Here is a 72,089-nt window from a genome sequence, read left to right as displayed (position 1 = left end):
CCGTTAGATGTTGTATTGAACCTCAACATTCCAGACTACATTATCATCGACAGAATTAAAGGACGCTGGACGCATGCTCCTAGTGGACGTATTTATCACACAGAGTTTAATCCACCTAAAGTACCAGTATGTTGCAGTCTTGTAATGTTTAGTGTGATATTTCAAAGAATAGTTAAGCTATTCTAATTAAACACTCCTAGAAATGGTGTCAGTACTGGCTTAAAACTTGGTTGAGGTTTTGCGTACTTTATTACTTTACTTTATTTCTCCTTAACCACTGAAGGTTTTTACTACAAACTTCATAAATGTGTTCAGATTTATAATTGTAGACCAGTTTCTAACATTCATTATAGCTGGACTCTTAAAAGGGACTCCGCTGAGGTTATTTTACATCACAGAACTGGATATTAATATTCCATTTGATGAAGGTCTACATAAATGAATTGTGTGCAAAATTTCAGATCATTTGCTAACTCTGTCTTTCCAGAATAATACTGTTCCAATTGTGAAAAATGACCTAAAATTTAAAAGTGTTGCAATACTTTTCACTCAAATCAGACTAAGAAAAGCTTAAAAATATGAATATCAATATTTTACTGAGTACATGTATTAATTATCATTTGCATATCTTTCTGTTTCAAGTGTGATGATCTTTGTAAGAAATTCAAATTTTATATTTTCAGGCTTTAGGACCTTGTGGAGTTCCTTTAAGTTTTGCTATGATTTATTTATCACATACAGGTATATCAGAGATCCGCTGGGTATTATGAGTAGAGATCTCGATGCAGGACGAGTAGAAAAATGTTGCCTGCACATTGGATTTAGAAGCTATTTGTCCTGCAGGAAGAGTGACTCTGAAAATATTTTTCGATGCCTGTATATGTTGAGTTATTCCCCATTTTTTCTGAACTTACTAGTATATAATATTATATTTTAATATTGGATATTTTATTTCTAGGGTAAAGATGATGTAACTGGGGAACCTTTGATACAGAGGGATGATGATAAAGAAGAGACTGTTAGAAAACGTTTAGAAGGTTACCAGAAAATGACACAACCAGTACTTCAATTTTATAGGTATGTTATTATAATTTATTTACCATACTTCAGATAGCTTACAGGTGCTTGGTATAATGTTAGAATTCTCATTTGGGATCATAAATGATCCAGATGCACGCACACATAAGTGACCAAAAGGATGCTGGAATGAGCATCTGGGATCTTATTAAATATGACCTAGGTGTTCAATGGTAACTGAAAAAGTGCATGAGAGGACACTAGTCCTGTGGTCTTGAATGCACAAAATTAATGTATGTTGCTCTTAAAATAATGCAGTTAGGGCACCTATGATCTAACATGTTGCATAATGAAGGAAGGGCACCTGAAGTCCTACATGATCCATGACATTGTGTAAGCTGGCACCTTGAAATAATGCAGAATTGCACTTGGATTGATTCATGAATTTACATTTTACATACATGTACATGTTAAGAATTCATTCATTCTCTGGTTGGACTTAATTTGGGTAGTGGTAATGAATGATTTGTACTAAATTAAAGATTTAAACTTCAGAATAATTTTGTGTTCCTGATTTTAATTGCTTTTCAACTCACAATAGACTATGGCATTGATAGGAGCACCATGTGGATTTCACTGTTATGTTACTGAAAAAAATGGGTTATTTAGTTGGATATTTTGGCTAAGTTAAGCTACTAACATTTTCTTGGTATTGATAAAAATGTTGATCTTTGTTATTTCAGAGAACATGGAATTTTAGAAGAATTTAAAGGAAAATATTCCAACGAAATATGGCCACACGTGCACAAGTATATGTCGACCAAGATTACACCATTACAGTACACAGAATATAGCTAGAGTTGAAATCAAAATGTGTTGAATTTATACATATATATATTGATCTTTTATGCAGGTGCTAGAAAGATTTATATTATCATCATAGTTTTATATTAGGACTAATAATTTTGGTTTGTTTCAGTAATTCTTTAAAAATATTTTTCCCCGAAATTGTGATAAATTGCTAAGTATTTACTTTGGATACCGTAAAATTCCTATTGAATGCCCCGGGGGGCTAAACATTTTCCAAAAGGGGGTTATTATTACAACACAGTTTTTCCTAAATCCAAAAATCACTGTAAATTCATTTAGTGTTAGCAAGTGTTGGTAATAACATTAAAAAGTGTTGAGGTTTTAAAGTTCATATTATACATATTTGTGTTTACTATAAAATAAAATGGATTCTGAATGATTTGAATAAAATTATGGATTTAATTGTGAGTTCAGCACTGATGAGTAAATTGTTTTCCTTATCAGGCCTAGGGGGGCCTTCATAAGGGGAGGGGCGTTTATTTGGAATTTTACGGTATAATAGTAAATTTGAGGGAAAATGGGCGGGAGTGATAAATTTGAGCATTTGTAATCAGAAATTTCCTACAAATACTGTACAATCATAATAAAAATTTAGGAATTTATAATAACTTTAATGTACTATGAATTTTTGTAAATGGGCTTGTCTAGAAAGTTCATGTACTTCTTCGTTTTTTACTCTTAAACAATATCATACGTTTTACAAATTTTGTCTTGTCTATGAACTTTCTGAACAGCCCTCATATTGCATTGCATAAATAATCATAATATGAGCCGCGTCACGACAAAACCAACATAGTGCGTTTGCGACCAGCATGGATCCAGATCAGCCTGCGCATCCGCGCAGTCTGATCAGGATCCATGCTGTTCGCTGACAAACCCATTATGTTGGTTTTGTCATGACGCGGCTCATATGTTACCTAATTAAGTTACTGGAAATTTGTGGCAGTAAGAAGCATTGTAGACATCTTAAGGTGTTACTGAAAGATATTTTTTTTTTTGAAACTATGAAATTCATGGCATAGTAGTTTTGATAATCATGGTGAGAATTCATTTATAATATGTGTCCAAATTTATTATAGATGATCAAAATTTGTTATATATTATTATAGATTAATTCAGGTAATTATATTGAGCTGGAACTCTTTATTGTGTTCACAAAGTACGAGATGTAATCGGGAGGTTCGTAGACTGAAAAAGGTCATAATTTATTTGAATTTTCATAGTAATGTATCAAATGAAAATGAAGCTATACAATAAGTCCGCAAACTTCCCGATCACCCCTCATACATGTTTGTGCTGGCAACTTGTAAAGCTTGTTTTCTTCTTTCTTTCCATACACTGTCCACCTTGTAATGTTCAGAAAAAGTTGTTCTTTTTCAAAATTTTCACTATTTTGCTGAAGATTTTTATATATACTTTTGAATTTTTATTTTTGAAACCATATAATTTTGGCTTTTGTTACTATTGATAGTGTTTTTGTACAGTTTATTTATGCTCCTGAAAATTTTTCCGAAAATCAGCTTCTTATTGCGTCGACTCTACTGAGTAGTGGCGACATATAGGGATCATTTCTCCGTCGTCTGTCTGTCTGTCACAAAACTTGTCCAGACTACTCCTCATAAACTACTGGTGCAATTGCATCCAAACTTTACATGAATGATCAATACCAAGTTTAATTGTGCATATCGTTAGCATTTTCAGGTCCAATGATTTTTGTCAGAGTTATGGCCCTTTAATAATTTTTATTTTTAAAGTTTGTCCGGACTACTCCTCTTAAACCACAAATGCAATTTTAGTGAAACTTTACAGGATTGATCTGTAGCTCAAGTCCTTGGGCATATCGCACGGGTTTACCGGTTGAATGATTTTTGTTCCAGTTATTGCCCTTGAATAAAAAATGTGTTTTTCCCTGTTAATGGTTTTTGGGTCTCCTGCTACACAGTAGCTGCAACATGCGATTGGCTATCATGAGGCGACACATGTCATCACTGATTGATGACCCTTGTATATACCATAAGGGTAATTTAGTGTTCATAAATATTGTTTTACCTTCAGGTGATGTTCTTATATACAATTTTGATGTTTGATAAATAATTTTATTGGATTGTTAATCTTTTGATAAGGAATTTTTTAAAACTGTTAATTGTATGTTTCAATGTGGGACCATGTAAAAGAATGCTATGCACAATGAATTTCAAATCATGTATAGTAAAAGATTATCATAAAAAACTTTATATTTGTATGTGTAGATTTTGACTTTGAGAAATTTCGACTCCATATGATTGTGTATTAATGATGATCAGACAATTTTTATGTAACTTTTATTTAAATCAGGAATGAAAAATGTTTTCTTTAGAATATTTTTTAACTGTATTTTTTTAAGCAAATTACTGTAGAAAACATCAGTAAATCTTTTGAATGTGGTCAAATTTCTTTTAATTATGTGAACTGATGGTATATTTCCTCACATGTTGCTCTATGTAAATACTTTTGAAGTTTTGATTTAACTAAACCATGACAACAAGGGAGGTCTTTGGAAAAAGTTTCTTTGAAAAGTTAACTCAAAGTGTTGTAATTAAGTAGTCATGTATTGCAATTTGACAGATAATCAAAGTTTATATTTTTTACAAATCAAAATCAAAGTTTATATTTCTTACATATCAAAAACTAATGATTACCTCCCTTTATTATTTTCATTCATTATTTTATCATTATCTCCTTTATGCTAAGATTAGTACTACATGTAATTACATCCCTTGACATAATTTTAGTGTCTCAGTTCATTGATGATGACCTCCCTTGAGAAAATTGAGGTAATGTTACTTGGTTTGATATTTATTTAAGCTCAACAGGTTATTGCAACATATATTAATCACATATTTTTTTAACAGTCAAAATTTTACTTGTGGTGCAAGGCAATTCTGTACTGATCAGGGGAAGATGTAATTTATTTTTGATAGGCCCCCTTTATTTAATATGAATAATAGTGGTGACATGGCCAAGTGGTTAGCCTGTCGGTTTAGTAATCTATGGGTTGCTGACCGCATAGGTTTAAACACTGTCAGGGACAAGCCGTTGCTTCCTTGAGCAAGAAACTTTACACTCATTGCTTAGTACTGGTTGGTTTCAGGAACGGATTCATGAGTGTTTCAATACGCTTGTAGGTTCCAACACAAATAAACTAAAATAAATTTGTTTAAACTAAACTAACATGAATAATTTAGTTTACGATTACCTCCTATAGTTTATTTGTGTTTTAACACCCTTTCATAATATTTCGAAAAGGTCTTTATTTTAGAAACAAAATAAAGTTAATCAATAAATGTAATTAAAATGTAATGTTATTAATAAATGTAATTAGGATGTGATGTTATTAATAAATGTAATTTGTTATAATAGTTGTGCCAGATTATCTGTAACAATTTATATACATTTGTTAAGGCTAGTCAGTATTCTGCTATGCAATACAAAGATAATACGAGAACTCTTGTTGCTTCTTTATTTGAGTGCATCACGACAAAACCAACTTAATGGGTTTGCGACCAGCATGGATCCAGACCAGCCTGCGCATCCGCACAGTCTGACCAGGATCCATGCTGTTCGCTTGCAAACCCTATTACAAGTAGAGAAACTGATAGCAAACAGCATGGATCCTGATCAGACTGCGCAGGCTGGTCTGGATCCATGCTGGTCGCAAACCCAATATGTTGGTTTTGTCGTGACAGGGCTGATTTGTTTGTCATGTGTATTAATGTTGACAAGGGTTTATTTGTCATGCCAGCAGTCAATTATATCATTAAAATATTGTAGGTAATGTCGATTTAGAATGTTCTCTAGATATCTAGAAATTGAATTTATCAATTTTATTAACAAGAGCTGTCAAAGAAGACAGCATGCTCTTCCACTGAATAGTATAGAAATACAAAGAAGGCAAAACTTAGAAAAAAAACTTTAATGAAGATACTTCTTTATCAATATAAAAACAAGAGCAGTCGCACAAAATGACAAATGCCACTGAAAAAGGTTTCTTAAGCATTGACGAAAGGTATTATGAAAAGAAAAGATAACCAAAGTAAAACTAATTGCTAAAGTAATTACTTTACATTGTTTTTGTTGAATAAAGTGCTATTCATAGCAAACTTACCACCTTGACCTTGGAGGATTTAGGGACATGGGTCATGGAAGTGACACGTCTTGAAATTTGCGACATTATTTTAAAATCCTTCAGTGCATGACAAAGTTACAATCTGGACACAAGAGTGTACCTTTAAACTTAAATTGTGAGAATGTGAACCTTCATACTGTGTGACATTGACCTTTGAGGTTCTTCAATATGACACAACATCATGTGTTTGATATTTGTGCCAAGTTATTTTAAAATCCTTCAATGCATGACAAGGTTACAATTCAGACAGGATTGTTGTGTAACTTGTGTACCTTAAACCTTTAAGAGTGACCTTGACCTTTTAGATTGTGGCATGGGTCTTAGACTCAACAAGTTGTCTTGATTTGGTTGACATTTATACAAAATTATTCTAAAATCCTTCAGTTTGAACGCAAATGTGTGTACCTTTAAACTCTAATTATGACTGGATGTGAACCTTCAAACTGTATGTAAGACATTGAACTTTAAGTTAGGGATGTGGTTCTTTGATGTGACACACTGTCTTGATGTGGTAATCATTTATGCCAAATTATTTTAAAATCCCTCAATTCACGACAAAATTACAGTTCAGACATGTTTTGTAAGTGGGCATGCACGGACGGACAGACAGGTGGATGGTGCGATTATAATATGCCACCCTTTTGGAGTAAAAAAAAACTGTTGAGTGGCATTGGTTTTTAAATTTCACCACAAGCTGGCTTACACTAATTCAGGGCTGGCAAAATCGGATTTTGACTAACCTGTCCGTTTTTATGTGAAGCAGTTTTTAACTTGTCCATATGATATTTACATAATTAATTCTTGAAATTTGCACTTGTCCGTACAGGCTGTGGGACAACCTGGACAATACGGACAATTGATTTTGCCGGCCCTGACTATAATAGTGACATACCCGGCTGTACAATTTCCAAGGTTTCCTTGGACAATATCAGGGAATTTTTCATGGAAAAAACCTTGGAGTATTGGGTATACTTTTTCAATACAATAAGAGTAAATTAAGAACAAAAATGGCAGGGTCTTTCCTAGGACAAATGCTTGGACTAATGCTTGGAAACCTTGGAGCTTGTACAAGGTTTCCATGAACATATGCCATAAACCTTGGAAACCTTGGAGTATTGGGACCAAGGTTTTTTCATTGGACATCCTTGGAAAGCTTGGACATTTACATAGACATCCTCGGAAAGCTTGGACATTTCCATGGAAGTCCAATGTTATTTTCCTTGGAATTGTCCAAGGTTCTTCAAGTGAAAAAAACCTTGGAAAACCTGGGAAAATACTAGGACATCTTCATGATCTTGCAAAGCCATAGACGCTGTATCTTTGATGCTTGTAATTTCTGTGCTTTCTTACAATAGCCCCTTTGAGATATGGAATTTTCATCATTCTTATAACTAGTTGCCTTAATCCCTGACATATTGATAAACTCGCCCTCCATCACTTTTAAACACTATATGTAACACTGGTAGAATACAAAACATAAAATATTATAACTATTAAAACAATTTTTATTCCTCTTGGTAACATCAATGTCAATGTCAATTTCTGGACAGCTTCAAAAGTCACATTATTATGGTCATTTTCTCTTGATCAACTCTGAAATAAAAATTAAATTGCCATTAAAAAACTCTATTCAAAACACTTAATTATACATGTAGTAACAAATGAGGAATGCAAGTCTTAAACAATATATTTTAAACGACAACATAATTTTATATTTCCTATGCACTATTATCATTATCAAGGGAATAAGCACTCAGTAGGTTAAAAGAACAAAATATAAGACTTCCTTATTAATACAGAGAATAACTATTTATAAGGACATTATAGAGTTTAACTACATTAGTTGCAACTTAATGCTGCGTAAAACTGTAAAATACTGCAATGAAAGGTTAATATGTTCAAATTTGATTACAATTCTAGGAAATAAAATTATACAAACCATGAAAGACTTTCAGTAATATTGTGTCCTCCAATGCTGGCCTTAATTGATTTTGGTTTTAGTGTTGGTACTGTTGCCAGTAAAACACCTGCCCCTGTATTCTTCAACACTATAAAGTTTTCTGAACAGGAGCTTGCTGGCTTTTGAGAAGTCATCACTGTACTTTACATATCCATACAGCTGTTCCTGGAATAATATAACTTAAGTTAGCAAAGTTTCAGTATATCTAGTCTATTTTAACATTAAATGCATTGAATTCTCCTTAATTTAAACTTTTTATCTTCAAAATTTAAGTTGAGCATACTAACTTGGAATTTCAGTTAAAAGTAAATTAAACAAATAACTGACTCAGTATAGAAATAATTAAATAATTTTGGTAATAAATCTAGATCTAATTATCAAATAATTATTCACAGCATAATTTTATCAACCTTATTTTATAGAAACATTTTTGCTTGCTGCCATAACATATTTTGATTGTTTAAAATCACCATTTTTCTGCATAAATGTATCTAAAAGTTATTTACCTGAAACTGTTTACTATGATTCTTGCATAACTTCCTGTCTCAGGTCATTCTTAGTTCAATTACAACAACCAAACAATTCCACATTTAGATAAATGTTTTCTTTGAAAATTCCACAATAATGTACACAACATTCAAAAACAAGATGATATCTCCAAAATAGCTAGAATGCCACTTAGATCCTTTATGGTTAGCACTGAATGTCTGAGATTTCAAATTTTGCAACGGTTTCAGTCTGGACAGGTCTATCATAATGTGAAATAGGGATTATCAAAAAAAAAAATCATAACATCCATCATTATATTTTTACATTTATTGAATGTATAAACATATCAAATGATAAATAAATGTAGAATTTGAAAATAATAATAAGTGTGTAAAAAATCAAAGTTTTAATGTCCTTCTAAACTGATTTTTTTACAAATGTATCATGCTCAGATTCCCTTAATAATCACATGGAACAGTCCGGTCAGTATCCCAGAATGCCCCATGAGGTCAGATTAGTCATGCATAGATAGAAGGAAGGGCAGATGGTAATCATTAGTCTTATCTGATCTGTGTGTTATATTCTGCTGTTTGCAGTATTTATTTATCCTGACTTAAAGAAATTATCAGGCAAGCTGGTTATTATATTTAACAAATTTTGCATATTATATATAATATAATGGGCAATAATTATTATATAATTTATGTGTTTATTGTACACATAAACTAAGTGGCAGAGTGAAGTGTAATCTAAATGTATGTCTACAAATATTCAGAGAATGTACTATTTTATATGGCACAAAATCATATACTCTTATATTAAAGTTTAATAGCATTCTAAAATTATTTAACTGTTGCTTACATGCTGTCAAGAAATAAAAAAGTCTAAAGATACAAACTGCAGGGAAGATACTAATGCATTTAGAAACTTAGAAACCAACAGAACATTTTCCATACTGTATTAAAAATGTTACATGTATGTATTATACATATGTATGCATGTACATGTATAATTATATTTGATATTTTTAATAACTTTATATTTAATAATTAAATACAAAAATCAATAAATGATCATATTTCTTTAAAATATCTATTTATATCTTCTGAAAAGGATTAAATATTCTTTTCCTTCTAGCACATCATAATGACAATAAATGTAAATAATTCATTATTCATTATCATTAGGATGATTGAAAAAATGAAAGAAAAATTGCCTGAGTCCTTTGTCCAAGCTGAAAATTTTCTAAGTGTTTCGTTCCAAGTGAATTCCAAACTAAAAATTTTCTAAGTATCTGAATGTGTTCATTTTCCCAGCTTGAAAAAAACTATGTTTTACTTTCCCAGGTATTGTCCAAGCGATTCCTAGGAATTTTTCAGACAACCATGGAATATGTCCAAGGAAAAGTTAGAAAAAAACCCTTTCACCTTGGACAACTGCAACATTGTCCAAGGATTCCTAGTAAAACTGCCATTAAAGCTTGGACTTCCATGGTTTTTTCCATGATTTTTCTTGAAAACCTTGGAAAATACACAGCCGGGTAGGCTGATCACTTTTGGTTCCAATATGAGGATGTTTCAGAAGAATGACCTCTGCCCATTATTTGAGTGTAAAAATAAATCCAATAAAAAAACAAAATACATTATCATTTAACTGTTTATTAAAGTAAGAACAATCAAATAAATAATCAACATTTAAACAAAAAACACATTAAAAAAAAATAAGATATCACAAATTCTTCACCTGTACATACATTTACATTTAGCTAATATACTTCTAGTATAAACATTCAATATACATCAGTTTGTATATTAGTTTTAACAAATTTGTAATAAATTTTATTATCATAAATCGCTTTATGGCTTAATGGTTTGTATAAATTTTGGCGGATTCTGCTTTTAACTCTTTGAGTTATAGTACTTAGGTTTAGAGTATTAAATTTTACAGTAAGCTAGATGTATTACGCATGACAATATTTGGATAAAGTCGCACATGGGCACTCGCTCTTTTTGTTGACCAAGGAAACAAAGCACACAACTTTTATACCTGCATAACTTTTGCTAGTTTCACATTAAAAATTTTGGTTTTCTATGTCTCTAATGTGAAAATATTGTGAGCAAATATTTAACAAGTACTTTGAACAACTAGATCTTATTTAAAAACAAGAGGGTCATGATGGCCCTGAGTCGCTCACCAGAAAAACTGCTTTTCAGTAAAAGATAAAAGGAGTCGCTCACCAGAAAATCTGCTTTTCAGTAAAAGATAAAAGACTTTGTAAGAATGCTACAGACAAAGTTTGGTGATAATCCATCAATTAGTTCTGTAGAAGCAGACCTTTAAAGGTATTTCTATTTTAACCTTTGAGTGGCCCCTATATAAGGGGCCAATCAAATTAATATGAAAGTTTATTTTCCTTTGTGTTGATCAAGCAATATGGTGATACGGCAGTGATTAGGAGGTTCAAGTGAGGACAAATTGGACATGGTTTCATAAACCTCAGAAAGTTCCTGGGAGAGAGATAATGGTTTTTTTAGATGATGTTCTAAAATCAAATGTTCATGATTTGATAGATAATGAAGGACAGTTCTTTTCCCCTTTAGATGCTCCAATTTTCCTCACAAATTTAGAAAAGAATTTAAAAAAACGAATATGGAAAAACAAATGTGTGGATTTTGGTTCATTCTTGCCAGTATCTTTACCAGGGGCCGTGATCTGGATGCGTTCCCTTTGAGTTTATCTTTTGACCACTTAAATGGGAAACTTATTTACTTAATCTTGTCCCCACTGTCAATTTTAAACAAACTTCTATAATTAACTTAAGATCAGTGGACCACAGCCTTCATGAGGTTTGTGGCCATCTACATGTATGCTATAAAATTTCCTTTAAAAATGCCTGCTCTCATGAAGTATGGAGAATAAGTTTGGGACTTAGCCTCTAAAAACAATAGCAATGCTTAATTGGTCTCAATACCGTATCAGTTAGCAAGCACCAGGGGCCCCGTCTTATCAATGGTCGTACAATCGTTTATATGGTACGATTGTCGTACGTCGATCGTACGATTTTGGCGTTGTCTTATCAAACGTCGCAGACTTTCATAATCGTACGATTATCCTAAGATCATGCATTTTTTCTGCGATCGCTGAGAAGCAGTGGCAGATCAAACAAAATGGCCGCCTTACTACTTGTAAACGAACGCCGCTGACGAAAATCACGCTGTTTTGGGCAACGAACGGTAAATATTGATGATTTAACCGATCGAGAAGTCATTTCCCGATACAGACTCAATAAAGCAGCAATTAAAGAGTTGGAGGAGCTCTGTCGGGCTGATCTTTTGGATCGCATGCATACAGAATTTTAGGTACGGGCAATGACTACTTTTCATGCTGCCCTTTTGTCAAACTGCTATCCATACGAAAATGGGTTTCATGCCCATAACAGGATTTAATGAAATATATAATTGGTGATTATCTTTATTAAAACAATTAAATGTATATTTCTTCTTTTTTTTCAACAGTTAAGATTATTTAAAGACACTTTAGCATGATTAGAAAAGAAAAAGGTCACCTCCTCCCCTTAGTAGAGGTTCAATAAGGACATGGACACGGCTTCATCAGCCTCAGAAAGTTTGTCGGAGAGAGATATTATGATCTTTTAGACGATGTCTTGATTTGACAGGTTATGAAGGACATTCTTTTTCCACTTAAGATGCTCTAATTTCCTCACAAATTCCATAAAGAATTCAAAAATGAATATGGAGAAACAAATGTGTGGATTTTGGTTCATTGTTGCCAGTATCTTGGGGACATGAACAGGATGTGTCCCCTTTGCATTTGAGCCGTGTCATGACAAAACCAACATAGTGGGTTTGCGACCAGCATGGATCCAGACCAGCCTGCGCAGTCTGATCAGGATCCATGCTGTTCGCTATCAGTTTCTCTACTTGTAATTGGGTTTGTAAGCGAACAGCATGGATCCTGGTCAGACTGCGCAGAGGTGCAGGCTGGTCTGGATCCATGCTGGTCGCAAACACATTATGTTGGTTTTGTCGTGACGCGGCTCATTTATCTTTTGACCACTTAAATGGGAAACTTAATCTTGTCCCCTCTGTCAAAAAAAAAAAAAAATCTATAGATCAGTGTACCACAGCCTTCATGAGGTTTTAAGGCCATTTATGCTATAAAATTTCCTTTAGAATCACCTTCACACAAATGATCTATTTATGTTTTAACTATTTAGTGTTGTATTTATGCGGTTGCTTAGAATTTTTTCTCATTATGCAATCCTGAACTCATGACATTCATCCATTATGACAAGTGTTAATTGCTACTTTCGTTTAACCTTAAATGACCATCTTTTATGCATATTTCTTAAGTCAATTAAAAAAAAGCATTTATACAACTACATAATTTTTAATTTCTTTTTTTTAGTTACATGTGAACCTTACAACAAAAGTGATCCTAATATCAACACCTATTAATGAGCCAGCTCACAAAATTGCTACTGAAGATAGCAGATGGCACAGAGATCTGTGTAATTGTGACAGCTGGTAAGTATTGTAATTACTGTAACAAACAGATTATTGTTAATGAAATATTGCCAGTAGTTTGTTGCTAGCAGCGTGGAAAAAATGAAGACAGCATCATTAAACAAGCAGATGGTTGCCGAAGTTACATGTAAAAACAAAGACTAAAATAACAACCTTTGAGGAGTACCTGCCTCAACTGTCCACCATGACTTATGATCAAATCAAAAATGATTTGAGCCGTGTCATGACAAAACCAACATGTTGGGTTTGCGACCAGCATGGATCAAGACCAGCCTGCGCCTCCGCGCAGTCTGATCAGGATCTATGTTGTTCGCTATCAGTTTCTCTACTTGTAATGGGGTTTGTAAGCGAACAGCATGGATCCTGATCAGACTGCGCGGATGCGCAGGCTGGTCTGGATCCATGCTGGTCGCAAACCCATTATGTTGGTTTTGTCGTGACACGGCTCATTTACTACTGAGGAGTAAAGCAGTTTAAATCATAGATAGATCTGTTGTCAAAAATAATCCTTTTCAACATGGCAAAGTAACACTGATATAACAAACTTATTTGAAAAATGTTAACAAAATCAGTGCAAGAATTGAAAGGTTATCATACACAAATCAGATATGTGATGAAATAAGGGAAAATTTATTTTGCTAATTTATTTTTATTTAAATAGAAAACCTCACATTCTATTGTTATAATTTTAATGAACTCTTAGTTTTCTTCTGTTAAGTTTTAAGTTACATGACCATCCATTTATATTATCCTATTTAATTTAGGACTTAACCCATTACTGCACTCAGGTGACAATATGTGTTATATTGAAACACACATGAAAGCTTCGATTAAAGCCAAACAGTGTCAAGCATTTAGAGAATTACATGTACAAAGAATAAGAAAAAGAATAGTAGGAGATAAGTGAAAAACAGCAGCTGATGGAACGGATCGGAACAAAAATTCTATGTTAAAACTTAATTAGACAAAGTAATATATATTGAAAAAAGGACCACACTAGCTAGAAAAAGCAGTGTCGAAAAAAAGAAAACACTCTAAAACCATTAGCTCGAAAGAGCAACAAATAGCACATATTAGAACAGAAATGTAGACAGAATCAAGCATTCAAAGTGAAAGAAAAAGCACGGCTAATATCTGCTAGAAAAAGCAATGAGCAGCAAAAGCTGGAAATTTGTATTACAACAAAATTATCCAAGGAAAAAACTACACAATGTAAGTCATTTAGACAAAAAGAAAATGTTTAAAAAAGAAGTGAACAAAAACATGAATTATTTATCAATGTGAATTGTCAACTTTTGATTTTGTATTTCACAGAGTTCAGTTTCAACAAATTCAGACTCAACAACTGATAATGAGCCAGTAATTAGCTAGTGAGGGATGGGAAAAGGACTAGGGCAGAAGAAGTTCAACTTCAACAAGTTCTCGAGGCAAGGGTGGTGCTCGTGGAAGGGGAAAAGCAACAGGGAAGAGGAGGCAGACAGGAACCTTTCATTAAGGCTGTGATGAAGTAAGCAGGCTTTAAGGACGAGACAGAAGTGGTTCAACAAGTGCTTGAGGCAAAGGTAGTGCATGTCGTTTGAGCGGAGGAAGAGGTAGCAGACAGGAACCTTTCATTAAGGCTGTGATGAAGTTAAACACGAAGAGTATATGATTTATTGTATCCGTGTGAAATGTCAATTTATAACTTTGTATTTCACAGAAATCAGTTTCAACAAATTCAGACTCAACAACTGATTATGAGCCAGTAATTTACCAGAGAGGGAGGGGAAAGGACGAGGCAGAGGTAAATCAACGAGTGCTCGAGACAAAGGTAGTGCATGTTGAAGGAGCAGAGCACGAGCAAAGAGGAAGCAGACAGGAACCTTACATTTAGGCAGTGATGAAGTTAAACACCTGAGGGATGGGAAAAGAATGAGGGCAGAAGAAGTTCAACTTCAACAAGTGCTCGAGGCAAGGGTGGTGCTCGTGGAAGGGGAAGAGCACGAGGGAAAGCTGATGTAAGTTTGCCTTTACCACATTGACCTTCAATCTGAATCAGTAAAAATTTAAAGACAATATTGTAAACTGTTAACTGAAAATAAAGCACAACATGCTTCTATATGGCATAACTGACATACATAATATAGTAAAAAAAGGTTTTCAATTGTAAATTTTTTAAAAATCAAGACAACAATATGAAGTGTAATTTAAGCCAAATAAAGACAAAAAGCAATTATATCAACCTTGTTGACAGACTGTCAAGAGGAAGAGAAAGATATTGAAGGCAGTGGCTGAAAAGATGCCATCTTTAGTTATTGATGTAACAGATCAGTTACAGATAGAAGAGAGTCCTTCCTCAACAGGACCAGAGGAGCCTAACTGATCAGCCACATTGGTGTGTTTGTGGAAGATGCCGGGAAATGCCTACTGATTCATCCCGTGTTTGCTGTGGCATGAGACCTGAGCTCTGCCACAGTATAATGCCTGTAAATGCTTCAATATATTTATCTTATAACACTTGAGATGCTATATCAAATTGGAGTGTAACTTACATTTTGTATTTTCTACCTGAAAATGCTTTAAAAGTGATACCAGTAAATATAAAGTTAGAACCCCACTCTAGAATACAGGTAAAGTTTCTATGAAACAAAGTGAAAATAAACAAAAATTCATTGTTAGTACCTTGCTGGCTATTTAAAAGTGTGTGATTTTAAATTTCAGGAAATGGATTTGACTATAACAGATCCATGTGTGTTACAGTTGTAACAACTATACAGAAATGATGTGTTTGCATGCCTTGCTGCATTAGAGGAAGATGTAAATGCTAGCATGAGACATGCTACCTATCGGCAGTATGTTCTTTTACACTGTGGAAAGTTAGGACAAGGAGAATGGAGGCCAGTACCATCATGTGTCACATGGGTCATTAGAGACAGATATCCTGATCCAAACAATTATTACAATGAGTATGTTCCCCTCATGGTAACTTAACATAGATCTGACATTAGCAGCACCCCTTAAATGGTCAAAGCAAAAAATGTTAAAAGAAAAAATTAGTGTTTAACTTGTTACTTTCAAAACTGATGCTTTATTTATTATAATAAATATAGCTGCTGAATTATACCTTTACAAGTTTGTGAATAATACATGTAATTATGTTGACAGTCCAAATAATTATCTGCTTATAATAATTATTTCTTATCAATTTACAACATTTATATGAGCACAAGTAAATATTTCATTTCATTTTTTCCTGAGGGCAAGGCTATATTGACCCCAGGTATATTAGAAATTGTTTGTTGATCACTTGATAGGCAAATTAATTATTTTTTATTTCAGTTATGGTACACTGAGCAGCTGCTAATTATCATTATGTCTACATTGGGAACATTCTCCGATTTGGCGGGCATAACAGAACAGAACATAGTACATGGTCCTCTGCCAAAAGTTACTGACATTACTAATGGACTTGCGTTAGAGCTAAAAGCCTTCTGCGATAAACATGAATACAAGCCTGCTCAATTTGCTAATATTCTTGCTGAAATTAATCCGCAATTTTTAGAAGCAACAGTGGCTTCAATTGTAAACAAATTAAACTATTTAAAAAATCAGAAAAGTAAACTACTCCATAAGAAGATAGTGAAAGGAGTTAAAAATGAGACTGAATTGCTGAAAAACAAAATAACTTAATGACAAAAAAATTACATGCTAAATGTGCTCTCTTGAAAAAAATAGGATGAATCAATTGGACATTATTCTGTGAAAAATGTCAATAAAAGAGATGAAACAGCTAGAAAAAATTTGCACCTTCTCAGAGACACATAAAGAACAAATATCAAACTGGAAAAAACAAATTTTGCTTTAAAGCAGACAATAGAAAATTACAAGAAATCAGACCAAGAGCTGAAAGACAGACTCGGAATGCTTGAAAAAGAAAACCAGAACATCAAAGAAAGTATGAACAAAATTGAAATGCAAATGCAAACAGAAAAAGAAAAAAAAAGTGGTTTTACAGAAAGCTAATAGTTACATGAGAGGTGAGATCAGTGAAGTCAGAGAAAAGATGAAGTCTTTGAATAGTTTGATTGACCATGATGAGTGTAATAGCAATTTAGTTTAATTGAAACTAGCTGTTGTACAGAAGGATGAAGAGTAAGCGGACAGAGACCTATTAATTCAAGATCTACAAGAAACACTATCTGTGTTGAAAAATGAGACAATTGAAACTAAAAATGAGAAAGGGATTTTCAACGAAAGTGTACGTCACAGAAACTTGCTGGATTGGAAGTAGCTGTAGAGAAAATGTCTCCAGTTATTCAGTGTGTCATGAAACATCTTTGTGGGATAGACTTATGCAAAGACCAGCTTCCTAACCCTGCTACTGCTCAAGCCATTGTGGATGCAGGACATTATATCACAAAGACATTTATAGCTGATAAACTTGAGCAATGTGAAAATTGGGGATTAAACCGTGATGGAACTTCTCGTAGAAAACAAAAAATACTAGATACTTCAGTGACACTTGATACAGGTGATATTGTAAGCCTTGGTTTTACCCGAGTTGCTCAAGAGACGGCCAAGACAATACAAGCTGTAACTGAAGATCATTTAACTGAACTCTCTAAGATGAATGGAAATTCCGCTTACCTGTCCGAAACTTTAAACAAATTATCTTTCACAATGAGTGACAGAGCATCAAATGAAAAATTGGCTGACAAACTTCTGGATGAGTGGAGAGATGCGATGTTGAAGGACTATGAAGGGGAAAAAACTGAAGTGCTCCATTATCATTGCATGGCTCATGTGTTACTTGGTTTACAAAATAATGTTACACCGGAGATAAAAGACTATGAACAAAAACTTAAAAATGAAAGAGGTCCTTTAGGTCGTGACACACCTTCTGTATTTAATACATGGAGTAAGAAAGAAACTGTTGTGGGACGAGTTGTAAGAACAACATCAGATACATTTGGTCCAGCAGGTGACCATATTGGACTTCGTTACCGTTGGGAGGCTTACCGTGTAAGAACTTATTTCTGCGGGCTTAATATTCTGCGATTTTTGTTAAAATAAGGGGTTTTAAATTTCTGCGTATCTTATTTCTGCGGTGTCATTGATGCATTTTATTTGTGCGTTTTAACTGAGATATTTGCACAAATTTAACCGATAAAAACATACAACAGTTATTACATTACTTCGACGACTGATAATGTGTTACGTTGTAATCAATATGTATCGGTATATACACTTTGAAAAAACAACATGCAATGGCAAATTTTAACGCTGTTAAATTTTCATAAATATAATGTGTGAAAAACAACAATGGAAAAATCGTACGTCAACACAATATATTGTACAAATACATAAAAGGTATGTTTATAGCAGATTTTAATGAATATAACAAACAAGGGTCATTTTTGCATCAACTGTCAAACTATCACAGTTTTTAAAAAAAAAAAACTTTTCACAAACAAAACCATCAAGATTGGGGTGAGCGAAAATCATACCAACATGATAACTATTTAGTTCAACAAAAAGAACATGCAAAGAAAGTTTTTTCTAATATTTTGTGTATGGCGGATACAAAAAGAAAAAAATCCTAAATCTACAAAAGCCGATAACGACACATATACATATACTATCCCGATAGTTGAAATATTTCGACATATACAAAAGGAATTCAGGTTTAATTTTCTGCGGTTTTTAAATCTGTGGTGTCGTTATCAACCGCAGAAATAGCAGAAATAAAGTTCCCGCAGAAAAAGTACTTATACGGTATTGTGCACAGAAAGGGTTAAAGTCCATTATTGGTAATTACCGAGACAATAGGTTTAATGCACTATTTCAGACGGCTGCAGAGGTTTATCTGCATAGAGATGACTTTCTCCAGGTATTGAGACAAACCTCAAGCTAACAGCAGTTAAAAGTGATTTAGAGTCTGTAGAGATTTGTGCACTCTTGCAGTCTTTAGGACTGTTTTATGTCAAAGTTACTGGACCATACTGGAACCTTGTTACATGTGGTAAGCTGACATACCTTGGATTGGACAAACATGTGGGTGAAATTGAAGAATTTTTGACCAAGTGTGTAAGTTCACCAGAAACATTGTTTATAAGTGCTCATCACTGGTCTACATCCGATCCCTTAGAAATAGCACAAGTGCCCCACCATGCCCGTCTTGTTGAAGTTTTATTTGACATTAATGATGAATCACGTGACTTGATATTAAGTCGTGCTTTGCTTAAGTGTATTAGAAAGCAGCTTGTAGACTTTTTACATGGTGGTAAATTTTACCAACCATCAGCAGACCCAAAGCCCACCAACTTTGCTCCACTAACAAACCTTGGCTGTGAACACCATTTTGGTGACCTCGATTCATCCCAGAGGAGACGCCCCAATGCTTCTTACCACTACCACATGTCAGTACAATTGCTTAAAAGAAACAGGAAACATGTAATGGAATGGATTGAAAAAATGGACAGCAAACAAAAAGAACAATTGATGGCAAGTGCACGAAAGGAAGGTGTTAAATTGCGAGAAAGCACAAGGAAAGTGAACAGAAGGTTTTAAATGACATCCATGAAAACATGATGGAGGAGAAAACATCTAAGGGAAAGAAGAGGAAGACGAAATCATGCGAGCCTAATAATTCAAAACAAAGAAGAAAAGAAGTTAGTGTTGACTGTTTTCCAGAAATCAAAGTAATGACTGTAAATCAATATGTCGCAGTTGCATACCAAGATAACTGGTATCCTGGTTGCATAGAAAAATTGATTAATGAAAATGAAGTACTCATTAATTTCATGCTCCCCTGTAAACAGAAAGGGTATGATCAATGGCCATTAAGGCAAGATAAACTTTTCATTATCAAACAAAACTTTATGCCCGACTGTATAAGTTCTGGGCGACAGTGGTTAATTCGTGAACATCACCAAATTGAAACAATTTACAGTAAGTTTCATGCCACTTTTTTCTGTTAAATTTAAAGAAAAAATATTAACATTGAATGAAACTGATTTACAACAACATAAAACAGTTAGCACTTCATGACAGTTGTGACAATTTGAAGAGAATACTATGACTGTTTACCAATTTATGTGAATAAAATTACTAAAGAATATACCTGTCATTACTAGAACTTTAGAGTGGTACAAACTTTAGAATAATCATTCACTGACAGTGATTATATGTATTTATTGAAGATTCACTGTGATATATACTTATTTAAAAGATAGATATACTTGATTTGAAAATGAAATGAATGCTTGTGTATGATTTGAACTTGTTATCGGTGAAAATAAAATTGAAAAAAAAATGTTAATTTTTCATTATGAATTTCATGAATATTTCTATCAGTTTGAGTTAATAGTGTTTTTCACACATTAAAACAGAGTACAGAAATGGAATCTACACCAAAATTCTATAAGATGCCAAGTTTGATTACACTATCTTAATAAATAAACAAGGGTGCCATAGTCACAAAATACGCCCGTTTACGAAAGCTTTAGATGGAGATGGGGGCATAATGGATAAGTGTTATCTAGCAAGCAAGTATTTTTTCTTGGCACTCACAGTGTTGTTAAATGAACCTTAAAACAAATCAGTAGGGAAGATATGCACAGGATGTGTGACCTTGACCTTGGTCGCAGGGACCTGAATTTTATGCACGGCACTCAGCCTCACAATGATGAACATTTGTGCCAAATTATATTGAAATCCCTCTATGCATGTAGAAGTTTTGCTCCAGACAAGCGTTTTTCTATGAGCTCTAACGGTGACCTTCACCTTTGACCTAGAGACTTGGTTCATGTGCAGGGCACTACGTCTCATGGTGGTGAACAATTCTATAAAGTAACATTAAAATTCCTCCATGCATGTAGAAAATATGCTCCGGACAACATCTGGATATTTAATCATCTCCAGTGACCTTGACCTTGCAAATATTAATCTAAATTAAATGTGTCACACCTGTAGTCATGATAGTTACCATTTGTGCTACAATCCATCAATAAATGATGACTAAATGGTCCCTATACACATCTTCAAATTTTTTATCTGAACTTTGACCTCTATGTGTAACCTTGACTTTGGTCACAGGATCTGAATTTTGCGTGCGACACTCAGCCTTACAATGGTGAACATTTGTGCCAAGTTATATTGAAATCCCCCTATGAATGTAGAAGTTTGCTCCGGACAAGCGTTTTTCAATGAGCTCTAAGTGTGACCTTGACCTTTGACCTGGAGACCTGGATCATGCATGGAGCAATACATATCATTGTGGTGAACATTTCCATAAAGTATTATAAAAATTCTTCCATACATGTAGGAGATATGCTCCAGACAAAATCTGGATATTTCACCATCTTTAGTGACCTTGACCTTGCATATATTGACCATAATTACATGTGTCACAGCCATAGTCATGATAATGACCATTTGTGTTACAATCCCTCAATAAATGATGATTAAATCGTCCCTATACACATCTTCATATTTTTATCTAAACTTTGACCTCTGTGTGTGACCTTGACCTTGGCTGCAGGGACCTGAATTTTGTGCACTACACTCCGCCTCACAATGGTGAACATTTGTGCCAAGTTATATTGAAATCCCTCTATGCATGTAGAAGTTTTGCTCCAGACAAGCGTTTTTTTATGAGCTCTAACTGTGACCTTCACCTTTGACCTAGAGACTTGGTTCATGTGCAGGGCACTACGTCTCATGGTGGTGAACAATTCTATAAAGTAACATTAAAATTCCTCCATGCATGTAGAAAATATGCTCCGGACAACATCTGGATATTTAATCATCTCCAGTGACCTTGACCTTGCAAATATTAATCTAAATTAAATGTGTCACACCTGTAGTCATGATAGTTACCATTTGTGCTACAATCCATCAATAAATGATGACTAAATGGTCCCTATACACATCTTCAAATTTTTTATCTGAACTTTGACCTCTATGTGTAACCTTGACTTTGGTCACAGGGATCTGAATTTTGCGTGCGACACTCAGCCTTACAATGGTGAACATTTGTGCCAAGTTATATTGAAATCCCCCTATGAATGTAGAAGTTTGCTCCGGACAAGCGTTTTTCAATGAGCTCTAAGTGTGACCTTGACCTTTGACCTGGAGACCTGGATCATGCATGGAGCAATACATATCATGGTGGTGAACATTTCCATAAAGTATTATAAAAATTCTTCCATACATGTAGGAGATATGCTCCAGACAAAATCTGGATATTTCACCATCTTTAGTGACCTTGACCTTGCATATATTGACCATAATTACATGTGTCACAGCCATAGTCATGATAATGACCATTTGTGTTACAATCCCTCAATAAATGATGATTAAATCGTCCCTATACACATCTTCATATTTTTATCTAAACTTTGACCTCTGTGTGTGACCTTGACCTTGGCTGCAGGGACCTGAATTTTGTGCACTACACTCCGCCTCACAATGGTGAACATTTGTGCCAAGTTATATTGAAATCCCTCTATGCATGTAGAAGTTTTGCTCCAGACAAGCGTTTTTCTATGAGCTCTAACTGTGACCTTCACCTTTGACCTAGAGACTTGGTTCATGTGCAGGGCACTACGTCTCATGGTGGTGAACAATTCTATAAAGTAACATTAAAATTCCTCCATGCATGTAGAAAAATATGCTCCGGACAACATCTGGATATTTAATCATCTCCAGTGACCTTGACCTTGCAAATATTAATCTAAATTAAATGTGTCACACCTGTAGTCATGATAGTTACCATTTGTGCTACAATCCATCAATAAATGATGACTAAATGGTCCCTATACACATCTTCAAATTTTTTATCTGAACTTTGACCTCTATGTGTAACCTTGACTTTGGTCACAGGGATCTGAATTTTGCGTGCGACACTCAGCCTTACAATGGTGAACATTTGTGCCAAGTTATATTGAAATCCCCCTATGAATGTAGAAGTTTGCTCCGGACAAGCGTTTTTCAATGAGCTCTAAGTGTGACCTTGACCTTTGACCTGGAGACCTGGATCATGCATGGAGCAATACATATCATGGTGGTGAACATTTCCATAAAGTATTATAAAAATTCTTCCATACATGTAGGAGATATGCTCCAGACAAAATCTGGATATTTCACCATCTTTAGTGACCTTGACCTTGCATATATTGACCATAAGTACATGTGTCACAGCCATAGTCATGATAATGACCATTTGTGTTACAATCCCTCAATAAATGATGATTAAATCGTCCCTATACACATCTTCATATTTTTATCTAAACTTTGACCTCTGTGTGTGACCTTGACCTTGGCTGCAGGGACCTGAATTTTGTGCACTACACTCCGCCTCACAATGGTGAACATTTGTGCCAAGTTATATTGAAATCCCTCATTGCATGTGGAAGTTTTGCTCCGGACAAGTGTTTTTCAATGAGCTCTAAGTGTGACCTTGACCTTTGACCTAGAGACCTAGTTCATGTGCCTGACATGGCTTCTCATAATGGTGAACATTTCTATGAAATTTCATTAAAATCCCTCCATGCGTGTAGGAGATATGCTCCGGACAAAATCTGGATATTTCATCATCTTTAGTGACCTTGACCTTGTATATATTGACCTAAATTATATGTATCACAGCCATAGTCTTGATAATGACCATTTGTGTTACAATCCCTCAATAAATGATGACTAAATGGCCCATATACACATCTTCATATTTTTATCTGAACTTTGACCTCTATGTGTGACCTTGACCTTGGCCGCAAGGACCTGAATCTTGCGCGCGACACTCCGCCTCACAATGGTGAACATTTGTGCCAAGTAATATTGAAATCCCTCTATACATGTGGAAGTTTTGCTCCGGACAAGCATTTTTCAATGAGCTCTAAGTGTGACCTTGACCTTCGACCTAGAGACCTGGTTCATGTGCGCAACACTGCTCCTCATAGTCACAAGTGGTGAACATTTCTATGAAGTTTCATTAAAATCCCTCCATACATGTAGGAGATATGCTCCGGACAAAATTGGACGCCGCCCGCCCAACCGCCAGGGGCGTTCCCATAATACGTCCCTTTTTTCAAACGGGCGTATAAAAAGTTATGAAATTTTTAATAAAAATTTCACTTGCTCGGGTCCGCGAACTCGAATCATTTTCCTATATAATATATCGGTACAATGTTCCAGAAAATCACGACATTTCACAAACTTCAAACTTTCATAACTTTTTTATTTTTAAAGATATTTCCAAAATTTAAAATGTTCTAAGTTAGTCTGTTTTAATAAAACACACTTAAACAAGATTGCATTTGAGAAAAATGCTATGCCACCGCAATAATACAACACTAAATAGTAGTGTAGGAACAGATTTTTTTTGTTTCTTTACAATTTTGAAGATTGTCATAAAGCATAGATCCCTGACCTATCTTACTCTTATTATCAGATAAGTGGTTAAATTAAATGTTAACTCAATAAAAGATCAGAGTAGGAATATATCAATGCACTCGAGTCTAGTGAATTTGGTGGTGAAGGTCATATTTCACACAGCCTAAATTTCATGACTACATCAAAAGGACAACACAGTAAGACACTTTGTCAAAATCTAGGTCAGCTGAAATCAAAGTTCACTTTACATCTTAATCTGTGCACAGGGCCAAGACAATACAAGCTGTAACTGAAGATCATTTAACTGAACTCTCTAAGATGAATGGAAATTCCGCTTACCTGTCCGAAACTTTAAACAAATTATCTTTCACAATGAGTGACAGAGCATCAAATGAAAAATTGGCTGACAAACTTCTGGATGAGTGGAGAGATGCGATGTTGAAGGACTATGAAGGGGAAAAAACTGAAGTGCTCCATTATCATTGCATGGCTCATGTGTTACTTGGTTTACAAAATAATGTTACACCGGAGATAAAAGACTATGAACAAAAACTTAAAAATGAAAGAGGTCCTTTAGGTCGTGACACACCTTCTGTATTTAATACATGGAGTAAGAAAGAAAACTGTTGTGGGACGAGTTGTAAGAACAACATCAGATACATTTGGTCCAGCAGGTGACCATATTGGACTTCGTTACCGTTGGGAGGCTTACCGTGTAAGAACTTATTTCTGCGGGCTTAATATTCTGCGATTTTTGTTAAAATAAGGGGTTTTAAATTTCTGCGTATCTTATTTCTGCGGTGTCATTGATGCATTTTATTTGTGCGTTTTAACTGAGATATTTGCCACAAATTTAACCGATAAAAACATACAACAGTTATTACATTACTTCGACGACTGATAATGTGTTACGTTGTAATCAATATGTATCGGTATATACACTTTGAAAAAAACAACATGCAATGGCAAATTTTAACGCTGTTAAATTTTCATAAATATAATGTGTGAAAAAACAACAATGGAAAAATCGTACGTCAACACAATATATTGTACAAATACATAAAAGGTATGTTTATAGCAGATTTTAATGAATATAACAAACAAGGGTCATTTTTGCATCAACTGTCAAACTATCACAGTTTTTAAAAAAAAAAAAACTTTTCACAAACAAAACCATCAAGATTGGGGTGAGCGAAAATCATACCAACATGATAACTATTTAGTTCAACAAAAAGAACATGCAAAGAAAGTTTTTTCTAATATTTTGTGTATGGCGGATACAAAAAGAAAAAAATCCTAAATCTACAAAAGCCGATAACGACACATATACATATACTATCCCGATAGTTGAAATATTTCGACATATACAAAAGGAATTCAGGTTTAATTTTCTGCGGTTTTTAAATCTGTTGGTGTCGTTATCAACCGCAGAAATAGCAGAAATAAAGTTCCCGCAGAAAAAGTACTTATACGGTATTGTGCACAGAAAGGGTTAAAGTCCATTATTGGTAATTACCGAGACAATAGGTTTAATGCACTATTTCAGACGGCTGCAGATATATATAATATATCGGTACAATGTTCCAGAAAATCACGACATTTCACAAACTTCAAACTTTCATAACTTTTTTATTTTTAAAGATATTTCCAAAATTTAAAATGTTCTAAGTTAGTCTGTTTTAATAAAACACACTTAAACAAGATTGCATTTGAGAAAAATGCTATGCCACCGCAATAATACAACACTAAATAGTAGTGTAGGAACAGATTTTTTTTGTTTCTTTACAATTTTGAAGATTGTCATAAAGCATAGATCCCTGACCTATCTTACTCTTATTATCAGATAAGTGGTTAAATTAAATGTTAACTCAATAAAAGATCAGAGTAGGAATATATCAATGCACTCGAGTCTAGTGAATTTGGTGGTGAAGGTCATATTTCACACAGCCTAAATTTCATGACTACATCAAAAGGACAACACAGTAAGACACTTTGTCAAAATCTAGGTCAGCTGAAATCAAAGTTCACTTTACATCTTAATCTGTGCACAGGGTTCAAATTTCATAGCTGTACATCAAAGGACAAGAAAGTAGGTCACATCAACAAAATCTAGGTCACCTGATATCAAAGTTCAGTTTTACAACTAAAACTGTGCACATGGTCAAAATTTCATTGCTGTACATCAAAGGACAAGAAAGTAGGTCACTGTCAACTTGGGCAAGGCAAAATTTTGGACCCAAGGGTTTAATTCAAAACAATCTTGATACAGGTCCACCAAATAACATTTCAAGTCAAATATCTAAGCTGTAGCTTTCTCCCATTCAGAAAACATTTGTTTTATTTTCTGTTTTTACTATGTGTACATAATGAGAATCACTGCCCCCGGGCAGGGTCAATTTTGACACCAGGGAAAAAATTTGAACAACTTTAGTAGAGGACCTATAGATGATATTATATAGCAAACATCAAAGCTCTATCCCTTGTTCCTTCAGACAAAAATATTTTTTATTTTTTCACTATGTGTACATAGTGAAAATCAATGACCCCAGGGGTGGGCCAATTTTGACCCCAGGGCTATAATTTGTACAATCTTGCTAGAGGTTCACTACATATGATGTTTCATGCAAAATTATCTTAACTCTAGTCTTTGTAAATTTAAAGAAGATGATTTTTTAAGTTTTTACTTTATACATATAAGGAAAACCTAATTTTGACACTAGATTTTGACACTATAGAGGCAAAGTTTGAACAACTTTGGTAGAGTTCCTATAGATGATATCACTTAACAAATATTAAGCTCTAATCCTTGTACCTTCAGACAATTAAGATTTTTTGACTATATATATATATTTAAAATCAATGACCCCTGGGGCGAGGGCAATTTGACACTGGGCAGGGCTATAATTCAACAACAATCTTGCTAGAAGTTCACTTCACAATGTTTCATGCAAATATCTAACCTCTAGCATTTTGTCAATTGCTAGAAGAAATTTTTTAAAAGTTTTTACTATAAGTTTTTACTATATACATAAAAGGAAAACAATGACCCCCCAGGCGGGCCGAATTTGACCCCAGGGCTATAATTTGAACAATCTTGGTAAGGGTCTACCAGACAAATGCCTTATGCAAAATATCTAAGCTCTAGGCCTTTTGGTCTTTACAATTAAGAAGGTTATTTTAAGTTGTTACTATATTTACATATAGTGAAAATCAATGACACTCGGGGCGGGGCCGATTTTGACCCCAGGGCTATAATTTGAACAATCTTGGTAAGGGTCTACCAGACAATGCCTTATGCAAAATATCTAAGCTCTAGGCCTTTTGGGTCTTTACAGAAGGTATTTTAAGTTTTTACTATATGTACATATAGTGAAAGTCAATGACCCCCGGGGCAGGGCAATTTTGACCCTAGGGCTATAATTTGAACAATCTTGGTAGAGGTCTACCAGACAATGCCTTATGCAAAATATCTAAGCTCTAGGCCTTTTGGTCTTTACAAGAAGGTATTTTAAGTTTTTACTATATGTACATATAGTGAAAATCAATGACCCCGCGGGGCGGGGCTGATTTTGACCCCAGGGCTATAATTTGAACAATCTTGGTAGAGGTCTACCAGACAATGCCTTATGCAAAATATCTAAGCTCTAGACCTTTTCAGTCTTTACAAGAAGGTATTTTAAGTTTTTACTATATGTACATATAGTGAAAATCAATGACCCCGGGGCGGGCCGATTTTGACCCCAGGGCTATAATTTGAACAATCTTGGTAGAGGTCTACCAGACAATGCCTTATGCAAAATATCTAAGCTCTGGGCCTTTTGGGTCTTTACAAGAAGATTTTTTAAATTTATTCTTTTAATTCCTTTTGGTTGCCATGGCAACCAGATTTCTGCATGGAATTGAAATTCTTTGAACAAACTTTGGAACCCCTTCACCCAAGGATCAATCCTGCCAAGTTTGGTTGAAATTGGACTAGTGGTTTTTCACAAGAAGATTTTTTAAGTTCACTATATAATCTATATAACACACACACACACAAACAAACAAACACACACACACACACACGCACACACACACAGGTGAATCGCTATATGCCACCGCATCGCAGATGCTGCGGTGGCATAAAAACATTGTAAAAAAGTTGAAATTTTAGCTGGGGTGGCTACAAGGACTTTTATTTGAACAAACTTGTTTGACACCCACTAGAAAATGTTTCATGCTAAATATATAAGTTCTAGCTCTTTTGTCTAATACAAGAGGGTTTTTACTACATGTACAGTCATACATATAAGGAAAACCAATGATCCCCTAAATTTGGTAGACATAGAACATGTTCCATGCTAAACACGTAAGGTCTAACTGTTCTTTTTTTACAAGAATATTTTTTAAGTTTTATCTTTTGGTTGCCATGTCAACCAAAATTTAGCAAGAAATGGAAGTCTTTGAACAATTTTTAAAGAGTTTCATGCCAAGAACATTCCTCCTCAGTTTTAACAAAATTGGCTTATTGGTTTAGTAGGAGATATTGTTTTAAAGGTTAACGTGGTCGCCATTTTTTGAAGGACGCACGACAAACGCACATTGATCACAAAAACTCACTCTTGATCACTCTTTGTGCTCAGGTGAGCTAAAAACAAAGTTACAATCAACACATATCTAAGGTAAATCAATCCCTATTGAAGTATAAATATATGTTAAGTGAGACTCGTTTCTGATGCAACTTTTTTCAAAAACTCATTTAGTGACTCTACAAAATTGTCCAGACCTTGATATGAAATGAAGTCCTGAAGAAGCACGGGTAAATGCAGTTGTTTTATCCGAGCTTCAAAATTTAAATCATACTTAACAGACCTTCGTATACAAGACCTACATAAATCCTTCAATGTTTGCGTATTTGATGCTTTCCGATATAAGAGATTACACAACTTAGGAAGTTTCAAAAGAACCTGAGGGAAATCCTTTTGTAAAATCCATTCTTCGCAGCTGAAGTTATAGTCTGCTGCCAAAAATAGAGATATAACATCAATATTACTCCTCATGGCAGCTAGGTATAAAGGTGACTTCTTTGGACCTCTTGGTAAACTCATATCAGCCCCAACTTTTATAAGGAATTTTGTCATATTTAGCTCATTATAGTACACTGATAAATAAAAGGCGGTATTGCCGTTCACGTTCATATCATTTAAATTCATTTTTTTCTCCAAAAGCAGACGTAGAACGTCAATTTTTCCACTACTTGCTGCTATGTGGACAACGTTTTCTTCATCGCTTGTTAACTTTGTTAACGAAGCTCCCGCATCTAATAAAGATTTGACTACTTCTGTATGTCCGTAACAGACAGCGGTGTGGAATGCGGACCATCCATCCCTATCTGTCCGATTCAATTCGGCACCATGATTCAGAAGTACCTTAACAACATGATTATGACCAAGACAGGTTGCGGCATGAAGTGATGTAAAGCCGTCACTTTGCGCAATATTCACTGCCGCACCTTCCGAGATAAGAAACTCTGCCATATCTGCATTGCCGTAAGTTGCCGCCCAATGAAGTGGCGTTCTTTGATCGCTGTCACGACTGTTAATATCGGCTCCATAACTTACCAATCTCTTTACAAATTCATTCTGACCTTTAGATGCTGCTACATGAACTGCCTGGCGCTTCCAGGTATCAGAATTTTCCGTTATTAAGCTACATCCACCCTCAACTAGAATGTCCAAAATGTCAACAAAACCATACTGAGCTGCTACACAGATAGGTGAGTACCCGTTTACATTGAAGTCTGGTGAAAGACCGTGATTATGCACAAGATCATGTACCAAGGCACAGTTGTGGTTTTTAATCGCATCCAACAGAAGCATATGCTCCTTGTATATGTCACAAATCTCTTCTCCTTCATCACTGATCTCTAACCGTAAATCATTTGCAGATCTGCCAGACATACTCTGGTTACTTCATAGTATACATTCTGAAAATAAAATTCAGAATTAATTTGAAATTAAGATTCAGTTCAGAATAATGTAATACTGTGGTCACTCAGACATCTGCATGCCCTGCATGGATGAAGGAAATATTCGGGCATGCAAGACTGGCTATTGATTGTCAGACACAAGGTGGGTATAAGTGGCAAGAACGATTAACAAAACAGTATATTGACTAGAGTGGGTGGACCAACGCTCGGCGTAAAAATACTATATTTGATATGGCAAATTCAAATCAACGTCAACAAACCTCAATGTGATATGTCCATTTTCAAGACCGATGATATTGTTTTAAATAGCCATACGGCTAGCCAAAAGTTCTAGCCGTACGTGAGTCACGTACGACTAGCCTGGACACACTGTCTTGGCTAGCCGTATGGCATTTTTCAAAATTATATGGAAGTCGAAAATGCATTCTGTAAACAACGATTTTAATCAAATCTCCGCATTTGTCCTAGTGTGTTCACTTTAATAAAGAGGCTCCGCAATTTTGCACAAAAAAATGAATACGAGTAAGCGTTGTATAATCTATCTTAATAAAATTGAGTGTCAAAGTTGCATGTTAATTATAACGTCCTTAATTTTCATGCTTATGATTTGTATGAAAGATGAATTGTTAAATCTGTAAATTAAGCACATGGATCGAATAAATAATGATCAGAGGGGAATAAATAAATAAATAAGGCCACTTCTTTTTTTTTTCTTGGTTTACAAAATTTTTTTTCAAAAATGTCCACTGGGTGGTCGAAAAAAAAAAAAAACCTCAAAAAGGTCCATCGGGTATATTAGCAAATATATCGTAAATCAAACCATTAAATCTTCTCGAGGAAGGATACGGCTTAAAGCCGTGCCGATGTCCTCATCAACGCAGGGTTCCCTCTGGGTCAAAATTAGTTTGCGCCACCAAATTCGCCAATCAGAAAAGGTTGGAGCCAATGGCTCCAAAGTTGGAGCCAATAATTCTGCAAGGGAGACATGCCTATCTTTGCTAAGATATGCTAGCAGTTATATTTCATTATGATTACAAACACATATTTATAATATTTCATCTTATTACAGCTGCACATGTTTATTATCTAAAATATAGACACATCATTATGTGGTTTTCAAATTCCATTTAAATAAATACACATGACAGCATAAATGTAATCAAGAACATCATGTTAGTCATGGGAGGTCCTATTTTCCACCGCCTTCCAGTATAGCAGTTCTTCTTACAGGCTGGACTGAGGCAAGCTCTTTCCCAGCTTCTACCCGACTATCTGGTGATCTACAGATACAAAATAAAAAATAAAACATTTCTATAAATTGACTTCATCTAAAAATCAATGAGAACAAAATATGAAATAGATACTAAGTATTTTTAACAATGAAAAAAATTGTTTATTTTTAATAGGGTTTGCATGTGAATAGACACTTCAGCATTTTACAATCAGATATGAAAATATTAACATTGCAGTAACAGTGGCTTTAGATCAATCATTAGTGAAATTATTCTTTTAATTGTCATCCGATTTAATATTCAAACTGTAATTATTTTTAATCAGTTGACGAGTCAACTTACCTAAAGTTCAATGTTTGTCAACATCACGGACGATCTTTCACTTCTCTGTGCGCTACTAACACCTGTTGACCACACATGTAATTATCAGTGAATGAAAGACGTAAATTGTTCCAATTAACACATTGACACTTTCATCTTCACATGTTCCCGAAGTGCCACACAATTGATGACATAATTGATTATACGGTACCCGATTATACAGTTTGATAAACAAACTAATAGCGCGTGACCTTTCACATTTGGGCCGCTTATGTAATTGACGCGGCCGCTTATGACATTTAAGTGTACTAGTTGTCGGATGCTTTTATCTTACGTTGGCGCCAGTTAAATTCGCCAATGAAAGATTTTATGCGCCAGAATTATTATTTTGTCGCATTTGGCGCCATTGGCGAGCGACAGCGGGAACCTTGCAACGGCAGCCTTTAAAAAAGCCCGTCTGGTTGGCAAATCTTTAATTCCAACAAAATCAACTTGGAAATAAACAGTGCCGCTCAAGGGCGCCGCCATTGTTGTTTTACCATGAACTGTGGTAGTTATCCGAGGTAGTCCGAATGTTGTGTTATATAAATTCGTACTCAAAAATATTCGAATTTTCGTACTCATATTTATCGCGCTTATCGGATAATTTTTTTTGCATCGGGGGGAAAAAAGTGGAAATTTCAGTTTTATTTTTTTTCCAATTTACAAATATTTCGGGTCGCCGGTTTTGTAAACCAAGAAATATAAAAGAAGTGGCCTAAAAAGAATATTTAAAAAAAAAACGGTGAAAAGGAAAAATAATTTAATAATGCAAACTTTTCTTAATGATGGAAGATGGACAACTTCTATACCGTCGGTAATTGACGCAATTATCAGAGCCCAACAACAATTATTTTCGGTGTTTTTTATGTATTGTTTTTTTCAGTTTAAAAATTAAACTTAATGAAACAAAAAAGGATTATTATCAAATTTTGTAAACTATTTCAATTGATGTTATTTAACTGCAACCAAACGCTATTTTTTCTTGACGTCTTGAGATGACAAAGTAAATTCTTTACTGTAGCCAACACGTCGATTAATCTCTAAAAAGTAAACATTCTTGACTCAAACCCTTGCTTAAAGTCATAATTAACATATATGCACTTTCGCCTTCCATATATTTTTGAAAAGTGCCGTACGGCTAGCCAATACAGTGTGTCCTGGCTAGTCGTACGTGACTCACGTACGGCTAGAACTTTTGGCTAGCCATACGGGCCCGTATGGCTAGCCACTTCCATAGTTAAAATTTTTTTTGGATGATTGTTATTTTCATCAAAAAATGGTACCTCCTACAGAAAATAACTATTTTATATAAGATTTTTTTTGTATTATATGATGGTGGGCCTAATAAGGCTTACACTCCCGGTAGATAGTACAACCAGGATACGGTTGTTCGTCCGCTAAATATTAGCATTGTCACATGACTTTACCAGCAGTGAACCACACCAGGATAAAATGGTATCAGTTGAAAATACAAGCACCAGTGACCTAAATCAGAAGATAACTCGAGACATTTTCAGATATTCTAGAAAAAAAAAATTTACGCCGAGCATTGGTACTGGTCGGAGACCATCAACCGGACACTTTTGGAACATTTTACCGTACAGATTTCATAATTTTTAACCTAGAGACCAAAAAATTTGACACAGTTCAGCTAGGTTCTTCTCCTAACAAACAAACTAGTTTGTTTATTTCTGATTGTATTGACACTTATATCTTAGGCTCGACAAGGAGGGTATCAAAATTACCTAAATTGTCTACACTACAGTACCATGTGTCCGGACAGATATATACATGATGTGATTTAATTCAGATAAAAGCTTGGGTGTTTTGGTTTTTGATTTGTAACATGATATACAATATGTCAGCAACAAATGCTGAAGTTTTGGATATTCTATTATTCACTCTGCAAATGATTATAGCTGGTATATGAGGTCAGGCATTGCTTTCTTGACCCCCAAATTTCAACGTCAACATTCTTGAAATAGACATTAAAATATTACCATTTACGGAGGTTGAAATAAATTTATTTACTTAATTTTAAAAGAAACATGCACTTATTGTTGATAAAAAAAGTGACTGACAACCACTGATCAAAGAAAATACTAAATTAAGCATTTTTGGGGCCGTCCGGGTTTGGTGGTTGTCCGGTTTTGATGGTCCCCAACCAGTATGCGCCGAGCATTGGTCCAACCACTCTAGTGTAAAGGGGAAGGACTTAGAATTCATTCCTGACTAAGGATAAATGTTCTCTGCTATCAAACACATTTTTTGCAGTGATTCAGCTGGAAGTCAAGTTGATGATTGTGCTTATGTACAAACAGATAATTTGTTATCTTTGTACTAACCATAGAAAAATACAAAAATTCATTTAGGCCTGTTTGTTGGTAATTTTTAAGATTTCTCTCCCCTGCTTTGTCCGAAATTTGTTGAAAAGTGCTTAACAACTGAAAGGTCCTTATACTTTATGCGAAACGAATATTAAATTACCGGAAGGATTTAAGAATTTCTAGTATTTAAACAGAGACATGTATTTTTATGTGATACAAGATTATTTCTTAAACATTTTCGATTTAGACATATTAATAAAGAAATCCTTAGCTGTTCTACAGAAATTAGAAACATGAATTCTCCTGTCGCTATACTGTATCGCTCCCGTCGAAGTTTCTAATTTCCGTAGAACAGCTCGGATGAACACTAAACATATACATAAAATTTAATATATATTAGTCTATTTATATACAGTACTTAGTTTAATGTAAAAGAATGTCCTGTAATAAAATATGTCTTATAAATAATAAATAACTTATCGTCCCTACTGTTCAATAAACATTAGATTTAATTGGTGTATTGAAAGTGTCAAGTGACACTTCCAACTATGGCAAATAAACCGAATGAGAATTGGCTTTTATCACACACCCGTGCCGATTTTACGACTCCGTAAATATGGTATTGCACGGCCGTGCATATATTTTGACGTGACGTCATTAGCGTTTTATAATACTGCACGTTTGTAACGTCATTTTTCATTGGATAATCGTGACGTTTATATAGTTTTATATACACGGCTGCTGTCGATTCATGAAGATATCTTACCTTTTTTCTCTAAAAATGATGCTTGCTGTATTATAAATTCGTTATAAAGATTGTTGACAGGTTATATGGCCGTATATAAACGGCTATTTGCAATATAACCCTCGCCTAACGGCTCGGGTTATATTTACAAATAGCCGTTTATATAGGGCCATATAACCTGTCAACGATCTTTATAACTAATAATATAAACATAGTATAAAGACGCGCTAAATATTAATGTCATACTATATATAGGCGCGTCAATGAAAAAATGGCTCTTATTTCACTTAAAACGGTCTTTATTTTGGGTATGTGATAAATAGAATATTAAATTCGTGTAAGTTCATTACTGAATTTATTGCACTCGTTGGATAAAATAATATTATGCTCGCCAGAGGCTCGCATAATATAATTTTATTCAACTCGTGCAATAAATTCAGTATTGAACTTACACTCATTCAATATCCTCTTTTTTCTAATACGATCCCGGCTTTTTCTGAATGCTATATTGAAGTGGTCGATTCCCGGAAACCCTGTGTTTTTTATACGATCCCGATTTTTCTTGAAACGATATGCCAGATTTCATATTAGACGACAAAATAAGTTGCAAAAATCGCAAATGCAATAAATTATACCATGACATTAAATATGCTTTGGAATTAGTAGAGAAAGGTCTATTACTGGTTGATTATATTGCTTTGTAGCTGTAAACATTTAAACAATGGCATGTTATTTTGTACTTCACTTATTCTTCACAGCACATTGACAAATTGTTTTATTGTTATACTAGTATGTAATATTAATAGAAACACGATAAGGATAGGCTTTTATATTCAATGTAAAAAACAGAATAAATTGTTAACGTTTCAAAGGCACACCATGCCTCAGAAATACGTGTTTATCAATATCTTTAGAAGTGTCAAACATGGATTAAGTAACATTTCAATAATTGATTTAGAGCACGTTAGATAAAAGACAGTAACGTTGCATTCAACAGTAATGCGTCGTAAATATAGCAAACTACTAATTCCCTAAAACTATACAAATGGGCAGGGGCTGGACTGTAACAAGATATCAACAATATCTAGAATGTTGTATGAGAAATAAATAAAAATGATAGCATTTCTGAGGCATATATATAATAGGTATACAAATATTTCAAAAACTAATCCAAGCTAGAAACCTTTTTCCTGAATTGCTAATGATCGAAAGGGGAAAAAAACAAAGCAATGTGTCACATCAAAGACATTTCGTTATTCATGTGCGGATGACTATTGTGTCTAACGATATATATCATGGAGGTAACGATATATATCACGGAGGTGGATTGTGTGGATTGGTTACCCTGTGATTGACCTATTTTCTCCTTCACATATCGAGTTAAATGCGCACATATGGATCAGCGGAAATTCACATATATTTTTTACCGATGCTCAGTTTTGAGATCCATATGGGGTTCCGTCGCTGTGATATGTCAATAAAGTAAGGCAGATAGCTAAATATTTCACTTTTTGTTTTAATACAAGAAGTGGAATGGAAATAAGTGCGACATTCTGAGCAGATACGCTTTCAAGTATATCTCAAAATATTATCGGATGATTAAACAAATGCGGTGATATTGAAAGATTCGCTCACTCCGTTTTCTAAATATAATCATTTTATCGTGCAAAAAGGCCTTAAAGATGAACAGCGTTTAAACACGTTTAAATCAGATCGGGATAAAAATTCAAAAATTCGGTGGAGTTCTTTTAATAATTCTACGTTTCAACACCACTACCCCAAATAACAACAAACCAAGAGAGTGCTACATACAGTTAACTCCGTTTATATAACGAAATCGAAGGGACCGCCGAATTGCCGAATTGGACCTTTCCGGTTTTTCGTAGCGGAACATTTAGCAACACCTTTTCCATTCATTGCTAGGTCAACTGCTCACAAACATAAACACGTGATCTTTTGTGCAAACCAGGTCAACCAGTGACTATGTATTATCTCAGTGTAGCGATTGGATAACAAGTTAGCCAATTTACATAAAACTGTAAACACTGGAAAGGTCCTATTCCGATATCGTTATATCAGAAAGGGACTGCGGCAACCGCAACGTTATAAGCGGTATATAGTTTTAAGCGATATAGATCATTGATAGATGGATGGATGGATGGATGGATGGATGGATGAATGGATGGATATGTATATAATAAATGTAAATATTAAATCACTTAATAGAGGATATTCAAGTTTTTTCTATAAATACATGATTTATTTTCATCAAGTGGTATGAAAATAGATATTTCATGAGTGGCGGTAGCCACGAGTGAAATATGGTAATTTTCATGCCACAAGATGAAAATAAATCATGTATTTATAGAAAAACCTTGAATTTTCTGTTTATTATATACATTTTTCTCTTTTTTGCGATAAAATTTGAAAGACTTTCCCTTAAATTTTGTGTACTGGCAGAATTTAAAAGAAAGTAGTCCGGCAAGACACCAGTGAAAATACGGAAAATATGTTTCACTGCAGTGAAAAATAAATTTATTCAATGAAAATACGGAAAATGAAAATATGCATTTTATTTCATCAATATTTCTCAATATTTCATTTATAAGTATATAATAAAGACATTTATTCTTAAATTAATAATCAATATAGAAATCAATTTTAAATATTAATCTCAGCATGTCGACATTACGTTTTATAAAATCAAATTGATGACATACAGATATGTTTCTAGGGCGTAACTGAGCGGCATAATATTGTATGTCAGTGAAAAAATCATTTAAAGCAATCCGATTCACTGCTTGTGTGGGGGCGTGGCCGAGTGGTTAACGCGTCGGACTTGTAATTTAAGGATTGCCGGCCGTGTGGTTGCAAGACGCGTCAGGGTCAAGCCGTTGTTTCCTTGAGCAAGAATCTTTACACCCATTGCTAAGTACAGTTCCAGGAATGGATACGGGAGTGTTTCAATAAGCTTAAAGCTTCCAACACTATCGATCGTATAAATTAGTATAAACTATAAACTATGCACTGTTGAAAGAATGAATAGAAATTAAGTTTGAATTAGCACGGCAAACATATAACTTCATTATGATATATCTCACAACTTTATACGCGTTCCTAATGAAAGAATTTTAGTGACTGTTTAACGATAGCATATTAGTTTTAGAGGAAATTATTTTGATCTTTCGTTCAGACATATACAAATCTTGGTATGATAAAGAAATACTGCAATTTAAATGAAACTTGATATAATGCGTTCTTCTATTAAATAACGTGGAAATGGAATCATTTATTCATATATAGTGTCATTGTAAATGCCATCAATCAACTATATCAAAATATTGTTTATATTTTCATAAAATATTGTTTATATTGCCATTAGAAAACAAAATTTTCCAACATTGTTACTCTACAAATTATTATTAATTTTATTTATGACTGATGCGTAGACTGCACACCAACAATTAACTTGGCTAATTGAAAACAGAACATCTATAATGAAAAACATGATTTATTATTAAATTAATGACGTACTACTAATTTTATCATAAATAATTAATTGTTTTGCATACGAATGATCGAAATGTTTGAGTGTGATGAATGCTAAACATTAAACTGCATACTTAATTAAAATGCCACCACGACGTTTAAATTACTGCTATAACGTCATTCCTTTGTTCTGATCGCACTACTCGGAAACACAAGTTATCGCATGGTTTGGAACTTTTCCTTTGTTCTAACTAACCCATTATACTCAGTACACTTCAATGAGCATTTGAAAACTGTATTGATATATAACAGTACAGTTTTTTCATTGCTTCATATAGGAAAAAAACTCGACTGATATATATAACGGTTGAGTTTTTTTCGCACCTTGTATATATCAATGTAGTTTTTTTCACAGAGGCTCCAATGGGGCAGAGGTAACGAACATTCCAAGTAGCGAAAAAAAATGGAATCAATAAAATAAAATAAAATACATAAATACAACGAAAAAAATAAACAAAGATAATTAATGAAATGAAATTTACTCTCATTTAATCAAAAAGGTACATCCGCTGAATCAATTATTTCCACTGAAGAAACCCTTTTATCTTGAATCAATATTGCGATGGTAACAGTTTAATTACAATCCGCCTCTAACATTGGATGTCTCTTGTATATCTTTTTTTTTTGCGGCAGCAAAGACAACTTGAAAAAACTGCCTTATCATGAATAACTAATGTAGCTAACGATTTATTTATTTATTTATTTCTATTACAAAAAAAGAAAACATTATGCCATTGCGATAAAACAGTTATAGTATATGAAACTCGTTAGTTACGGGGGTATAACACTGGCTGGGGCGATATCTCGGGATGTTTCTGCAAAAAAAATTTGTCTCGGCCTAACGGCTTCGACATTTTTTTTAGCAGAAACACCCCTTGATGTCGCCCCAGCCAGTGTTATATCCTCGTAACTAACTCGTTTCATGTACTATAACTATTACATATATCTTAGAGGAAATAGCAATATTTTAATAGGCGAAGACATGAGATATTTTTCTGTATAATTGTATCATAGTTTGGAGACCTTTCTGTTGAAAATGTGTCAGGGTTAAATCGTATACATATACATGCACAGTGCGTTAACTGGAGTGCGGGTATTAGTTACCCGCACTCCAGAGCATGCCCATTGATTGGCTCATTTTTGCTGGGGTTTACATACTGTGACGGCAGAGAAAGGGAAAGCGACAGAAATGTCATATTAAGATGTTCGTTCATTGGTTCATTTTTGCCGGGGTTTCATATTGTGACAACAGGGAACATGCTTTTATGTTTGACTATGATACAAAAGAGAAAGAACACCAAAACACTCGGTAATCTGATTAATACTCGGGGGCTACGCCCCCTCGTACAAATCAGATAGCCTCGTGTTTCGGTGCTCTTTCTATTACTTATTGTATCGGCTGATATAAGTCTTTGCATCGGTGCGTAGTCGGGTCTCTGTCTCAAAATGCTAACACAGGCACTTGGGATGAGGAGCTTAAAACGCCTTTAAATTTCAAATAAAATGTATATTTGTCAACCCAGCACATGAACTGATCATATATATATATAAACTTAATATAAGCCGTTTTGAAAAATTTTCATATTTCAACGTATGTGTATTGATAGACATTGAAATATGAAATTTTTAAGCTTCACACCCCAAGTGTCTGTGAATGCGAAAGGCGAAGACACGATAATAAGCAATGGCAACTTTTCGGCCCTTTCCGTCAGTCGTCGGATCACAATAGTATGAATACACTGAACGGAAACGGTATTTAGGTCTAACCTACGCTCAGAAACTAAAAACATGCCAACAAATAGTAATTTAATGCTGGGGGAAGTAAACAAGTTTTTATCCAATATATCGAGTAAATGTTCACCTAAAATAAGTATGATATAATAGTAAACAATACATTATTTATATACTTATTATGGTACGTAGGAACCAAAAGAACAAAACTGTCATTAAGTCGGATTTGTTTAAAATTGTACATCGGAGGTTAAATTTAAATTATAAATTGTTGTCAAACATATATTTTCTTCTATCATAGTTGTATTAAAACAGACTTTATTGTCCTTTATATGTCAAATATATACATTCGTTTTAGAAAGTACATTATCGAAGATTCAATCTCTCTGCGACCATATACATGTTTAATGCACAGTCTGAAGGTGAAAACGCATATTAAATCAAAGCACTGAATGTACTGATGGGGAGGCTATGAGAGAATGTTTCAGACTTATAGTGTCTTTTCTTTTTGCTTAAAATATGCTACCAAAATAAAAAGATATGCACATTGCGCTATTTATCCTTACTGTTGTGTTCAACCATTCATATATATGGTTAATGTGGTTGACTATTCATTTTGTTAATATTCCAGAACATTTCATTGAGGTCTACATTCGGACTGTTAATCATACAAATTTTGAAAAACCTAAACTGTCAATAATAAATGACATACCAGCAAGTATGACGACTGTTCATTATAAGATAACAATAACATTTTACAACTGACGGTTCCTTATCAAAATCACAGGAACTTGAAATTCTATCAAATAACCAATATTAATTATAATATCCAAATATACCCCCTATATACTATAATTTTTTTTTATAGTATATGTTCATACTGTTTATGTTTATACTGTTCATCATAAATACTTTATGTCATTTTAATATTATTGAATGATAATAACAACTGCAAGTGATGCAACATTTTTATTGAACATAAAAATTATACACGTTAAGATGTACCATAATTGAGATCAATAAGATACTGTCTTGTGATGAGTATTAATATTCATGCTCTACGGACTGAAGGTTGTCTTCTTCCGAAGCAAATCTCGAATAAAATCACGTTTCAGAAAATTATTCCCATTTCATTACTGACGGCGTCGGATAATATTAAAGCTAAATATTTCTTGAAAAAATACATATCTGCAAAGCTTATTCAAAACTGAATCAACCTAAGTGAAAATTGATCAGGAAGTTATATCTTCTTTTTTTACCGCCAACACTCAACCAACTTATGGTAGTTAATCGATAGCTTGTGTATTTTTAAACCTCACTAGCTTGAAATATATACTGCGGAAAATCTGTTGTTAACAGGGTGTGCGGTTATTACGTAGGGTTTTCCCTGTCGACCATTTCCCGCAAATAGATGAGAACATCGAAGCCGTCAGTGCTATGAATGGTGTTATAAATGGCGTGTTTTGGAAGTTTTTGTTGAAACTTCTCCAATTTCCTCCAGAGGCGTGCACGTCGCGGAGAAGGAACACGGAAGGACATAGTCAAGTCATCATAAGTACCAGAGGTGATTGGTTGACCTGTCGTGACTTACTCTGGAGGTTTGGCGCTAATAGATGCCGTTTTTGTTGACGTCAGTCAGAAAGTTGATGCCTTGACGGTATTGTCGTCTCCTTTACCACCAAAGAACGAAGAATGGGCTTCCAGGAAGAATCTGCTTGAAAAAGACGTCCCAGATGCCATAATCTCGGACATATGGTTATTCCGGCGCCGAGTATAAATAAACTTAAAACACACACACTTTTGTTGAAAACAAAACAAAGAAACAACAACACATTTTCTGTAGTAATTTTTCAAGTGTTGTAAAATGAATAAGAAATTCCTCTTATGCCGCCGATTATTTTTAGAACACAAACATAAAAGTTCTTTTTTTTTTATTTTTCAAATAAACATTAATCACTTCAGCGGGCGCAAATATCGTTTTAAAATTAAAGTTTCGTAAGATATGTTAATGACTTCCCGATGCTCGACTGAAAGTGAAAGTAATTTGTATATGTATGCGGTTTTTTTTTGTTTTTCTTTTTTTAATTAAAGCTTCTTATTCTTTAATATTTTTTTATGTATCTCATAATCTGTATTGAAAATTTGAATTTTATTACACATGGACTATCAAATTATGATGTATGCCCTAGAATTGAATAAACTTTCTAATTACACAATACGGGGTCATACTGATCTTTGCGTCTTTCTCTGAAATAATTATTTCTTTGTTAAAACATATTTGACCACATATTTCTGTCAATTAACTGTTCACTTTACTTCCGATTTTTGTTGTACGGAAACACATGTTTCTATTTGTGTTTTCTAATCAATTCGAATCTATAATCAGTTTAATGGGATCACCACCGGGTAAACGACTACTAGGTACTTTGGTCATGTTTTTTACCCCAAATATTTGAATGTTTCTATTGGGATTAAAATGAGCATAGTTAAGTAAACAACTGGTTGTATAAATCCCTGACCTGTCTAATTCTAATTATGAGATCTGTGAATATATAAGACTTTCACTACAAAATATTCCTAAACAAAAGAGCACATGTTTAAATTTATTCCTATACAAATAAAAGATCAGAGTAGGGATCTGTCAATTGCCAAATGTACTTTTATGTTAAAAGTTTGATTAATGAATTATGTAAGATGAAAATATAAGTATTGCTTTTTTATTTTGCTAATGTAAAATGTAATATTGTGCTGGAATTTTGTCGGAAGGTCCTTATAGGGGTTTTGTAGTTAAATAGTTTTTTTTCGGCGATAATGGTTCAAGAATATAATGTTTCAAACTATATGCTCATCACCATCAGTGAATTTTTAGTTAAATGTATGCAAAATATTTACTAACAGCTATATGATATAGCGGTTTTTGACCGTTTTCCGCGTACAGCCTCCTGGGGTGTACTAATAAGTTAGTTTTCCTTAGTTATCACGCAAGCATGATCCATGTCTCTGATGTTTACAAGCGACAGTTTACAATTATTTGTCTTTAAAAAATATTAAGGACTTTTAATGGTTTATAACAACAAAAGAACATGCATGATATTAAGAATACGGCATTGTATATACACCGGTCTCAAATATCGTCAGTAAGACCGGTGTACACAATGGAGAATACGGTGTTGGAACGTTCTAGTTAATGACCCGTCATAAACAGTTGGTCGCTGCGTAGTAATTGGAAAATTGTTATCAAAAATAATACAGAATATTTGCCACTAAATTAAAGCATTTACTTATAAATTTTCATTTATGCTTTTTGTTAAAAAAATATTGATAAAGTTATTATTTTGAAGGGTTTTCATACCAGAACTATTTATTACAGACGTACGTATGCCTAAACCTGATTACCGCGGCAGTATGACGTCACGGAGTAGTGATTTAAACAAAGATCAAGAATTTTTCAGAGAATTATTATCTTTACAAATTGCAGATATGAAATTAAAGAATGAAAATATTTTCATATTGTAAATGTCTGTGATGAGTGATGAGTCAGCTTAGAAAAAATCAAGGTACTATTTTTTGACCTGATTACCGCGGCAGTAAGATTTGACGAACAGTTATTAACATTGGGTCGGCATAGCCTCCCCAAAAATCACAGTTTTATCAAACTCATACTTGCTAAATGAAGATAACATATATAAATTGTCTATAATTTGATAGATTCCTTTTGCTGTTATTGTATCGATCCTTATTCTTGATGTTTAATTAGCATTATAAACAATAACAACAATTTGTATTTAGCTCGAAACAAAATATTTTTTATATTGCAGAAACGTTGAAGAAGTGTGACAACAGCAGAAACAATTTGGTTTGTTCTGTTCACCTGTCATTACAATGGCGGCGAGATATTATTTGGTCTTTGTTCTGTGAAAGCCACATTTTCTTATACATGTAGTTCTTTTTTATCTAACATTGTAGTATATAACAAGATTTAGATATATTAAAAGACTGTTAATGGAAAGTCTAAAGCTTGATAAACGTTATAATGTACAGTAACACTTTGTTCAAACTTGATATGACGATGAAATAGACATAAAACGATTTTAACTTTTCTTGAAGTAACATTTGTCCTGCAACATATTTGTAAAGACCAATGAGAATGATATGCACAACGTCGATGTATCGCAATTTGTTTTAAAAAGTCACAGCTTTATCTCGCACACAGATTGTGCATTAACATTCCAGCATTTATCGAGAACATCGACATTATCATACCAACCAGTATATTTAACTGTAACACCACCGCATGCACGCTCAGTATTTGGTTCACCTTCTGCCCAGTTATCATTTGGGGGAAAAATTTCAATTTTTAACCCATCTTTTCCAAATGTGTATCCGTCCCAAAAACGGTCATGAGGGTGATTGGCTTTTTTTGTAAAAAACCATCAAAAAAAGCCGCTTTTTGTTTTAAAAAACATTTTGGGAAATTTTCCAGAAACTTTCCCCGGGGAGCCCCGTTTTTTCGAAACAAAGCAAAATTTATTCCTTTTTTCCGGAATCCTTACTATGGGCAAATTTTCCATAGACAAAGTACCCATTTTCTGACGAATCCCGACTCAAAAAATTGAGGTCCCATCAACGAAAAAATTTTTTTTTTCCATTCCTAAAAAATTTCAACTTTTTCCCCAGCAAACATCGACGATTTCGAAAAACCCTTTTTATCCTTTTAAAAAAATTCTTTGTTTTTTCCAGATTTTCATTTTTAAATACATAACCTTTAAAACCAAAATTTGGCGGAACAAAATCAAAAAAACCAAACAGTAAAAAATAAATAACAAAGTAAGGACATATCCATGATCAAGGAGGTATGGGAATCCGCGCATAAATGATCTTTGAAGCCTGCACAACAATATTTTATACAGGTTTCTAATTTCACGCACACCTTAATAATTAATACATTGTAATGTATGGAACGCCGTGACTGTCTTACGTGATCAAGGTTTTTGCTATCTTGTGAAATGATGATACTATTTTGTCGTTTAAGCATGTTAACATGTGTAATTTACATGATATATTGTCAAAATACCATGCTGACTTGTTCAAACAGCATGTTAACTTGTCAAATAATCATGATGGCATGTGCAGACAACATGTTAACTTGTCAAAGTACCATGATGACTTATGCAAACAACATGTTTTGTCGGAGTATCATGATGACTTGTGCAAACGACATTTAACTTGTCAAAATTTCATGATGACATCTGAAAACAGCATGTTAATATATTTTGACAAGTTAACATGTTGTCTGCACAAGACATCATGATACTTTGACAAGTTAACATGTTGTTTGCACATGTCATCACGATAATTCGACAAGTTAACATGTTGTTTGCACATGTTAACACGATAATCCGACAAGTTAACATGTTCTTTGCACATGTCATCACGATAATTCGACAAGTTAACATGCTGTTTGCACATGTCATCATGACATTTTGACAAGTTAACATGTCATTTGCACAAGTCATCACGATACTTTGACAAGTTAATATGTCGTTTGCACAAATAATCATGATACTTTAACAAGTTAACATGTTGTTCGCACAAGTCATCATGATACTTTGACAAGTTAACATGCTGTCTGCAAAGGTCATCATAATAATTTGACATGTTAGGATGGTGTTTGCACATGTTATCAAAATAATTTGACAAGTTAACAGTGCATTTTGACATGTCAGCATGATACAAGATAATTAAAATGTCGTTTGCACAAGTCATCACGATTCTTTGACAAGTTCACATGTTGTCTGCACAAGTCATCATGGTAATTTGACAAGTTAATATGGTGTTTGCACAAGTCTTTACGATACTTTGACGAGTTAACATGCTTTTGCACATGTCATCATGAAATTTGACAAGTTAACATGTCTTTTGCACATGTCATCACAATACTTTGACACGTTAACAAGTCGTTTGCACAAATCTACGGAAGCTTGTATGTACCCCCGCTATGAAGACATGAAGTCGTCTCCCTCGACTTATAGAACACAACACGTTGTCAAAATTACGACGACAAGTTTATATATACCATGTCATTTTGACAACATATATGTCATCATATCGAGATACGGTATCCCGACTTTCATGCGTTAATATATTTGTTGACTAGAAATAACATGGATGTCGACATATATGTTACTTGTAGTCGACACATGTATTTATGTAAGAAAGTCGGGATGCCGTATCTCGACATCATTACATATATTTTGTCAAAATGACATGGTATATATAAACTTGTCGTCGTAATTTTGACGACTTGTTGTGTTCTACAAGTCGAGGGAGACGACTTCATGTCTTCATAGCGGGGGTACATACAAGCTTCCGTACAAATCAGTATATATTTTGACAAGTTAATATGTTATTTGCACAAGTCATCACGATACTTTGACAAGTTAACATGTTGTCTACACATGTCATCATGATAATTGGACAAGTTAACATGCTATTTGAACAAGTCAGCATTATCCTTTGACAAGACATGATGTGAATTGCACATGTTAACATGCTCACACGACAAAGTAATATCATCGTTTCACAAGATAGCAAAAGTATTGATCATATAAGACAGTCACGGCGTTCCATATTAATACATATCAGAAACATTTATACCGAGTCTGCATCAAATATTTAAGTATCAAATGTTATGTATGTGAAAAACTTCATTTCATTCAGCCAAACATAATTTATTTATTATCTAATCATAATAAATAACAAACTTTAAGTCTTTATAGGAGTAGCACTCACTGACACACTGAATATTTATTTCGATAAATAAACATGCACCGACGACATGTGTAAAAAGTATACTTTTAATGATTTTCTGAAGAAATTAGCTCTCACCAATTCACATATACACATTTATGGTTACACGAATCACTATCCATTACTCTTGCATACATAGTCTTATCACAAATAATAATAAAGAAGGTTTAAAAACCCCCACAGTGAGAACCCCTTCACTCATACTTCTTATGCAAATTTGTTTAGATATTAAACTTGAAACCAATAAAATTAAGCCATGAGAAATTTAAGACTATTAAAATGCCCATTTTAAACAAGTTTTATATAGACATTTTACCTCTCACTATATATATATTATGCCCCCCCCCCCTTCGAAGAAGAGCGGGTATATTGTTTTGCTAATGTCGGTCCGTTTAAAAACTATAAAAGCTATCAACTTGAATTCTTTGATTATTCTTTCCAAGGCAAAAAAGTAAAACAATGGGAATTATCTTGAAAACAATGCATGCACTTTTGAAAGTTATGCCCCTTTTAAAGTTGTAATATTTATTTATTTTTTTATTGATAGCTAGTGGTTGCCTTTGCATATGACCGTTAACGCCGCATTCAGTGCTCTTTTTAAATGTATTTCCTTTGTAATTTTTCAGAAACTACAGTTAGTAGTGCAGAGACAGGTAAGTGCACGTCTCTGGTAGTGAAAGGAAAAATACTACTGGATATTTCGCAAAGTACATGATGTACAAATATTTATCAAGAAACATCATTCTAATAAAATGAAAGTGGTGCAGATGTGTTGGGATATCTGCATATTGCTGGTGATACAAAATGTGTAGTATGCAAACCGATTTTGGGGAGAACTTTACAAAAGCAAGATATGCGATGCAAGAATTCAAGTAAAATAACAGAATTTCATTTCAAATCTGCAACAAGAAGTTTATCCCACCTAACCAATTATTATCAGTCTTTGATTGTTATGTCACTTGTCAGTCTTAAAAAGAATCACTTCCAGATGACACAAATAGTAAAGGCACATTTCACTTTTTCCACTTGGTTTCTGTTGGATTTAAGACTTGTAAACCAAACTTACATTGTATCAGAAAGTATCGAAAATATAGTTCTTTTGGCGACTAATGTTTAAGAATGTGAAAATGACTGAAAACATTATCATTTCCTGATTTTGCCGACAATTAACTGTATGATATTTTGGATGAAATGTCAGTAAAACTATGAGCGACAGTAACGTAAATTTGGATCTGAGACTTAAGATTTTAAATCCCAATCATAAGAGGTCGCCTATTATTTATTTCCTCACACGAAAAAATATGTAAAAACATCGTAAACATTCGAGTGGCAATATGGAAATTATTTAAAAGCCTTAAATTGATTTATAAGTATAGGTTTTAAGTTATATACAGAGTTTTAAGAAATTAATTTTCGAGCGATTAATGAAGTGAAGCGAGGAAATTAGCGAGAAAAAATTAGTTTCTTAAATTTCTGCATATAACTTATAACCGACTTACAATTAGCCCCGTCCATTCAAATCGAGTACATTATGTAAATATCGGAGTCCATTAAATCGGCTCATTTAACGTATAAATTTACAGTTGAGTTTCAGCACTGTATGGTAAAATATTTCGACACAATTTAAACAAAATAGAGCGATTTCATTGGCGAACTGTAAATGTTATTAATATAGAAATAATTCGTTCAATCAAGATTGTATCGATGCAATGAAATATTGACAGTGCAACAGAAAATGTTCTCCACTAAAGGTCTCAACCCGGTACGGAATTAGACCGAACCCGAAGTGGCCCAATTTAAGTCATCTCAAGTTAGATTGGTCATAATTAAAGTGTATTTATTGCATGTGTGTAGTTTTTTGTGTTATATGATGACTTTAAAAGTTGTTTTTTGTGTATTATGCAGGAACTCATTTGTTGGCGGAAGGATTACAGATGTACTACCAACCAGCAGTCAGGAGTTTTTAAAGTGGTGAATTGAAACAGTGTTACAACAGAATGAAGATTTCTGAAAAAAAGTAAATGGCTAGCCTATTATATTTTGGGTCTCATTGGACTTAGATAGTATTAATATTTAAAGTTTAAGTCAGTACATGTATATAATTCATCAAGAGCAGTGGAATCCAGAATTAAGCCTCAAATGTGACTGATTTACTATAGAACAAATACATGTAGTACGAAAATTCACCGGGCCGAGTCCTAGATATGGTCTTATGTTTCTCATCTCTGACATTTTTAACGACCCTCCCGTGAGATTTGTAAGAAGTTACATTTTTGACGAAAAATGACGTTTCTAAAGGCGGTTCCCGGATTCACCCCACCATATTGTAAAACATATGAATAAAAGAAACTTTTGGCGTGATTATTACCTAAATAACATAAGCCCGTTTTTATCTACCATAAAAAATTATGATAAAACAGATTTTATTTCCAGATTAACAAATGCTGACTGGAGTACTTGTTTTTACTCTACTGATGTTAATACTGCATGGATTTCTTTTAAAAATGTGTTTACTAGTGTTTTAGACTCTGTGGCCCCAGTAAAGGAAGTAAGACTACGTAACCAGTCAGAGCCTTGGATTAACTCCGAAATACTAGATAGTATCAAACAAAGAGACTCGTATTTATATACATACAAAAAGTATGGTGAAAGAGAGGATTATAAGATTTTTTGTAAGTTAAGGAATCAAATTCAAAGAGATATAAAGACTGCTAAGTCGGAATATTTTACTAACAAAATAGAGGAAAACAAATTTAATCCTAGCAAACTCTGGCAAAACTTAAAGACTTTGGGATATAAAAATGACAAGAAGAAATCTTCAAAATATTGTATTATCAATTAATGGGGAAAACTGCCATGACGCTGATACTGTTTCAAATTATTTTAACGATTTTTTTACAAGTGTTGCTTCTAAACTTGTTGAGAAATTACCTTCAAGTAAAAAATGTATGATTTAGGGTCTGAAAAGCTTTTCAATTTTTATAGTAAAAGAAATCCTGATAGTAATATTTTAAATCTACAACATGTATCTGAAAATTTTGTTTTTAAGGAACTATGCAACTTAAATGTTAGTAAAAGCACAGGATTAGATGGTATTCCTGCCCGATTTTTGAAGGATGGTTCTAGTGTTTTGAAAATACCAATTACTTACATTGTTAATCAATCTTTTTCTGAAGGTAAAGTACCTGATGAAATGAAGTTGGCTAGAGTAAAACCACTTTACAAGAAGAATAGTGTTCTAGAAGTTGGTAATTATAGGCCTGTCAGTATTTTAAGTGTAGTTTCAAAAATTTTAGAGAAAGCGGCTTATGTTCAACTTGAAACATTTTTGGTTTCCAATAATTTACTGTATGAACACCAGTCTGGTTTTAGAAGGTGTTATTCTACAGATAGCTGTCTTATTCACTTACAAGATGTTATAAGAATTAATACTAGTAAAGGGTTATACACAGGTATGGTGATGCTTGACTTGCAAAAGGCGTTTGACACCGTAGACCATGATATTCTTAGTGGAAAGTTAGAATTAATGGGTGTTCAGTCTATTTCCTGGTTCAGATCATATCTTTCAGAACGTTCACAAATTGTTAATATAGGAAATACTTACTCTAAATCAAACAGTGTGACCTGTGGCGTCCCCCAAGGTAGTATTCTAGGGCCGTTGCTTTTTCTGTGCTACGTAAATGATATGATTTTAAGTATTGATAATGATTGCAAGTTAATACTGTATGCAGATGACAGCACTATTTTATTCTCACATAAAGACCCGAATTTCATATCAGAAAAAACTTGGGACAGCCCTAGAAAGCTGTTCAGAATGGCTTGTAGACAATAAAGCTGTCACTCCACCTTGGTAAGACAGAATGTATGCTGTTTGGCCCCAAAAGAAAATTACAAAAGCAAGAACAATTTACTGTTACATGTAATGGTCATAGCATAAAGGGTACTAATTTAGTCAAGTATCTTGGTCTATATATCAATAGTGATTTATCTGGGGAAACTATTGTTAATAACATTATTTCTAAAGTGAATGCCAAGCTCAAATTTTTATACAGGCAGAGCAGACTTTTAGATACTAAAAACAAAACAGCTTTTATGTTCAGCCCTGATTCAGTGTCATTTTGACTACTCTTGTTCCTCTTGGTATGAAGGTTTATCAAAACATTTGAAAAGAAAGTTACAAATTACTCAGAATAAGGTATTAAGATTTGTCCAAAACTTAACGCCCAGAACTTCTGTAACAGTGTATGAGTTTGAAAAAATTTAATTGGTTAAATGTAGAAAACAGAGTCAAACAGTTAAGACTCAATCATATGTATAAGATTTTTTACAAAAAGAGTCCATCATACCTTAGAGCCGACTTTAGATGTTGTGCTGATGCAAGATTTTACAACACTAGATCAAGCAATTTTAATTTTATTGTCCCCCAGTGTAATTCTGTGATGAAACAGACCTTTTATTATAATGGAATTAAAGACTGGAATGATCTGCCAGAGTATATAAAATCCATTAATAATTTTGTGCAATACAAAAAATCTGTTAAAAAGTACCTACTAGAAAGTTAAAAAAGTCTATCAGAAGATGTATATGTGTACTACTAATGTGTTAGGCAATGTGATATAATATTTGTCTATGAAAGTGATACTAGGTTTATTTAAAAAAGGGCATACTTTTATAACTATATTTTCTTTTTCAACCAAAATCTTGACCAAAGTTTAGTTTAGTTTTTTATCTTGTTGTTTTTTTGTTGTTTTTTTTTCTTAGGGGGGGAAAGGGTTAAAATATGTTGTTTTTTTATTTCTATGGACCCCATTGGAAATAAGCATTTAGCTTAATGGGCTATCCATAGGTGCATAGTACCTCTTATTTTATTTTTTATGACAAAAGTGTGCTCTTTTATGCAATTTTATGATCTCATTTTATTTATATGATTTATATATGTTATCTCTTAACTGTATGATTTTATATTTTGTATCATGTGCTATGTTCCTAAAATGTATAAATAAATAAATAAATAAAATAAATTTTGCTTTTGTGTACTTGTTTATTCGTCCAACTAATTAGACTTGTCAAAGAGACATCGAGATAATTTTGGACGGGCGATGTCTTTTTCATTAAGAAAAAAAAAAGTTTGTAAAATGGGTCAAACCGTTCACGCCGAATTAATTGGGCTACTTGTTTATAATCTTGTGTAATACGTCTACTATACGTCCTCGCGAATGGTTTTATCAGATAGATATTTTATTGGAAGGAAAATATTTAGTGGCGTTCAGAAGATTTAACTCCCTTGCTTATACCGGAAGTTCATATCAGGTGCTTGACAACCGGACGCTACGCTAATTGACAATTAGTTCACAAGAGTTCAATTATCTTGTCAATTAACTGAGGAAACTATAAGACAAGATGGCAAACGAAAAAGTGATGAAAGGCGATATATTGGAGTTTGCTTCCAACATGAAGAAATTGGTTAATAATAAAGAGCACAGGTAGTTTTCCAAAAAAAGTTAATAGTTTGGAAATTCCAATATAAAAACACACTTTGCCATTTGATAATCCCTAGCTAGCCCATTACAACCAGGTCAGACATATACTATTTAGTTGATTGCACTGTATTAAGAACAAGTTGATCAATATATTTGGATAAGAACCTTAGTTTTCTACAAAATTATGTTTTAACAAAATGTATAGAAAGGGAAAGTGAAAGTTGAATTTAATAATTCTTTTTCTTTGTCTTTCCTTCTAGTGGCAAAGTTCATTGCTTAATTTTCTATAAAAACCTTTAATTTTAAATCAGATACATTCATGCGCCTGAGTCAGGTGTAACCTAGTCACTCTCCAGGAACGATTGTCTAAGGAAACTAAATTTTACCCGCCAATATATGACTGAAATACTGTTGGTAAAAGGTGTAAGATGAAACAAACAAAACAAATCATCAAATAAGACTTAATTTAAAATTGTCATAGAAACATTGATATGTTTTTTGATCGGGCAATATGTCTTTTTCCAATTCCAAACACAATCTGCATTTTTCTACACGGTCATTGCCCAATAAGAAGTTGTAACAGGAGTGATAACTAGCAATAACAGGAATATTAATATCTGTCATACGTTGCGGTTTGATTCAGAATTTATATCCACAGGTTGGTCGTGCAGCTAAGCTTGTTCCGCTATCAAGCATTGAGAATATTCAAATGTCCTGTCTAAAATTAAGAAATCTGTTGTTCAACTTTTTCTTTTTTCTTATCTGTATTCTATATAAGTGATATGTAATATGTTTGAATTATTATTTTCTTTTCAGTGACGTCAAGTTTCTGATTGGACAAAACAGAAAGGCTGTGTATGCTCATAGATGTATTCTGTCCTCAAGATGTGCTGTTTTCAAGGCTACGTTTGCAGAGCAAACACAAAAGAATGGCACAATAGATAAAGAAACTCCTTTTGTACTTTCTGACATGAATGCGGACATTTTTACAGCAATGCTAGAGTTTATCTACACAAATTGTGTAACTCTTACGCCAAAAATTGTAAGTGACTATTTTTTTCTTAGTACACTATAAATACAAATTTCACTGTAGTAGCATTTATTGCGATTTATAATAATGAAATAATTCATCTTTAATCTTTTGATTTTTTAATTAATGTGCATGTTTCCATCTTGGATCTTTCCATTATATAGTCACAGAAGTTTAGGACCAAAATGATTAAAAAACTTATTATCACAGAGCCTCTAAGTATCTGCTAATACAGTATGTCTTAAGTCAAACTACATTAAGTTAAAGGATAAAACTACTACATAATACTAATTATCATGAGTGAGACTTAAAAAGGGATTGGAGCACCACACTGTATTTCGGTATATACCGGGCAAGGTGCTTGAATCATAAAATGCTGAAAATCTTGCCTTTTTACCCAATGCAATGAACTTTAACAGGTCTAATTCATCTTTTTTACACCGATTTATGTATGATAATGAATGAAAAATGTAAAAATCGGCGAATAAAAGGATATTTGTCTATTTTGTGATCAATGATGATTTCTGCAAGATTCTAGAAGTACTGCTCCAATCCTGTATTGAGTTAAATCCAATTATCATGTCTATTCAACTTTCAACAATAAAAAAATATTTAACATTTCACTTAGAAACATAATTTTGTAAATTCATAGATTTGACTTTACCTGTAAGTATAATACTAAAATGTAAGTACATGTGTATAATACATAAATGTAACCTGTCTCTCTTGCTTATGATATTTCTTGGTTTTATGTATAATTATATATATATTTTTATAGGCAATAGAGGTTCTTGCAACAGCCCTTGAATATGGACTTGATGATTTACGAAGGGTATATATAATAAAATTTTCATTTTTTCCAAGTTTTAATATGTAACTTAAAAGCTTTGCTAATTTTAGTAGTCTTTAAATGTGATTAAAACAATGGTTGCTAATTTATGGTATGCATTTTAAAGCTGTGCAATATGTTTTAAATGTAATTATATGTCATCACGTTAGTGCAGTAACACCTTAACTCCTGATATGATTTAATAGGAGTTAACCCATTACTGCGCTACAAAGGTGATGATGCATCACTTTCATGGAATTGAAACACTGAGTCAGCCTATAGAAATAAAAACGAAATTTTTTCTGATCAAATTAAATTATACTTAACAGTTATGAGACATATGAAATTTCTGTATGTAAAAAGTAAACATATTGTGAAAATAATTTAGCAGCATCAAATGTTTAAGATCAGAGACTGAAATAGTTTGATGAGTTTATGGTATTGTTTCAGTTATGCTGTGAATATTTGGAAGAAAATCTCAGTGTACAGAATGCCTGTGATTGTATGCAAGCGGCAGTAACTTACGGCCAAGAAGAGCTGAAAGAAAAATGTTTAATATACATTGAACAGCATACAGAGGTAAGACTGTGTCCTGAAAGTCCGCTTGAAACTAAATCAAGCAACATTATCTGTTTAATTAATTCTTGGTAATTGGTAATAGTTTCCTGTAACCTTATCAAGGGCTGATTGCAAAACTGTTGTAAGTCCTTCTTTATTTCATAAAAGTTACTGCAGTTTTGCTGTCATTTTTACCCCCATTTTATAAAGAAGTGTTAGGTTTTATACATGAAAGTTAAACAACAGCATTTACATTTGGTATTCACTTTAAAGTACACATGCCACTTGAGTAATGAAAAATTAAGTTCTTTAAGCTTGTTAAATTTAAGTTTCCATTTTCTTTTCCTCTTGTAGTCCAAACATTGTTATATCTTTTAAAGTAACATTGACTTGTTTTCTGATAAAGACTTAATTATTTCCCATTATCGTAGATATTCATCCCACTCAATACCATGTATTTCATACAAGACAGATATATCTAACATTGAAGTATGATATTTATTTATTCTTTTGGTATTTTTATCTCCCCCCAACTACGAAGGAGGTGGGTCAGGCACATAGATTTGCTCTTGTTTGTCTGAATCACTGACATGTTATCCATCTTTTGACTTAAACTGTCAAAACACTGACACATTTCTATTTATAATTTTAATTTGAAATTGGAAAAGAATATTTTTTATCTTACATGTACTTTAAATCATTACGTTTTCTCAATTAAAGTGTAAGTTTTATATATTCTGTATACATGTACATGTATATAAGTGACAATTAGCATCAATTTTTGTAGCATGTATCCTGCAATTCTTTGAAATGTGTGAGAAATAATTGACTCTGTATAAAAAATATACCAATTTTGTGAGTTCTGACAGCAGAAACACTTCATAGTTCTTTCAGAAAGTTTTGTTACATGTATACATGATCATTACTTTAGTTTTCCAAGGTAAGTTGTGTAACGATCTTTACACTTTATAATAAGAGAAATTCAGAATTTAGTCAACTCAGGATGACATAATGCCTGTATTTTAAAGGCCTATTAGTCTCAAGTTATGCTTTCATTTTTATTCCTCAAAAGCTTAAAAAAAATTGTGTTCTGTATTATAAGGTAAAAAAAAATATTTATTCGCAATGAACAATCTTTTGTTTCTGTTGCTATTTTTGGCAATACGTATATTTACAATGAGTTAGTACTTTGTATGGAAGTCAAAGTACTACTTTGTTTACATTTTACGAGCGATTTTACAGCGCACACTCTCTATATGAGATAAGTATCTGACTTGCTCTTATTAAATCATTATTCAAATTTGATAGAACTCATGTTTATAAATGGAAATAATTATTTGTTTCTGAGGCATAATGTGCCTTTAAACAAAATTTTCAAGCAATACAAAAATGCTTATAGTGAGTCTTACTTTATAGAGAGCAATTATATGCTAATTTTAAATAACATTTGTATCTTATTATTTGCAGAGTGTGTTTAAGTCAAAAGCATTCCAGGAACTCTCTGAGGATGCCTTGTCTGAGATACTCAAAGTTGATGGTCTTAATATGGATGAAGCTGAAATTATTAAATACATCAAGGAATGGGCTGCAGTTAATTCAGTAAGCATTTGTACTTTCTATTTTTTTGAACATTTGTTTTATGTTAATTAAGAATGGGCAATCTCTCTTGATGATTATTTAGGTTCCATTTCTCTTGATGCTGTCTAAGTATTATCAGAGATTATTCGTACGTTGGTTTTAGACACTAATGGACATCTCCACTGCAGTTTTAAATCTTATCAGATCGCAAGCCTATGGTCCTTTGGTAAAACAAAACTTTTGTTGCCCTGCTTTATGTCAATATACTCTTTTTCTTTTTGCACAATAATATTTGCATTTTATTTGTAAAGATAGAGAAGAAATGCACAAATCTAAATCTTATATATAAACATCTGTACTTTGTTAGGACTATAGAGAGAATGTCTTCAAACAATTGTACTGCATTTAAACTTTCATAGACACTTTATGTATTGGAATGTTAGAATTTCCCCTTTTAATTACTGTATCATTCACGTACATATAGTCTACTTGACAACTTTGTTTGTTTAACCTCAGCCATAATTTTCTTTTACATTACAGGTTGTCCTTGGTAGACCAGTGGCAGATGTAGCTAAAAATGTTATACAGTGGGTCAGGCTTCCAATTCTTACCCCAGATGAAATCTCCAAAATTGAAAAAGAGAACAAAAAAGACAATATTGTGACAGTAAGTTTATTATATACAATTTTACTTGTTTTAAGTTACTTTTTATTAAGATATTGCTCAAATCCCATCATGACAACTGAAAATCTGTTTGAATGATGTGATTAGAACACATTTAGACATTTTGCTTATAAAGTTTATAAAAAGTTACTGTCTTAAATTCTTATTAAAGAATATCAATTTGGAAAAATAGTGTGTGTGTTTTTTTTACATGTTTTATATAGTGAAATCTTATATATTCTGTTTTGACTCCCAAAATTTGGGTATTATGACCACTGAAAAAAGTGTGTATTTAAGTTGAATAATGTAAGTTATCTTGTAAAAAAAGAGTCAGTGATGTAATGATCTCATAAAGTTTTATTCGGGCATCTTTGATTGAGTTTTATTAAACTGTCACTGCCTTTGAATATGGCTTGGCACTAATTTGTATTCAGATCAGATTTGTACCTGTTCATTGACTAATCTACAGATGTCTTAATTAATGTACAGATGCCATAATTAATATACAGTTTCCTAAATGTAATTAATGCATAGATGCTAAAATAAATGTTCAGATGACTTAATCACTTTACAGATGCCTTAATTAATACACTGATTTCTTATTTAACGTACAGATGCAGCCTTAATTAATATACAGTTGCCTTAGTCAATGTACAGTTGATTTAATTGCTTTATGTACAGATGCCTGAATTATTATTGAACAGATTGCCTTAATTAAAACATGCATACAGATATACCTGAATTAATGGACAGATACCTTTTCTGAATTTTCAAGTACAAAATTAATGCCTTTATTAAATGATAAATGTACCAATGGTTGAATTATTATGGTCCAGATGCCTAAATTAATGTACAGATGCCTCATTATGTACATATGACTGAAATATTAATGTACAGATTGGCATTTTTGGTGTTCTTCCATTTCGAAGGCACCTATAATAACATTGTTATAAGAAAGACAACATCAATGGATTATTATGTGTCATTTCAGGTTGATATGTTTGCAACTGCATGGAAATTTCATGCTTTAAATAAACCAGATGAGGGTAACCCTCTTGCAAAGAAGCGAATTGGAACACAAGACAGACCACATCATAAAAACCTCAACGGTTGATCCATCGTAACTCGTCCTCGAGTAAAAATGTAATCATCATTATCATAAACCATCACCATTAGACGCATAATTAATATCCATGAAAACAGTTCTACGGACAGTGACTTAAGAACTTTCTATTATCTTAACCTATATGCTTTACCAATGCTAAATAGTTGAAAATGGACTTGGGACTGCCTTTACTTTATAGATGATGATAGAAATTTCAGTTACAGTCTACTTAAATTCCGCAGCCAACAGTATAGACATTGTTTTTGTCTAAATATTCAGAAAATTTGTTGTATCTCATTTACATATTCATTTTTATTTGTAATGTGTACCATTTTTAATATTCATTAAGTTGAAAAAAGTATTTATAGAAGGAAAAGGGTAAACTTTAAAAAAATCAAATCACTCGAACAATTAATTACTGAATGATTAAAATCACTTAATTAATTTCTGATGATTTCATGATGATTTGTAACATTATAAATAATGGCCGATTGATTAATCTCACATTTTTCACTATTGATATGTAAAGTGAAATTATATTTTTACTGATATAAGATATTTTTGTCTGTTTTGAAATTTACATATACATTTAAGTCATTATTTGTTGAAATTCCATGACTTGATATTGTTTTATGCTTTAAATACGATAAACCCTTAGTCTTCTGAATGTTAAACAACCGAGTCTCCTCAGGTTACTTACATTAAGGTTTTCATTGACCACCATACTTTTGGCTTAAAATTCATATCTTTGGCTAATACTCCATGGAAATTGCATGGAGATAAATTAATATCTTTTGACAGCAGAATCTGCTTTTTTTGTGACTTAACTGGTGTATTGACTCTCATATACATACAATAGTCTTTGCCTACAGCTTGATACCAGACCAGCACCTGAAAGCAAGTACTTTAGCTTCTTGTCAGTTACCAAACTGTGTGACCCACCTTTTTTTGTTTCTTAAAAATTGGATAGTATTAAAAATTTAGGCAAGCAGCATTTTGAGCAGACACTAATTTTTCCAACATGCAAGGCTAAGGAGGATAACAAGTAAATATATATCTGTATTTAGTATATGCCATTTCATGCATGATAAAGATAATGTTTGAATGATTGTTATTCAATAGTTACAGTTATATATGAAATTTCAAGCAATATACATGTATGTATTATATATGTATTATGGCAAACCAAAGCTAAGATGGAAACCAGTCTAAAAATAAAGCACTGCCATTGGTCCATTTCAAATGTATTGTCAGTTTGAGCCAATCAGATGCTTGCATTTAAAGACTGGTTCTAGTCCTCAAAGTTTTTTTTATTACATTGTTTTATATAACCTTTGAACTTTGGCTCATCAAGTTTGCCATGGTGTGTGCATTAACTATTTCACTAACTTATGAGATTATGAAACCATTTAATAAAAAGATATTGTACATTATTGTATTTGATTATATCATATAGCACAAAAGTGCTGTTAAAGTTGTTCGACAAGTTTTATGCAATGTTAGTATGATATATTAAATAATTTTTATTCTAGTGATAAAACTAGGGAAAACAACTTATTTTTAATATAATCATACATGTATTTATCTGTGATGCATAAACATACTTATTTCAGTATTTGTTTAATCTTGTTTCTTCATGGTTGTTTTTATTAAAGAATAAATGATAATGACATTGTTAAAAGATATTCTGAAATGTGTATTTAAATTAAGGTGCAAGTTATGCACGTAATATTTGAATTCATAAAAAAACCTGTTGGAGTATATTGCAAATCATGGATAAAATTATTACTTTATTAATATAGTCTGTGATAACAATTTACTTGTTTTTGATAAAAATACAATAACATGTAATTATTTATTGTTATTATTTAAGTCTACTATGATTTTTAACTAGTTATGAAATATTTTAAACATTTTATTTATACCTATATACAATATACAAATTGAAAGTTCTAAATAATGACATAAAGAAAACTTCCAGTTTTGATATTTCATAAAAAATATAGTAAACTTAGTAGTTGAAATTGTACAGACAGACACAAAATTAATTATGTTTCACATGGGAAGTTTAAAAATCCCAAACTTTTGAAACAGGTTATCTGAATATGTCTTGAATATTGTTGCCATTGCAAAAAGTGCATAATATTGAATGATCTGATAAAAAAAAAACTCCAAAGAAACAACTGTTACCTGTATATTTTTTCACTTTCTAGCACTGTTTTTAAAGTAAGCACTGTTGTGTTTTGAAATCAAAATATTAGTTAGTATGTTGTTTGGATCTATTTTACTATATTTTCTTGATGAAAGTACATTTTTTTCTGTAGAATAGAGTGTATATTTGATAGTGTATTTAACTTGTTTAAGAGTACATTAAATTTGATATAAAAATCAAATGTTGTTTTTATATTCACAAGTAAACATTTAGTTTCTTTGTCAGAAAGTACATACTCCTTGAAAATTTGGTTTATGATATAAAGGCAGTGTTTAGCTATAGAATTTGTGTATGGAATTCTTCCAACTTTTTTCAACTTTATGTCTGCTTCCTGGAACTTACTGGTGACATCATGAGCCCAGTAACTGGTCTCAAATTCATGATTCACGAGTTGAGAAGCAGACACTTTTGTCACCAGGCCACTATTCTGCTGAACCTATTTTTAAGAAGCTTGTCTCGAGTTAAAAAAAAGATAATTACATGTATTTCTTTTCCACGAGATGATGGTTGCTACATATAAGTCTTAGTTATTGTACTGGCTACATTATTATATACATGTATATGAAAACTGGTTCGAAAAAAAAACGCATCTCTTTGGATCTGTCAGTTGTGTAAAACTGACTTGATAATAAGCAGACAATATAAAACCACAGGAGTACATATAGTATATTACATTAAAGTTTTTATACGCCAATTTGAAAAACGGGTCGAATTTTAGCCCCCCCCCCCCCCCCCGGGGCAGACTGACGGACAGGGACAGGTGGGTGACACAATTATTGTCCGGAGCATATCTCTACATGTATTGAGGAATTTAAATAAAACTTCATAGAAATGTTCACCACTATTAGAATCTGTGTCGCGCACATGAACCAGGTCTCTACTTCTACATGCATAAAGGGATTTCAATATAACTTGGCACAAATGTTCACCATTGTGAGGCGGAGTACGTGTTGCGGGCAAACAAAGTTTAGGTCCCTGCGGCCAAGGTCAATGTCACACATAGGGGTCAAAGTTCAGATAAAAATATGAAAATGTGTAATCAGACCATTTAGCCACCATTTATTGAAGGATTGAAACACAAAAGGTCATTATCATGACTACGGGTGTGAAACATGTAATTTAGGTTAATATATGCAAGGTCAATGTCACTAAAGATGATAAAATATAGAGATTTTGTCCAGAGTATATCTCCTACACATATGGAGGGATTCTAATGAAACTTCATAGAAATATTAGAAGCTGTTATATGCGCATGAACCAGGTCTCTAGGTCAAAGGTCAAGGTCATACTTAGAGGTCATTGAAAAACGCTTGTTTGGAGCAAAACTTCTGCATGCATAGAGGGATTTCAATATACATGTAACTTGACACAAATGTTCACCATTGTGATGTTGAGTGTCGCGTGCAAAATTCAAGTGCCTGTGGCCAAGGTCAAGGTCACACATAGGGGTCAGTCATCATTTATTGAGGGATTGAAACACAAATGGTCATTATCATGACTACCATTGTGAAGCTAAGTATTGTGCACATAATCCAGGTCCCTGCTACCAAAGTCAGGATCACATAGAGAGGTTAAAGTTTTTGTACGGGGACCATTTAGTCATCATTTATTGAGGGATTGTAACACAAATGATAATAACTATCATGACTACATTTGTGAAACATGTAATTTAGGTTAATATTTGCGAGATCAAGGTCACTAGAGATGATAAAATATCCAGATATTGTCCGGATACTGCCCAGAGCATATCTCCTATATGCATATCTATAATACTCACATCTCTGACAAAAGCTTTGTCGTCTCTGTTTAATATTAAATTTACAACAATTAATAATATGGCCATCATAATGAGCCTGTTTTTAAAAACAATTAATTTTAGAAATTGCTTATATAACGTATCAACAGGTTGCATGAATGTATATCACGTGTATATTCTTTATCATATACCCGTGCCGATTTTGCGAATCGGTAAATATGGTATTGCACGGTGTGGCGCCGTTATATGTCGCAACGCCGCTAAATGTCGCACTTGCCGCGTAATGTCGCACCATTTCGCTAAATGTCGCAACATCCGTTAATTGTCCGTTAAATGTCACAATTATAACGTTAAATGCCGTTCGATTTTCCCTTACCGTTAAATGTCGCAACACTACCGTTAAATGTCGCAAGATGTAATTTTATGTTGAACTCAAGTTTTATTGTTGTATCATATTAATTAAATCTGCCTACTCAATTTGAAAGCGAGTGAATTTATTATATATGGAACTGCGGTACAATTTTGGTGGCGATAACACTCATCTTGTAAATAAATGTATATTGTTTTGCGTTTGATTTTACCTGATCTTATGCAAGTACATATTGATAACTATACAATTGTCTACTATTTGTATGAAACTGCAAAATTGGCATTGTTCTGTAAATAGTTTAGTACAATTGTGTCTGTTAAATGGCAGAAGAGACAGGCTGCCTGAGGTGGAAGTCTGATGGCCTTGTTGACTGAGGAGGCAAATTGTCTCGCTGTCGGAAGAGGAAGCCTAAATTGCTGACGACCTGGGCCTTAAGACATTGCCTAACGCCCTGTAAGCCTAACGTTGGTAGCCTTGTATCCTGAGGAGGCCGCCTAACATCCTAACAGCCAATCGATGTCAGCTTTGCAAGCTGAAGTTGGCAATCTAACAGCTTAGAGTCGGCAGCCTAGTAGCTTAAAGTTAGAGACTTATATTATAAATATGGAAACAATTTAAAATACAGTAAAATCACTATGAAAGGTCATGCAAAAGCACATACACATGCATGATTATGGACAAAAACGCCTTTACCTTTAGGGCACTTAACTTTGTAGTCTAATAGCCTAGCGCTGGCAGTCTACGAGCCTGGCAGCCTAAAATTGGTGTCATGTTATAACAAATGGAACGATCAAAATAATAAAACGGCAAGTTGGATTTTTCCTAAAATCTACTGGTACCAAGGGCTTCATAATATACACATTTATTAATCAATACAATAAACATGATCATGGCAAGTAACATAATTATTGCATAAATTTTAATCAAGTTATTGCCATTTTTTATAACATGTTTTATGATATGACAAATGTATTTCATATTTGGAAGGTAGATATCTTGCATGGTATTCTTCCTTTTGATTGAGGAAGGGATCAATGGGCCATGGTCACAAATGCTAAAATAGATTTCAATTTGCATGATGAAGTTTACACGAACAAATTATGCTTTTATCAAATTTGCTAGTCGTATGCGTGTTTTTATTTCCATTTTAACGCCAGAAAGACCGTGGTCATTCATATTATTGTTGCAATAAATTAAAAAGATATTTTCTTTACTCATCTGTTCCATTTTTTTGTTTTGAAAAATAAAGTTCTTAAATTTATCTTAAAATAGATAGACTATTGTGCGTATGTTTGTATTTAAGGTCATTTGATCTTCACTATGACGTATTCGACATGCGCATCTGAGGACGAACATAAAAGTGGTTACAGATATCTAACCAAAATCGTTGTTACATATGTACGAGTATAATTCATGTCTTGTCTTTTTGGAAAAAATGTCAGATTTAATATCAGTGAAATATTTATAATGAAGCGTTACAGATTAAGATTTTCATTACAGCAAAGCAATGATATAAAAAGTCTAAATTCTCTGGCCAAAACGGCTAGCTGTCTTCAGCCAAACAGCAAGGCCAATATGAGCTTAATCAGTTATTTGTATTCTTATTATATGATAGTTACTGAGAATCTTTCATAGTATAAACTACTATAAAGCGACTTGGCGAGTAAAATATCACTTGCCACAATGTCAAAGCGTAAATAATTTTTGACAAATCGTAAAATTTACTAAATCTTGTTTACTTATTTTAACTTTGACATCTGCTTACTGTGTGTGAATTTGCGTTTATTTATACTCGCCACCGGTTGCCCATATGGGCGAGTCCTCCAGAAGAGTACAAGTCATTTTAAATTTTTGAGGATAGTGCAATTATAGATATAGAAAGATGCCCCGATTCCAGAAGCTTCCCCTTCCTTAAAGTGCCAAGTTGTTTAGCACCCATACACGGGACCTCGATTTAAAGTATCATCCGGAAGACTGATCAGTAATTTTAGTTGGCCAGCCCGGGAATAGAACCAACAAGGTCGAGGTTGCAAGTCTCGCGCTCTATGCAGGCTGGCTGCTTACAAAAATTACGGTGCATATAATCGTAAAATTCGCTCATATCTAGCACCCGACTGCGTATCGAATACTACATGATCAAGGAGTACTACATGATATTTTTTTCCTGATTTTCGTACTGACCGTGCATTTCATACTATGTTTTTCACGTATTTGCCGTTTCTGTTAAAATGGAAAAAAATGCCTTGATATTCAATAAATATTTCACGTTTTTGTTTTTGTTTTTTTTTTTTGAAAATATAAAAGGGAGATATTTTAGAAAAAAAAAAACATCTGTCCTTTAGAAATGCATTAGTACTTTCATATGAAATAAGTATTTAAGTTTAAAGTGAATATGTTTGAAATTAGCCGTAACCAAAAAGTTAATCAGAGCGAAAACATCTTAAAGAAATAAGGGGAATAACTTTGCAAATTATAACTAGGATTATCTGCCTTTTGATATTGCATCATATGATCATAGTGAACAACTAAACCACGTTTAAAGTAAATTCGGTAGTTTCTGAGAAAATAAATGAAATTACATAAACCAAATTCCGAGAGTGACAATACCATAATACCTTTAATCTGTTGTCAATCAGGGTTGCAAATGAAAATGTTAAACAAAAGAAAAATACTTATCTGTTGAGAATTTAATATCAATTATCCTTTCTAGCCTAAAGATTAACATTATTATAGAAGCTCAAAACACCTCGATATTTATGTTCGTTAAAAGAAACCAAGTAAGACAAAGATTAATTTTTGTGTAATGGCAATTACAATTAAAATAACTATGAGAAATGTTAAAAAGTAATATAATTCTACTTTAAAACATGATTTAAACATGAATTTACATCTTGCCGACATTTAACGGTAGTGTTGCGACATTTAACGGTAAAGGGAAATTCGTGCGACATTTAACGTTAACATTGCGACATTTAACGGCAAATGATTTTGCGACATTTAGCGGCGGTTGCGACATGTAGCGTCAATGGTGCGACATTTAGCGGCAAGTGCGACATTTAGCGGCGTTGCGACATATAACGGCGCCACACACGGCCACTTTGACGTGTTATACAAACATAGTGTAAAGACTCGCTAAATGTTAGCGTTACACTATAGGCCCCTCAATGAAAAATGATTCTTTTTTTACCTTAAACCGGCCTTATTTTGGGTATGTGATAAATAGAATATTATATTCGTTCATTACTAAATTTATTGAACTCGCCAGAGGTTTGCATGATATAATTTTATTCAACTCGTTCAATAAATTCAATGATGAACTTACACTCATTCAATATCCTTTATATCTATATTTTACATATAATTACTTTCCTTAATGCAAGTATTCTTTAACAAGATTCATATATATATAATGTTCACAAGTTTTGACAAAAAATTGCGCACCGTTTAAAATTATGATATCCCGATAGGCAATTTGAACGTCGTGTCATTATGACGTCAGTTCCGTTATGCAGCATTTCTTTTGTTTTATTTAATGCTCTTTTTAAGACACGCAAAATCTCTATATTAACTTATTTGATTAAGTCTAATTTAAAAACAAATATTATTAAAAAATATTAACAATTTCAATCGGTTTTATAACGTTAAAACGATGAAATTTATTTTCCCGTTTTGCGAGAGTTTGAACGTTATTAATGTAACGTTGACGTCGTTTCTTAGCGACGTTACATTAGCGTTAGCATCAACCAAGCGATTGCATACACACAACTTCATCAGCGAATTTTTTTTGGAAATTCATCGATTTTATCATGAACATGGAGACGATATTAATTCCTAAAGTGTCTACGTTGACGAAAGATATAGAAATGTAAATATATTTACTTTCATTGGTGAAAAATTGTACAATTTTATATAAATAATTGACTAGGCTGTCTGCTTGTATATTAAAGGGTTTTTGAATAGATATAGTCTTACCATGGAGTTGAATGTGTATGTATATCTGTGGTCTTACTGTGGCATAAAGATAACCAAGTCCTATCAATTTTAATGTTATGCTAATTTGCTAAATTTCAGTTTTGCTAAATAACACAATCGTTTTAGCCTGATTTGTTATACAGTATACCTAGATCTTCTTCGAACTACAATATAGTCTGTTTCCTGGAACTAATTAACCAGTATGATATCTTCAGACGAAAACCAAGATGGACTCTAGTTAATGAGAAACATTATATAAACACACGTGTGTCTTTGTGCATCAATAACTCAGTAAATCTGATATTTTTCACGACTGAAATAGCAGAAAATATATAAAAAAATATGTTTTCCTTTTTTTTTTACAGAGTTCGTGCTATAGTTAGCTATCAGAACAATACTTTTTAAAATTCATCCGGCAACGTCATTTTAAGCCCAAAGACCCTTTTCAATAAGATATTATCAATATTATTTAAGAATAAGAAAATGCGCAAAGATGAGTTCGAATCGCGATAAGTCTGTACACTTGTCTCAATCTTTGACAAATGTGCTTAATACTCGTATACAATGAACACTATGGCCAATTATTACATGTACATGACATGATATTAAAATGCAAGTTTTAATGAAACAAAACAAAAGAAAACATTTATAAACAGTCCTGTCAATTCATTTTTATTTTCGTTTTCCTTTTCAGGTTTTCAAACATTGAAAAGTTTTCTGCCGTAACGGGATATGTTCCAAACATGGAACACGTATCAAAAAAGATAAAAACAGTGCGAGGTTAGTCTAATTTCTTTTAACTTTTGTATTTTTATTTCGATTTATGAAAGATTATTTTGTGCAATGTCTTCGATCTTTGTTCATAACTCGTCTTTACTATATATAGTGGTGAAATTCTGATGTTTTTTCATTCCATCTTTTTTTGTGAAACCAATAATTTTCATTCAAAGCAATCAGATATTTAACGAACTGCATTGTATTCATTTAATCTAATGTCTGTTTCATCAAGTAAATTTATTTGTCTAATGTGATATATACTTAAACGTGATAGCTTGTGTCTGCTTTTTATCATGTCGTCTGTATTAACAGCGTTCAAGAATGTCGTCTGCTATGACATAGCTTGAATTTTTCTTCAAAGCAATTATACATTACTTTACTGTTCTCTATTCCTTGTTTCCCAACAGTCCATTTATTTGTATGATTCTAAAGTGATAGCTGGTTTCTGCTTCATATACTGTCGTCTGCAATAATAGCGTTTGAGAATGTCGTCTGCTGCACAGATCTCTCGTAATATGCTCTCGTGTAATTGTTTCTTTGTATTTCACTTTTCTTTCTTATCTTCTATATTTCCTTCTCTTTCTATATATAGGCAACAGACTTACAAATGTCCTCCGTACTTTGAGAAATTCTGTCCTCAAGAAATCACGTGCAGATTATAACCTTCTTACAAATGACGAGTTCAGATATACATTGTAAGAAATGTCGCCTTCTTTCTTTCTTTCTTTCTTTCTTTCTTTCTTTCTTTCTTTCTTTCTTTCTTTCTTTCTTTCTTTCTTTCTTTCTTCCTTTAGCACTAAATATATTGCTACTAATTTGTAATTATAAACATTCTGCCACCACTGTACTGAATGTATGCGTCTACAAATCGAATTCGAATTGTCCTTATTCACATATTTATTTATTTTTTGTTTTCATAGATTTTCATCAGAGACCAAAGCCAAGTTAAGAGAACGGAAACAGACGTTGGTAGAGTTAATAAAGAGACACGAGAGGGCGCTGCTAGCCCTCAGAGACGTTAGAATGGTAAATGTACATTATTTTGGTATAAGTTCTTTTGAAATCATTATCTCCTGATCAATATAAAATGATATTTTTCTCTTTTCACATACACACGGAATTGTTTCAAAAGACGCTAACTATTGGCAATAAAACTGAATATATTTTTGGAGATATTAAAATTAAGTACATGTATTAGGAAAACACATTCTGTTGTATACAACGAAAGAACCAAATTCCATCGTTTTGAAATATGAACGGTTTTCTATTGAAAGGGGTCGTCGGGGAAACATACACCGAAAATGATATAATAATAATATTATATAGAAATTGCAACTAATTAGATTCAAAGGTTCTTTTTTCTTTGTTTTGTTTGTTACGTGTAAAATATTACTATGAATATTATTCATTCTATTTATGTTTTCTCTTATTTCAAACATTTTGATATTGGTTTGTTTATAGAAATGTTGGAAATCCAAAGACAAACTAGACGAATGCAAACTTTCTCTAGAAACACAAAAATCCGCTCTTAGATATAACGAAGATGAAAAGAAACCAAGAACCGCTGCCATTAAGGTATGTGTCTTTCTAGACATTATACAATTATAAAATGAAAATTATTCTGTAAACATCACTTTAAGCGGACATTTATTGTCGTCACTTCCGGTGATACTCATGTATTCATGTACATTTGTATATTCTTGGTTGTATAATGATAAAATAAGTTTCATTTAAAGCAATACAAAAATAATTTTTTAATTATATATTACTCTCTATTTCATTTGCAGAAACATCAAATAACTCTAATCATCATATATTCTATCTTTTTTTCTGTAGCTTATGCAAGTATTTCTAGAGAAGAGAAAGCTTGTTCACGAACAATTCCTCGGAGAGTTTGAGACAAAATTCCTAGCTGAAATAAGCTTAAGAGAGAAAATTAATAAGGTATGTTCTCACTTCTTTTTATCTAAATGAATGAATGAATGAATGAATTAATTAAATAAATAAATGAATGAATAAATGGATAAATGAATGAATGAATGAATGAATGGATGGATGGATGGATGGATGGATAAATGAATGAATGAATGAATGAATGAATGAACGAACAGACGAACGAACGAACGTACGAACGAACGAATGAATGAATTAAATTTAAAAAAAAACTTAAAACTATGTTTTTGATATATAACCGTTTTTTTTAAATTCTTGTGATAAAAAAGAAAGACAAGAAATGCTAATTATCTTAAAATTGAGTGGATGTTTATTTTCTTATTTAGATTGCTCGAGATATGGAAGCTGACATTGTTGATATGATGGTAGATAGAATTAGAGTTATGATGACTGACAATAAACAGGTTATAAGGTAAGTTAACATGTGTATCACGCTGATATATTTAATTTTACACTGTATTTATTACTAGTATTTTTGAATTGTGGTAATCTTTAAGCTGCTTACTTTGTGAAATGGACTTTGAATTCGGACCGCAATATTAAAAACACGTTAACGTGAGCAGCCGACAATTTACAACTTTGTCAGACTGCAAAAAATGTATGATGTCCCCACAGGATGTTGAAGTTCTTTTACTAAATGTGAAATATTTGATCAATTTACTTACACAAAATTATATTTTCAAAATGAATTACTCTTCGTTTTCACGAGCCTCACTGTTTAATGCTCAAACAAGTCCTAAAATCTTAATAACCTGTAATGTCATCACAACACGATGTTTATCTCAAAATTCTCTGTTTATTTCGTTTATATTTTACAGTGATACAAATATGAGAAAACTTGCCCACAACTTTACTATCAGACATGTTCGATCATACAAGTTTGTTCATTGCTCAGGTTCGTTTATACACGTCTTTTAACATTTAAAAGCATCCTTTGCAACGGAAGTAATATTTCTGCACATGCGCAGTATATTATGATCAGAAACCACGGTTTTATCAAGTATTTCAAAAAGCTTGTCAAAGTATAAAACATACCATTTCATTTGTCTCTAATTTTTTAGAATAACGCTATTTCCGAAAATTTCTGTTTTTTTCGTCTTTGAAAATAAAAAAGAAATGAATCCTTTATTGTTTCAATCCATACACTTTTTTATAAAGGGCGAAAAGGAAAAAAGGTAGGATAAGGGTGTGAGGGGATGATAGTTTTTGAGAGGTTGGGGGTTAAATGTGAGTATTAATTTTGCGAAATAGATAATATTGATAGTCAATCGTTTCAATGAAAGTGTGTATCCTATTATTGCGATATGGCCAAATTTTATTCTTGTTTTGTGCATGAAAAAAAATAATTTTGCAATACTGTTACGTTTACAGAACATTCCATGCCAGAAAGTCTGGATCGAAAAGCCACAATACGATAGCAGCCCAGTTTAAATGGAGCAGCCATAAAAAAGACAGGTATCTTTCCCCCTATTCTCTGCAGGCCCTTTAAAACCCGAAACTGTTATTACATGAAATACGAAAAACCTTGGGGCATTTTTTAATAAAAAGTCCCCCAATTCTCTTCTGAAATTTACAAACTTTAAAATTTGGTTTTATTTCCCCGGGATTACGATTAAAATTTTTTTTTTTTCCATTTCAATTTCACAAAATAAAGATTTTAAATTCAGAAATCAGATTTCAAAATTGTATTTTAACTTCAGAATTTAACTCAGGAAATTTCCGTTTTAAAACTTTACAATATTTCACGAAATTTATGATTTTAAATACACGAATTTATGATTTAACTTATGAATTCTGTAGTGAAAAACCCGAATTCATGGAATTGAAATTTTTGAATTTGTAAAAGAAAGACTTCAAGAAGTTTGTAACATCCGGCTTTCGCAAACAGGGGCTCATTCATCCCTTTATTCAGACACTCAAGTTGAATCACCGACCTTTTAAAAATACTGTTAAGTTTTATCACAAGTTCATTTCGTTGAAAGAAAGTTTTTATTTTTTTCAAACAAAGAACATGCTGTGTTGCATCTGTCGCCCTAATCTTTTTAACTGGACAATTATTGACCTAAAATTATCAATGTTTAATTTATTAAATTGTAGATTTAAGTTTTTCAGATGAAACGCGTTTTAATCATTTCAACAATTTGTGTATTTTCAGATAAAGAATGCAAGTCAGTCTTAAGAAGATGGTTGTTATTTATTTCATTTGTTTTTGCTGACAGGGTCAGTCTTTTTTTTACAAAATTATTTTCAAGAATTGAAAGCAGAAAAATAGAAAAGAAGATAAGCATACACATTAAATATGTTTTTATATGCTTTCAAGACCGTCTTGTGTTGTGAATTAATTCCCATAAACTTGAGTTATTTAATGAAATACTTATCCTAAATATCCACGGTAGCATCATAGAATATACGGTATAAAATTTCGATTTTAAAATTACCCAGTTAAAGTTTCTGATATCAAATGTCTTAATTGGTTGTGTTTAGTACTTTGAAAATTACCCCCACTGATAATTTGTAGCTGATTAGTTTGCGACTGAAATTGAATGGATATTAAGTTGAGTTATCTTGACAAACGGTTACCCTTAAAAAGAAAGATGAAATGATAAAACCATATTATACGAGTACAAAATGAAATGTCCAAAAAAAATGTATAGTGACCA

General features: G+C 33.0%; 6 protein-coding genes and 1 long non-coding RNA gene across 7 annotated transcripts in view; 5 read left to right on the top strand and 2 right to left on the bottom strand.

Moving 5' to 3' along the window:
- The window catches only part of LOC132732769 (GTP:AMP phosphotransferase AK3, mitochondrial-like), a 5,605-nt gene extending 2,323 nt beyond the window's left edge, over positions 1-3,282 (top strand). The window contains exons 3-5 of the mRNA XM_060719269.1: positions 1-126; positions 959-1,077; positions 1,761-3,282. The exon at positions 1-126 is cut by the window's left edge and continues 47 nt beyond it. Of these exons, the coding sequence (XP_060575252.1) occupies positions 1-126; positions 959-1,077; positions 1,761-1,875 (360 nt within the window). The 3' untranslated portion in view covers positions 1,876-3,282. The remainder of the gene's footprint in view (positions 127-958; positions 1,078-1,760) is intronic.
- Positions 3,283-6,944: 3,662 nt separating this feature from the next.
- LOC132732771 (uncharacterized) lies at positions 6,945-10,034 on the bottom strand. Its single transcript, XR_009626092.1, has 3 exons — positions 8,519-10,034; positions 7,992-8,177; positions 6,945-7,645 (listed from the first exon to the last, which is right to left on the bottom strand). It is a non-coding gene; the product is annotated as an uncharacterized LOC132732771 (long non-coding RNA).
- A 5,875-nt stretch (positions 10,035-15,909) lies between these two features.
- On the top strand, positions 15,910-18,766 carry LOC132732770 (uncharacterized). The gene is made up of 2 exons (XM_060719271.1): positions 15,910-18,049; positions 18,761-18,766. Exons 1-2 carry the CDS (start codon positions 17,330-17,332, stop codon positions 18,764-18,766), a joined length of 726 nt encoding a protein of 241 aa, XP_060575254.1. The 5' UTR covers positions 15,910-17,329.
- Positions 18,767-18,910: 144 nt separating this feature from the next.
- On the top strand, positions 18,911-20,606 carry LOC132732765 (uncharacterized; the record flags this gene model as incomplete). The annotated part of the gene is made up of 1 exon (XM_060719264.1): positions 18,911-20,606. A coding segment is annotated over one exon (687 nt), but the record flags the coding sequence as incomplete, so codon positions are not given.
- Positions 20,607-28,564: 7,958 nt separating this feature from the next.
- LOC132732763 (ankyrin-1-like) lies at positions 28,565-34,435 on the bottom strand. The gene is made up of 2 exons (XM_060719262.1): positions 34,330-34,435; positions 28,565-30,386 (listed from the first exon to the last, which is right to left on the bottom strand). The coding sequence occupies exon 2, from the start codon at positions 30,358-30,360 to the stop codon at positions 29,116-29,118; it is 1,245 nt and encodes a 414-aa protein (XP_060575245.1). The 5' UTR covers positions 30,361-30,386; positions 34,330-34,435; the 3' UTR covers positions 28,565-29,115.
- A 17,993-nt stretch (positions 34,436-52,428) lies between these two features.
- LOC132732764 (BTB/POZ domain-containing protein 19-like) lies at positions 52,429-59,103 on the top strand. The gene is made up of 7 exons (XM_060719263.1): positions 52,429-52,629; positions 53,443-53,668; positions 54,435-54,488; positions 54,936-55,064; positions 56,511-56,642; positions 57,162-57,287; positions 58,276-59,103. Exons 1-7 carry the CDS (start codon positions 52,547-52,549, stop codon positions 58,396-58,398), a joined length of 873 nt encoding a protein of 290 aa, XP_060575246.1. The 5' UTR covers positions 52,429-52,546; the 3' UTR covers positions 58,399-59,103.
- Positions 59,104-66,465: 7,362 nt separating this feature from the next.
- LOC132732766 (uncharacterized) lies at positions 66,466-70,324 on the top strand (the record flags this gene model as incomplete). Its single annotated transcript, XM_060719265.1, has 8 exons — positions 66,466-66,592; positions 67,394-67,479; positions 68,069-68,171; positions 68,397-68,502; positions 68,938-69,051; positions 69,313-69,420; positions 69,756-69,841; positions 70,248-70,324. Coding segments are annotated over exons 1-8 (739 nt in total), but the record flags the coding sequence as incomplete, so codon positions are not given.
- Between the last annotated feature and the right edge of the window lie 1,765 nt (positions 70,325-72,089).

Source organism: Ruditapes philippinarum, unplaced genomic scaffold, assembly GCF_026571515.1.
Source record: "Ruditapes philippinarum isolate M1 unplaced genomic scaffold, ASM2657151v2 ctg2639_1_1_1_1, whole genome shotgun sequence".
NCBI lineage: Eukaryota > Metazoa > Mollusca > Bivalvia > Venerida > Veneridae > Ruditapes > Ruditapes philippinarum.
Note: the sequence above shows the minus strand (reverse complement) of the source record. Positions and strands in the feature narration are given on the sequence as shown.

Coding starts and splice junctions, on each gene's coding strand:
- LOC132732770 (XM_060719271.1), top strand. CDS start 17,330: ATGTCTCCAGTTATTCAGTGTGTCATGAAACATCTTTGTGGGATAGAC.
- LOC132732763 (XM_060719262.1), bottom strand. CDS start 30,360: ATGTCTGGCAGATCTGCAAATGATTTACGGTTAGAGATCAGTGATGAA.
- LOC132732764 (XM_060719263.1), top strand. CDS start 52,547: ATGGCAAACGAAAAAGTGATGAAAGGCGATATATTGGAGTTTGCTTCC. Junction 55,065..56,510: donor ACATTGAACAGCATACAGAG/GTAAGACTGTGT, acceptor TATTATTTGCAG/AGTGTGTTTAAGTCAAAAGC. Junction 56,643..57,161: donor AATGGGCTGCAGTTAATTCA/GTAAGCATTTGT, acceptor TTTACATTACAG/GTTGTCCTTGGTAGACCAGT.